Source organism: Rhinoderma darwinii, chromosome 12 (assembly GCF_050947455.1).
Source record: "Rhinoderma darwinii isolate aRhiDar2 chromosome 12, aRhiDar2.hap1, whole genome shotgun sequence".
Lineage (NCBI taxonomy): Eukaryota > Metazoa > Chordata > Amphibia > Anura > Rhinodermatidae > Rhinoderma > Rhinoderma darwinii.
Genome location: NC_134698.1, coordinates 63,076,301 through 63,148,389, shown reverse-complemented (window position 1 = coordinate 63,148,389; position 72,089 = coordinate 63,076,301).

The window sequence follows — 72,089 nt, the reverse complement described above, 5'->3', positions numbered from 1 at the left end:
GCCATTATTTGTCTGTGTCATAAGCACATGCTAGGTGCACTTCATGGCGGCATTGTCAAGGGCAGCCGATTACACACTCAAAGTGAGCTAAAAACAGGTACATTTTACTAATAACACCACACCTGAGCGAACTGCTTCAAGGTTATGGGCAAGTTGATAATACCATCAGGTTTAAAGTAGTGGCTCCCATTGGTTTGTTACTATGGTAATAAAGGCCTGAGGGGCAAAGTATTGGCCTTTTGGCAAAATACTTGTTTACAACAAAAGTTTTTTCACATTATATGCACCTGTAGATGGAAAATTAACCTTTTGCTGCGTCTTGTGATTTTTACAAATTAATTGGGTTTGTTTGTAATGACTGCAAAATTCTTCATTAGCATTACATAACAGTACTAAGTCAACAAAACAAGCCAGTGTGAACGAATAAATGATACATATAGACTATGTTACATTATTGTTAATTTCCATTAATTCACGTGCAGCTTAGGGCCTGTTCAGATCACCGTTCGCTTTCCGTTCCGGGGTTCCGTCGGAGGTTTCCCTTGGGTGAACTCCGCAACGGAAAGTGAAAGTAAAACCACAGCTTCCGTTTAGTCACCATTGATATCAATGGTGACGGAAACATCGCTAATGGTTTACGTTCATCACCATTCCGGCAGGTTTCCGGTTTTCCGACGGAATCAATAGTCGACTCCGCTATTGATTCCGTCGTTAAAACGGAAACCTGCCGGAATGGCGACGAACGGAAACCATTAGCGATGTTTCCGTCACCATTGATATCAATGGTGACTGAAACGGAAGATGTGGATTCACTTTCACTTTCCGTTGCGGGGTTCACCAAACGGAAACCTCCGACGGAACCCCCGGATCGAAAAGCGAACGGTGATGTGAACAGGCCCTTACCTATACAGTACTGGAGACAGCCATATTGTGGAAAAAAATACTGTTAATGTTCTCAATAATGGAGCTATTTTTATACATTATGATCCAAAAATATCACTTTGATTCACATTCACAATTACAGGCAGGAGTGACACCAAGGGCATCACCAGACATGGGCATCAATGGCCCATGAACCATATAGAAGACTAGCGCCCTAAACCTAAGGAAAAGAAAAATGCGTCAATTAAATTTCAATCCTTTGTTTCCTCAAGAGATACGTTCTGCCAAAAGGTGTCAATTGTGACTTATCTCTATTTTCCTATTGAAATGCATGTTCTGCTGTTCCGATTGTGAATAAGGGCTTATTTAGATGAACGTGATATACGTCCGTGCAACGCGCGTGGTTTTCATGTGCTTCACACGGACCTATGGGGCCATGCAGACTGTCTGTGCGTTTCACGCAGCGTATGTCCGCTGCGTAAAACTCACGACATGTCCGATATTTGTGCGTTGTTCGCGCATCACGCACCCATTGAAGTCCCGGAAGGCCCTGCAGTGGTCACATGACGTTCATCACTGGCCTCATCGGTGATGCTGCCATGAACTGCACGTAGCCACTGAGACCTGTGATTGGCTGCAGGAGCGTGTGGCCAATGAACAGTACATGACTGCTGCAGGAGCTTCCAGGACTGAAGCGGCGGGGAATGGAGCATCTGCACTGGAGTGGCGTGGCATTTTAGGGGTGAGTACCAGAAGGTTTCATTTTTTATAGCATTCTCTGTCTTAGCAAAGATTTGTAAAATTCTGGGAAAACCCCTTCAAGGATAAACCAGCGGTGCAGAGTCTAAGAGATTGTTTAATCCTCACCTTAAAATGCCCCTTATTGGAGTATAGACTTTGAGAAATTAATCCCCTGGTCACGTCCCTGGATTAGTCCCTGGATTAGCTATGACAACACATGATATTCTGATGAATGGTACCAGGATTGTAAAGCAGAAGTGTGATCATACAAATCCGAGGTTCATGCAATACGGGACACAAATACAAGTCAAGGCAGCCAGACATCAGAAAGCATAGACAGGAGTCTGGGTCAATCCAAAATATCAAATAATATAACATTTTTACAAACAGAAACCAAGACACCATGGTGCTCAATATTGAATCAGTGTGAAAAAAAAAATAATGTAAATATATGTAAAAATATATATATATAAAACGGAAGTCAAAAAGCACTACTTCATCCAGACGGTAGAAAAGAAATTGGTTAGGTATTAATAAATTATTTATTAAGGTAATGCATTTCAGCGCCGGACCATGGTGCTCAGGCAAGGTATGGGCACCAGTCAACTGACATGCACCTGGCCCTTAAAATGTCAGCACTGCCTTTTAGGATGTCTGAGTAGCTGAATTGGTGAAGTTTCTTTTTCTTTTTTATGCAACACTCAATACCTTTAGGCTTCCTCAGACTGCTGTCGTATTTTTCGCTTCTTATAGGTTGTGATGTGCACCCTCCTGTTTGGGCTGTGCCCTTATTGTCATGTTCTTTTTATTATGGGGACACATTGGGACAATAAAAATTTTGAATATGAAAAAATGTCAGCGCTATAAAAAGCCTGGTGACAGTGATGGAGCAGCGAGAGGAACATCGGCTGCGAAGACAGTTGCAGTGACCAAAGACCTGTTAAAAGACCAATAAATATAATAATGAAATGACATGATCAATGAGTTAACAGGTAACTAAACGTTTGACATACTTCTGACATCTCATAGTGAATGTCAGAAGTTTTGATTGGCGGGAGTTCGAGCACTGAGACCCCCACCATACGCTAAAATGAAGCGGCAGAAGCGCTCGTGTGAGCGCTCAGCCGCTTCGTGTCTGTTCTGCTTTTTCCGGAAATCAATGTATCGGAGTACGGACTCAATACAAAGTCTATGAGCCTGTACTCCGATACATCAGCCTTCCGGAAAAAGTCGAACAGACACGATGCAGCTGAGGGCACACACGAGCGATTCTGCCTCTTCGTTTTAGCGATTGGTGGTGGTCTCAGTGCTCGGACCCGACCAATCAAAACTTCTGACATGTCACTATGACATATCAGAAGTTTGTCAAACTTTTTTTTACCCTTTAAATTTGCCATTTTCTCATAATGGAATCCCTTTAAAAATAATATGATTATCCTACACCCAGAACCTAGTAAGATCTTGAGGTGCCATCCCATAGTGGAGCAGGGGCATTCAAGTAGTGTGCGGTTTTATTGGAAGGTTTGCACATTCTTAGTGTAAAGTTTTGTAAGTCAGCCTTTTGTAACAAGAGACACGGTACTCCTTCTAGTCTGTCTGCATCATAAAGGGATTACATTTTCTTTGATCTATGTGAAAATGTAACATCAAAGATGTGAAAGAATAATAATTAAGCATATTCCAATTCCACTACAGCTCTGTGGCAGCAGGAGGATGGAGGAAAAATATACAGTATTTTTACACTTGGTGCCCTACATTAAAGTTGTTTTGTATTTGGGAAATGGCAGCACAACAGATATGGGCGTACTATTCCGAATCTCCAGCGTGGCAGAACGTCATCTCTCACATAAGGCTCTTAAAGGGTTCTTTCCTATAGTGATGCATAATTCCCTTGTACTAAGCTGATTAAATGTTATGCATTTTATATCTCAGTAAAATTCTTCTAGCTTTCCATTTTTAACAGAAGCCAAAAAACCGAGAGGTCTCTGAGATTATGCACGAATATACAAGAAAGAAAAATGTCCTACACTTTGTATGACACGTTTATGTTTATGGATTGATCAGGATTTTTGGAATCAACAATTCTTCGTTTCCATATTTGATATGCCGAAAGTCTAGATAATGGTTATAGACACATAACAAAAGGGAGAATGTAGATTCCAATTCCACCTGTCTGATGACACCTGATGGCCCTCTGCCATAGTACTGCTATAACTGGATGGTGCGGAGGTGCAATGGCGTGTCATTCCGATTGTACATGATGTTGTCATTCTACATGGAGCTATCTCAATATCCCAATGTGTAATTCCTTTTTCTAGTGAATATAGATCCTGTAACATCATTATATACAGGGGTGGGCAGCATCATTAATGGTTAGGAAGTTGGCTAAACCAAAGACCTGTGTATCTAACCTGAGGGGAGGCTATAATCATTACACTTTCCCATTTCTGCAAAAATATGTCTTAGGTCTCTTGCACACGACCGCTGTGCCACTCGGGACGTTTTTGACGGCATCCGAGTGGCACCCGATAGTCTTCATGGACCCATTCACTTTAGCGGGTGAATCGGGTCCGTGAAAAATGGTCCCAGTCTCCGATCCGAGGAAAGATATAACATGTCCTATCTTTCCTCGGATCACTGACGGAACTCGGACGGCACACTCGGTCGTGTGCATGAGGTGTTAAAGATATTAAGAATGGATCGTAGAAAAGTGACTCCATCATTGATCAAAATTAAATAGGAGTATCAGGTTCTGATCTGCCATTAACGTCTGTTCTGTCACTGATTTTGGATGCCAATGATAGCGTCGTCTGATTTTAGAAACCTGCCACGTCCATAATAATTTAATAAGATCGATCACACACTACGGATCTTTTATAACCATCATAGCTCCAGTAATAAAGGAAGCCATGACGCGATACCCTCACTAGCATTAAATAAACTTAGCAATCTAGAGTGGTTCAGTGACTATTGTCCTCTATGGAGCACAGAGGTCATAACTGTACACCAAGTGCATCGGCCATCCCATTTACTAACCCTAAAAATCCCATATTGAAATTGTGGCAGTCAAGCACTGTACATAGTATGTATTTATTTACATAGTGGTCCCTGACACATTTTTTCCAAACTCTTCACAAATATTAGCAGGACGTATTTTGACTCAATGCTGAAACAGTAGCATCAATTCGCCAGGGCATTTGTACCATAGAAGCAGCCTATGCGGCTGCTAAGTAGGCCCTGCAAAAAGTGGGCCCGACTCAAAATCTGTGCAGGGATCTCTTTTCCTAAAACAATGGTATGGGTGGCTGACTCAAGGATCACGGAAAGGGAGAAAGGAGGTAAAAAAGCACTAAGTTATCCTGTATTAGTTGGTTAGGGGCATAGTAGTGGTGTCACCAGTACTAGAAGGTGGTGCCCTTTTATTCTTGGCTATGGGGCCTCCTTCACTTCTATGTATGCCCCTGCCTATAATAAGCCTACAGAAGCATAGGGGGAACATGAAAACTATACGCAGATGATGATTAGCGCAACTAGGTCTCAATGGTATGTACTACAGCAAAAGAGACAATCAAATTGTAGTCTTGCTGTAACGTCCAATGGGGTCTTGGAACCACTGGGCTACTCTGCCGTAATGGAGTAGCTGCTGGCCAGACAGGTGAAATACAGTCACTGGTAGATGGTAACTTGGAGGCAGCTGGATACAGTCAGATAGTAGGTAGCCGATACAGGCTGGTGCCGGATTACTAGACGCAGGGCACAGAGTACAGGATACCAGATGGATCACAGACCAGTCATGGACACAGGATTCAGGATACAGAACTAGTCACGGACACAGGACTCAGGATCAGTCACAGACAAACGACTCAGGACCAGTCACAGACACAGGAAACAGGATACGGAACCTTCGCAGGCTAACTCTGGGTTAGTAACAACATTGCTCAAGCACTTGGGAGATGGTGAAGATGCCTTAAGTAGTCCTGGGAAGCAGCAGGGGGTGATTGGGTAACTTCGGGAATTTCGCGCGCACTAGCCCTTCAAGAGGCGGTTGGAGCGCACGCGCACTAGGGATCTTGCGGCCGTGAGCCACAAAAGACAGAGAGCGCCATGCGAGCTACGAGACCCAGCGGCGGGGACCACTGTCAGATGCAGGGCCTGCCGCTGTCATTACACTTGCTTTCCATAAATGGCATTAAACTGAATATTATTAATCTACACTTACATTATCACCTATTTGTTCCACTGATAAATATTTTCCACAACCTTTTATCCGAGTCTAAGAAAATCAATTCACAGATTGTACAGAAAACACGTATAAGTAAATAAAATTTACTATATTTTTCCAAAGCAATGTACTGTATAAACGGTGATGTACTGAGATAATCTGATTTTAAAAGCTCACAATTTGCTAAAGGTTTTGCTGCAATATCTTGTAGTAAATGATGTAAACATAACCATACTCATCAGGCGGGCACGACATTCTGAGATTGTGATGGCCGATCACTGATATCTATCCTTAGGGGATGCCTTCCATAGATCAATGTTTCCATTGTCTAATGATTTTTTACATGTGTTCCCATCATCGATGCTTCCAGTGCATTCACTTCTGTTATTGGATCCTGTAAACTGGGCAGGACGGAAATATATAGGTTCCCCATATGTAAGCAATTATTCATAGTACACGCCTTAGCTTTGCAATACTACCATTGTGCTACAATACAGTATTTCATACATGTTTTATCACTTCTTTTGTCATAGAGAAATACGCAGAAAGACAATAATCACTTCTACGATGTTGGAAAACAAAATTAGTTGTCAATTAAATATGTAATAAAGGTTTGATTTTTGGAAGAAAAGAGGCAACCAACAATCCCAATTTTAGGCCAGTGATGACTATCAATAGAAAGTGGAAACACATACAGTGACTGTATTAGAATATGTGCTTCAAGTCAGTTCTCGAGCAATGATATCAAGGATCATGGGTACAGGCAGGGCTGGAGTTTAGGAGTCCCCACCATCTATGGGGCTCTACTAATGCAGACACCTCAAGAGTTCCTTTAAAGGCAATTCTTTTTTTGTTAGAAGGGTCCCCTGACAATATGCTGATTAGAGAGTGTCCCGATGATGTCCACCAGCGATCAGTAGTGATCTGTGGGGGCCACTACAGGGGAAATGTCGTATTACATGCTCGCCATTAAAATAAATGTAATACATGGATGGACCGGGTATGCCAGAGTGAGAATAGTTCTTTAGAGGGGCTCTCCACTCTGGCTTAATGGGGTAAACACCTCTATCATATACAATTGCCCTAACAGGACATATAAAAAGGGGTTAACTTTATGGGACAACCTATTTAAAGCAGCTACAAGTCCTGTAGAGTGAAAGTGATAACTCAAACAAGATGAATTATGGTTGTAAGGCTGATCACGGCACTATATTCCACCTCATGCAGCAGCTCGGTTCGTCGGTGGACCATAGTGAGAGAGCCACAAGCCTGACAGTGGAGTAAAGTCACTAGTAGGGAGTACTAGTAGTACTATGACTCCCAGAATGCGGTGGTTCGGGCTCCCATAGATGCCGGTTGAGGATGATCAGCAACTGTCCGAGGAGCCAGCTATGGGAAGGGGAGCCCAGCCTGCCCAGTAGAAGGCAACAGAGTCCAGGGCGGGGGGCCCAGTCCCTGGCATGGTATGGGATCCGGGGGTAGATAGGCCCCAGCTTGTGGAATGTGGTGTCGCGTTTTCTGGAACCCTCATGTACTTTAACTTTTTGGTATATAAAGTGATATTTCGTCCAAGATTTTTGCCAAGATACAGTTGTCTATTTTTTATTACCGATGTGTGAAGATATATGGCGGATGGAATCAGTGCTTAACAGGTGCTCCCATTATGAATCATTAATACTAGATAAAATAGTTACATGACCAAGCAGCACAATTATAAGATCGTTATTCCGATGCCTGTACTTGTCCAGGATATAATCACATATGAGGTTTATATTCATATTTTATATTCATATTCTAGACATGGACAGTTAAGCGACATCAGGATTAACAATTATTTTCCTTATTTTCAGTCGTGTTCCCATTACAACCACTTAAATTGACTCTCAGACCTAAGAGCTTCCAAATCAATTAAAAGCCATTCCATCAGGAAGATTTCCCGTTATCCCTCAGGAAATAGAGCACCGGACTTCCCGTATAGGAGACATGTTCACTGTCAATGCAGACCGCTAATATTGAAGGTTATTTGCTGCCTTGTATAAAAGCTGTCACTAATTGCATTTAAAGCCATGAATGCTCTAATACATTTGCTTTAATGAGCATAGACGAAGAAGACACTCATCATGTTAACTGTAAAATAGAAGCGTAGCATTGGGCCTTGTTCACACAGTGCAGATTTGCTGCAAATTTTGCATGTATTTTTTAAGCCAAAACCAGGAACGGAACCTAAACAAAAGCAGAAATATATAAAAAGAAGCCTTATAGGTTTGCTCTCCTGCATCCAATTCTGGTTTTGGTTAAAAAAATGCATGCAAAATCTTCAGCAAATTTGCACTGTGTGAACAAGGTCTAACTCTGATAAAATCTATTTTCAATTAAATGAATCTTCTTTGTAACCTACAGCCCTATTATGATAGTTAAAAACTCTCACTGGCTGCTAAGATGACCCTACACTACACCGTCTTCCAAATTATTATGCACATTGGATTTAAGTGTCATAAACATTTAATTATTAGTTTTTCAATTAAACTCATGGATGGTATTGTGTCTTAGGGCTCTTTGGATCATTGTAATCAATCTCAGACACCTGTGATAATTAGTTTGCCAGGTGTGCCCCATCAAAGGAAAACTACTTAAGAAGGATGTTCCACATTATTAAGCAGGCCACAGGTTTCAAGCAATATGGGAAAGAAAAAGGATCTCTCTGCTGCCGAAAAGCGTGAAATAGTGCAATACCTTGGACAAGGTATGAAACATTGGATATTTCAAGAAAACGTAGGCGTGATCATCGTACTGTGAAAAGATTTGTGGCTAATTCAGAGCACAGACGGGTTCCTTCAGATAAAGGCATAATGAGGAAGGTTTCTGCCAGACAAATTAATAGGATTAGGAGAGCAGCTGCTAAAATGCCATTGCAAAGCAGCAAACAGGTATTTGAAGCCGCTGGTGCCTCTGGAGTCCCGCGAACCTCAAGGTGTAGGATCCTCCAGAGGTTTGCAAGTGTGCATAAAGCTATTATTCGGCCACCTCTAAACAATGCTCACAAGCAGAAACGGTTGCAGTGGGTTCAGAAATACATGAAGACTAATTTTGAAACCGTGTTGCCGTGCAACCCTGGATGGTCCAGATGGATGGAGTAGTGGATGGTTGGTGAATGGCCACCATGTCCCAACAAGGCTGCGACATCAGCAAGGAGGTGGCGGAATCATGTTTTGGGCTGGAATCATGTGGAGAGAGCTGGTAGGCCCCTTTAGGGTCCCTGACGGTGTGAAAATGACCTCTGCAAAGTACGTAGAGTTTATGACTGACCACTTTCTTCCTTGGTACAAAAAGAAGAACCGTGCCTTCTGTAGCAAAATTATCTTCATGCATGACAATGCACCATCTCATGCTGCAAAGAATACTTCTGTGTCATTGGCTGCTATGGGCATAAAAGGAGAAAAACTCATGGTGTGGCCCCCATGTTCCCCTTACTTCAACCCTATTGAGAACCTTTGGAGCATCCTCAAGCAAAATATCTATGAGGGTGGGAGGCAGTTCACATCAAAACAGAAGCTCTGGGAGGCTATTCTGACATCCTGCAAAGATATTCAAGCAGAAACTGTCCAAATACTCACAAATTCAATGGATGCAAGAATTGTGAATGTGATATCAAAGAAGGGGTCCTATGTTAACATGTAACTTGGCCTGCTAAGTTTTTTTTGATTGAAAGAGCTTCTGATTTCTGTAAATATGACCTCCTGATGCTGCAAATTCAACAAATTACCATTTTAGTTCTCTTTACAACCTTTAAAATGTTTTGATCTCTGTTGTGCATAATAATGTGAAACAGTGCATTTTGAGTTTTTTACTTCTAAAAAAAAATCTGTTATCATTAGGAGATTTGTTCAATAAAATTTGCATTATACTCCAACGGTTGATGGCTTGAAGATTATACTGACTGTCATTTGCATCGACTATTTAGGAAAATCAGCGAATAATAACATTTGCATAATCATTTGGAAGCAGCTTATCACCCTCTCCGTATTGAAACAAACATGCAGAGTTATAACCATTATTAGGCAACTGGCTGCAGCAGGAGCCGTCCCCTACTTCTATGTCTTCTATGGGAGACCAGACAAGCTAACACCTACCCCTTATTGAAACCCTAGCTCCTTAGTAATCTGCTAGAAATTCTCTGTTATCTACTAGATTTCAAGACTGCTTATTACGGCAACACACAGAAAATCTTGGAGCCTGACAATGCTATGGACACGTTTTTCTTCTGTTCACTTTTATATTAATTTCTAGGTTTAATCTTCATAAATTTTTCGCATCATTAAACTTATTTTCTAAACAGCAGCCAGCATTGTTTCAAGCCATTTCAGAAACTGTTTCGAAGAATGACTGGCCCCACATTCACTGCTCTCTAACAGTGAACATGATTGGACAAAACCATCAGTGAGCATGTTCAAAAGCTCCACCCCACAGACTTGCTTAGAGATAGACACACCCATTAAAGCTTTGCATTAAAAAATTTGCTGGAAAAATTGCATTAACAGAACATTAAAAAAAGTAAGAGGCATCATTGAATTGACTACTGCCATGAGAATTTGATATCAGTTAAATTGCTTGTCTGCATTTTACAATACTTTTTTGTTAGAAGGGTTCCCTCAAAAACAATCTGATCACAGTGATCTCTAGTGATCAGCTGTAGTCTGTGTGAGAGCCCAGAAGCAAGTGTTTAATTTCCCTGCAGTGCCACCAAACGTGAAATGAAGCATTACATGTTGATTATTAAAATCAATGGGCTTTCTGTGTAATCCACAGACTGGTTATGGGCACCTTAAGGTCTTGTTCACAGAGTATGGAATTGCTGCAGATTTTGAATGCATTTTTTAAGCCAATACTGGAAACGCAACCTAAAACAGATGTTGTATATAAAGGAAGGCCTTATAGGTTTGCTCTCTTGGATTTAATTCACTTTAGCTTAAAGGGAATGTGTTGCCAGAAAAACATGTTTTGTTTTTTTTAATTAAACATTTAGTGTGTAGGTGATTAAACATTGTTCAAATTTTTTTTATTTTTTTCACGAGTCAGGAAATATTATAAATTAATTCTAATTTATAATATTTCCCATTGCTGGTCACTAGATGGAGCTATTCCCAAAATTGCAGCATTGCAAAATTGGGTAAAAAGCCCTCGCTCTAGTGAGCTCTCAGCATCCCCCCCCTCCTTTATCCTGGCTAGTGCCGGGATAAACGAGGGGTTTGAACGGTCTAACCTCCTACACTGTGTGTCGCCATTTTTTGAGCTAACACACAGTGTAGTAGGTTTACATACAGTAGTAAACGTACACAAACACGAACATACATAGAAATCTCTTACCTGCTCCTGCCGCCGCGGCTCCCTCCGGCCCGTCCGCTCCGTCTGCTGCCGCTGGTCCAAGTGCACAAGTCCGGAAGCCGCGACCGGAAGTAGTAATCTTACTGTCCGGCCGCGACTTCCGGTCCACAGGAAAATGGCGCCGGACGGCGCGCATTTCAAATTGGACTGTGTGGGAGCGGCGCATGCGCAGTTCACACACAGACGGCGTACATGTTAGTGGATGGAACGGGCCCTGTTAGCAGTCCCTATGGGACTGTGGCTGCCGTATTCCATGTCTGTATGTGTCGTTAATCGACACATACAGAAATGGGAAAAAAAATGGCAGCCCCCATAGGGAAGAAAAAGTGTAAAAATAAGAAAAAGTAAAACACAAACACACAAATAAATATAAACGTTTTTAATAAAGCACTAACATCTTTAACATATTAAAAAAAATATTGTGATGACACTGTTCCTTCTTAAAAAAATGCATGCAAAATCTGCACTGTGTGAACAAGGCCTAAGGGTGGATTCACACTATGCAGATTTTGTTGAAGAAATGTCTGCGACTGAAAATCAACTGCCTTGGGGACTGCACCGTAATAGTTTGCACCTAGACCAGCCACTCAATATTTCTTCCAGTATTTCCAGTATTTCCTATTTAAAATCCAAGGGTGCTGCCAGTGTGAAAATCCATTCCCTCATTTTCTAAACATTATGTAATCCTGCCAGTATTTCTCTTCTCTCTGTTATTTCTGACACTTTAATGCCATCACTCCCGTTGTTGACACATCATGATTAGCGTACAGCTACAAATTTAATACCCTTGATCTTACAATCACGGGAAGAGCAAAGGAACGGTTTTATGTCACTGTACAGACACAGATTATCAGTTAAATTACAGGTATCTTGAGCTGTGGAAATTTGCTATATCAAATGTTATATTATTTATGCTCATAGTAAAGGAGAATTTACTGTAAAATCGCGTTAATAAAATTAAAAAGTTCTGACGTCTCACTTCCAGGTTAAGCTGGGTTGTAGGATTGCACTGGGTAAAAGATAAAAAAATTCTGAAAATTCTGGCGAGTTTACACTGGGTTAAAGAACGCACAACATGACACGAATTACATGTCAACAGTTGTTGGTTCTATGACAGAGATATGTTATCACAGGAGACACCTACAAAGCAGAAGCGGATTATATAACCATTTTATTTGTAGAAGATAAAAACTAAAAAGTCTCCTGGGTGTGTATATATATATTGTGCACAGCCTAGAATGAGTCCTGGGGCTCACAGTCTAATTTATACCTAACGTCCTTATGACATACACACATATTCTCATTTCCGACGCATGGTTGATTTATGTTGGAAATTTTATGAACTATTAATTTTTAAACCGCGCATGGGTTCAACATCACTTTCTATATTTCTTCTCTGTATTAAAGGTCCCAATAATTTTCAGTTCGGTAACGGTTCACTTGATAATTACATTTGAGTAGACTACAGGATTTTGGAGGTAGTGACTTTATTGCAGTAAAACATCCTGGACTATAGGACTATTGGAAGTGAGTGAAATCCATGAAGTTATGGATCTCCTGTATTAGCTAGAAGTCCAAGAAATATATGTTTAGGATGAAAAGATATCACAGGTCCATCGCTCTAATGGTGCACAATTCCTCAGCTCCTTAGCATATCTGCTGCCTGAATATTTTCTTTAATAATGAAAAAGCCAATTTTAGCCTTAAAGGGGTTGTCAAGCATTGTTAAAAAAAATGGTCTGCTTTTTGTTCCCAGAAACAGCATTATACTTGTCCAAGGGCTTTGTGTTTCAGCTTATTTGCATTTAAGTGAATGGGCTGAATTTCTATACTAGACACTGCCTATGGACAAGTGAACCATCAGCCACAGTGATCGTAAATTCTTAAAGGCGTTTTCCACAGGATAGGTGATCATTTTCTGATCGCTGGAACTCCCACCGATTCTGAGAACTGGGGTCCCGACCCCCAGATCCTTCTGACTGCACCCCTCGCAATTTCCATCATTCTGTAATGACGGGGTAAGGAGACAGACAGGTGAGCCCTAATCTACCCGCCACTCAGACCCTGCCTACTTGCAACGGCCCGTCCTAGGCGACGACGTACAACTGGGCGACGGTCCCTACTCTCACTATGTGCATTACAGACAGACAGACAAGGGTACAAAGAAGCTAAGGGAAAAGGGGCAGTGAACGAGCCAAGTAAAACCAGGAGTGTACGAGGTACCAAACGCAGAGCAAGAGAGTAGTCAGTAAAGCCAGGGTCAATATGAAGCAGAGGACAAATAGTACAAGCAGCAGCAGCAAAGCCAGGAAACAAGCAGAATCACAGGCAAAGGAGAAGCAGGAAATGAAGGTATAAATAGACAGAGGGCGGGAGCTAGCTCCATCTGGCCAGGCTGTGATAGGCTCTCCTACTCCTCAGCCTCCCAGCCTGAGTGGTGGAAGTAGGAGTCACTCTATCAGACTTAGGAGCAGGTGCAGACTGAGTAACCACGGGCGTCGACACAGAAGCAGTGTCTGGCAGATCCTTTACACATTCCCATAGACTTTGAATGAAGTGGCAGCGTGCATGCTCAACCGCAGCTCCATTCAGTGTCCTCCTCACTGCAGTTGAGCAGTGAGAAGGATCTAGGGGCTCGGAACCCCCTCTCTTACGATCTGTGGGGGTCTCAGCAGTGGGCACCAGGTATCAAAAAATTATTACCTATCCTAGGGCTTAATTTATGACTCTTGGAAAACCCCTAAATAGGGTTTTCCCTGTGTGTGTGTGTGTGTGTGTGTGTGTGTGTGTGTGTGTGTGTGTGTGTGTGTATGTGTGTGTGTGTGTGTATATATATATATATATATATTACACTGGCCAATGATCGGGCAAACGAACGTTCATACGATTCCTCATTCCCGATCATTGTCCTGTGTAAATAGGGTAATGATCAGCCGATGGACTAGCAATCATTCGTTCAGCGGCTGATCTGCTCTTTTATGCATCATTAAGAATCATAGTTGTCGGCAGCTCATCTCCCGGTGTAATCAGAGAGATGCGCTGCCGACATGATAAAATCTTAGAGGGACAAGCGATCGCAGTAGCGTCACTCGTCCCTATACATAAGCAGTCATTGACCATGTAAAAGGAACAAACGAGCGACGATCAATGAGCTGTCTCTTTGGTCGGTGCTCGTTTACACCCCCACGTCATGTAATAGGACCCTTAGGTGTGTTATAAACTTCCCCCCATTTTAAAAGTGTTTTGGTTTGTAGTTTTCACACAGACAAGCTGCCTCCATCATGCCATCAGGATAGCAGCTAATGAGATGGGAGAAGAGGCTGTCAGATAAATTAGGCTCCTGAGGTGTTATTATAATGATTAGGATCAGGAGCGGCCTAGTGGGATTACACATTCCCTCAAGGGAGGAGATTGCTATTTTCTGACAACAATCAATTTTCTGTCCATACATCCCAATTGCAAGATCCTGCTGTGTCCAGATATCAGAACATTTTCCAACTAAACAAATCAAGAACTAAAGACTTTTAAACTTCAGCAACAAAGCAATGAAATGTTAGGTTATAACTTGTCATCTCTGCTCGGGCTTTTGTTTCTGACTATCTGCTATTTCTGATTGGCTTGCATTTTTGTTTGTACCAGAAAAAATGTCCAAGGTTATAATGTCTGGACTATCAAATTCTGGATTACTGGGATAGATGATAGATAGATAGATAGATAGATAGATAGATAGATAGTGTCACGGACACTGGGTTTGTGGACCCACTAGGCCGCTCCGCCGTAGCGGGGAGGCAGCTGACCAGGTCACAGTCTATGTGAAAATTCGATGGCAGACAGTAATGCTTAGGTACCTGAAATAGTCCGGGCGGTGGCTGTGGCTTCAGCACGGATGGAGGCAGGTGCGGCAAGTGGCGCCAGACGTGGCGGGCAGTATCCGATGAGCGGTAGACACTTGACGTGGCAGAAGACACTTGACGTGGCAGATGACACTTGACGTGGCAGATGACACTTGAACGCGGGTAGGCACAGGAACAATGCGGAATACAGGAACGGTAACAGGGCACGGGTAACAGCTGGAACGGGAGATACTAAGGGACCATTTGCGAGACAGACTGGGAAAGACTAACAACGCTCATGCAAGGATCAGAAGGGCTGGGGCATTCTTATAGAGCAGGAAATCGTGTGGGTTAATGATGATTGTTTTCATGTGCGCACGCTGGCCCTTTAAGAGCGGGCGCGAGTGTGCGCGCGCACCCTACGGGACCCAGCCGGATGGAGCGGAAGTGAGCGCTGGCATCTCCTAGGAGGGAGACGGAGGCCAGCGCTCACAGATCCATGGCTGCGGGCGTCGGGAGGTGAGTGAACCCGACGGCCCGCGGCCATGGGCACTACAGATAGATAGATAGATAGGAGTGGCGTAACTATAGGGGTCGCAGCGGTAGCAATTCCGACCGGTCCCTGAAATCACGGGGGGCCCGCGGCCCCCCGCACCTCATCACTGAAAAGTTACTATAGTAACTGGTGCCTATGTAATAAACTACACAGGCCGCCGTTACTACAGTACTTACATTCCTCCTTCCAGAGCGCAACGGTGGTCCTGACATCACAGCGCTGTGCGCAGCGCATGACGTCATAACACTATGCGCTGCGCACAACATCCCGACCATGGAAAGAGTCAGGACCTCCGCTGCAGCCGAAGAGAAGGGTAAGTTTAATACCACTGCCTGCTGGAGCTGATGAGTCGGGGTCAGCTGTTTTGAAGGGGGTGCAGCGCTACTTCCCCTTCATTCCAGTCACTTTCCTACACTAAAACTCGCCGACACGGACGTGTCAGTGATTCACAGTGTGAGCAAGTAAGGAAAATGAAGGGGAAGCAGTGCTTGTATAAGTGCTGCACCCCCTTCAAAACAGCTGATTGGCGGGGGTCCCGGGACTCGGACCCAGACCCATCAGGCATCGATGGACTATGCTGAGAATAGGCCATCAATGTTTATGGACTGGACAACCCCTTTAAAGCCTACCCTTTGTTCTGTTGAATAGCGACCCCACAAATCATGCATTGATGGCCTATTCTAAGGATGTATATCAATGTATGTGTCACGGCGTGGGGTTTGGACCCACTGGGCCGTAAGCGTAGTGGGATAGCAGCTGGCCAACTAGGTACAAAACAATGTCTATAGTCCAGAACGGGTACCTGAGGCAATGTTGACAGTAGCAGTAACACAACTTGGTTTTCACTGTAGATAGCACAGAGGCACGGTAGCACGAGATACAGGGTACAGGCAGCAGGAACGGGTAAAACTGGGAACTGGAAAACACTAGGAGACCATTTGCAAGACAAACTTTAGGTAAACAACAACGCTCAGGCAAGGATCAAGTGGGCAGAGCCCCTTTTATAATCGAGCAGCATTCTGGGCTAATAACTGATCAATGACAGCTGGATGTGTACTGGCCCTTTAAGGACGTGCACGCCACGGTCACACGCGCCCTGCAGGAAACAGTCCCAGAACCCGGAAGTGAGTGCCGGCGTCTCCCTGGAGGGAGATGCTGCCGAGAACACAGATGTCCATGGCCGGGGCCGTCAGAGGGTAAGTCTGAACGACGGCCCTCGGCCATAGACGTTACAGTATGCTCCTGGAAAACCCATTTAACATCAATCAAAGGTGGAGCATCACCTTCAGCGCAGGATAAAACTCATTGTCATTTCATGAACACAAGTTGCAGAACACACCGAGGCAGGTTTCACACGAGCGAAATTCGGGCACATTTTTGCACCTGTATTATGGCCGCAAATCACGGCCCAACTGTGGGTCGAATAACTTGAATTAACTGCTTCATAGGGAAGTAGCCCAAAACAGCAAAATTAAAATAACATCAATGTTAATTTTTTCTTATTGAAATAGGAAGGAACTTGCAAATAATATTGCAAAATAAGAATTATACAAACAAGCATTACTATATCAATATGAGAGCAGATGTTAAAACCGGAGAGGAATTTTCCTGCACTGACTTGTTGTGCCCTGTTTTCACTTATCTACATTATATATTTATACTATTTTATGTTTGTGCTTTTGATACTGATCGTGTACTGTGTTTTCATCAGGCAAGTTTAATGTGCATGTGTTATTTGGTTGTAAGCAAATGTTTCCCCATGCGTGAGTCTGTTTAGGATTTACGGTTTGCTACAGAACTGTATGTAATCCAACCTCTGCAAATGCTTTGGCTGCATATTAGGTATGAAATACGTCAGTGTACCAAAAATCTGCAGTGATCTGCAAGGAGTAATGAGAACCTATCCCCGAGGTCATTTTCAGTACCAGCCATGTAATAATTAAAAGGGTTGTCCAAGAGGTGCAACTTGAAGCTTCTGGGCCCCAATGCATAGTCTGTAACACGGCCCACACCTGCTATGTGCCATTTACACCGTGTTCCAAATTATTATGCACATTGGATTTAAGTGTCCTAAACATTTAATTATTAGTTTTTCAATTAAACTCATGGATGGTATTGTGTCTTAGGGCTCTTTGGATCATTGTAATCAATCTCAGACACCTGTGATAATTAGTTTGCCAGGTGTGCCCAATCAAAGGGAAACTACTTTAGGGTCCCTGACGGTGTGAAAATTACCTCTGCAAAATACGTAGAGTTTATGACTGACCACTTTCTTCCGTTGTACAAAAAGAAGAACCGTGCCTTCCGTAGCAAAATTATCTTCATGCATGACAATGCACCATCTCATGCTGCAAAGAATACCTCTGTGTAATTGGCTGCTATGGGCATAAAAGGAGAGAAACTCATGGTGTGGCCCCCATGTTCCCCTGACCTCAATCCTATTGAGAACCTTTGGAGCATCCTCAATCAAAATATCTATGAGGGTGGGAGGCAGTTCACATCAAAACAGAAGCTCTGGGAGGTTATTCTGATATCCTGCAAAGATATTCAAGCAGAAACTGTCCAAATACTCACAAATTCAATGGATGCAAGAATTGTGCAGGTGATATCAGAGAAGGGCTCCTATGTTAACATGTAACTTGGCCTGCTAAGTTTTTTTTGATTGAAAGAGCTTTTGATTTCTGTAAATATGACCTCCTGATGCTGCAAATTCAACAAATTACCATTTTAGTTCTCTTTACAACCTTTAAAATGTTTTGATCTCTGTTGCGCATAATAATTTGAAACAGTGCATTTTGAGTTTTTTACTTCTAAAATAAAATCTGTTATCATTAGGAGATTTGTTCAATAAAATTTGCATTATACTCCAACAGTTGATGGCTTGAAGATTATACTGACTGTCATTTGCATCGACTATTTAGGAAAATCAGCGAATAATAACATTTGCATAATAATTTGGAATGCGGTGTATAATACTGGTGTCTTCCTGTGTGGCCTTTGGGCCTGCATGCGACTGCTACGTCTGAACCACCTTATAGCCATGTCCCATTAGAACAACTCTTTTTGTTAAAGCAGTTCCCCATCTTTACGCCAGCTCTTGCCACTTTTGTGAAAGGGAGAGTGGCTTCCCAAAATTGACGGGGCTACAGAGGCCCGACAAATTTATTATAATTTAAGCCAGAAAACTAGCGTAAATTATTATTGAAATCTATGCCAGCTTTTAGATTTCACTCTGTGGGGTGTAGCAAGTTAGAGGCCTGCACCTTGCCCCACTCCCACCCCTCACCCCCCCTCCCCACAATCAGACTGCCACTCCATCGGACAATAAAATAAAACAAAAAAAAATGTTCACCTCACAGCTCCTCTTCTCCCCTCGGACTCCTCTCAGGTTTCCTAAGCATGCTGCAGCTTACTCAAGGTCCTGACGCTGGGCAGTCATGTATGAGGCTCGGTACTGATGACATTGAGTGCTGCGTCGATTATAAGGCCCTAATGCTGCTCAGCGCCACGACCTTGCATGAACCGCGTGGAATGCGGAGGGAGCCTGAGGGGACCTGGAGGAGAGAAGAGGAGCGGTCAGATGGGTATACTTATATTTATTTTAGAGAATGTCCGATGGGAAGGTGGGAATGGATGGCGCACCGCCACGATTGTTGCACCTCAGTTGTGGCGCACGGTCAGCCGAAAGATTCAACACATTTATTAAGAAGCATTCACCTGTTAATAAACATTTTGCATCTTACTCCAACTTTCTTTATATTAAGACTTGTGTGCCAATGTATGGTGCTTTTATAAGGCATCAAATCTTCTTGGGAAGAATACCGACATAAAACTGAACGCAGTGAAAGACGTCTCAATTTGTTTCCTCATGGATTTATTTGGAACCTGTATGAAAAAGCTTTGGTGTTCCTCCATAAAAAATTATGGAAGTGCAGTTTGAGCCCCTATAATTTTATCCAAACTATATTACAGATCTATAGACCTATAATACAGCCCAAAGGCATAACTTGTAGCTTCTGGGCAGAATCTGTAATAACCTACTACGCCATTTATTATATTGGTAACTTATTATGTGGCAAAGGGACCGGTCGTCCCCCTCAGGCACCAGAGTCTGGGTGCTACTGCTACCTCTGCACCCCTATAGCTAACTCTTAAACCCTCTATAGCTACACCTATCTGTGAAGGCATTTAAGGGTATGTTCACATGCGGCGGGTGTTGCAGAATTTTTTGCAAAGGACAATCTGTTCCATAGACCTGAATGGGTTGTTTCTGCAGCCTGCGCATGTATTTCTGCAATGCCCATTCAGATGAAATTTGAAATCAGAGAAATGTTTGCAAGAAATCTGCCACGTGTGAAGATACCCTAACTGTGAAACCCCAATAGTGGGGTTTCCTTTTAAGTGACTTCCCAATGGCCGGCACCAGGGCCCTTGGCAGTCACAGTTTGCCCCTATTTATCTGTATGTGTTTATTGTGAAACAACTTGAAAAATGATGAAAGAAGAACGTAATGGGAAGACATAAGCATTAAATATGGAGGACTTTGCCACATCTAGATACAGAAACTTGTTTTTTTGGGAAAAATAAACATTCGGAAAAATGAAAACAGTTCCCGAAACACAATGAAGTTTGAAATAAACAAGTGGCCGGTGAAAGGATTCCACGTCACCCAAGTGTGCCAGCCGTTTATAATAAGAAATGGATCCACATGCTGAGTTAATCATAAGTAAACGTCTCGTTAGATTTTAAGCCATTGTGTTGCGGTCACAGCATGAGAAGCACAAACCAGCTTCTGCCAGTTCTGCGCTGTAGACTGTTCGTTCTTTATAGTCTGGAAGTCTGACAGGTGAATGTCCTGGTGGTTCCACGCTGTGCCCGGGCAGGTCAAAGAGATTGTTAAAAGGCACAACTGCAGCTGAAATACAAGTTCTATGCAAATCTAAACTTCCTAACAAACAACACAAATGTACAGCGCAGGCAAAACTGAGAAAACCTACAGTGATGACATTAAGTATATGATGTCCCCTATTATTACATATTTGACTAAAGGAAAAGTTTCTATTCTTTAAACGAAATGAAATATTTGACAAAAAGAACCTGAGTAAACATATTAAGGTATTATTGCATTGACTTAAAGGGGTATTCCCATCAGGGACTTTTATGACATATCCACAGGGTATGCCATAAATGTCATATAAATGCGGATTCCAACTCTGGGACTCACGCCTATCTCTAGAACGGGGCCCCCCCAAATCCCGTTCTATCTTCCTAGAGTGATGCCAGTGGGGAGCAGGAGAGAAGACCATGATAAGGTGAGTAGCACTGCCATTATTTTAGCCAGGTAGAAAGAAGATATTATATTTTTTGTAAAAAAACAAAACAAAATGCCGCCCTATGATATTAGGGAAGGTGCGTTCATCATGGATGACCTCATCACCTCTGGAAACTGGCATATTCATCAAACACATATTGCACCTGCATTCTGCACATGGTGCCCGCAGGGAAGTATTCTGCACATGGTGCCCGCAGAGAAACATTCTGCACATGGTGCCTGCAGGGAAGTATTCTGCACATGGTGACCGCAGAGAAACATTCTGCACATGGTGCCTGCAGGGAAACATTCTGCGCATAGTGCGCGCAGAGAAACATTCTGCACATGGTGACCGCAGAGAAGCATTCTGCACATGGTGACCGCAGAGAAGCATTCTGCACATGGTGACCGCAGAGAAGCATTCTGCACATGGTGACCGCAGAGAAGTATTCTGTACATGGTGACCGCAGAGAAGCATTCTGCACATGGTGACCGCAGAGAAGCATTCTGCACATGGTGACCGCAGGGAAGCATTCTGCACATGGTGACCGCAGAGAAGCATTCTGCACATGGTGACCGCAGAGAAGCATTCTGCACATGGTGACCGCAGGGAAGCATTCTGCACATGGTGACCGCAGGGAAGCATTCTGCACATGGTGACCGCAGAGAAGCATTCTGCACATGGTGACCGCAGAGAAGCATTCTGCACATGGTGACCGCAGGGAAGCATTCTGCACATGGTGCCCGCAGAGAAGCATTATGCACATGGTGACCGCAGAGAAACATTCTGCACATGGTGACCGCAGAGAAGCATTATGCACATGGTGACCGCAGAGAAACATTCCGCACATGGTGACCGCAGAGAAGCATTCAGCACATGGTGACCGCAGAGAAACATTCTGCACATGGTGACCGCAGAGAAGCATTCCGCACATGGTGACCGCAGAGAAGCATTCTGCACATGGTGCCTGCAGGGAAGCATTCTGCACATGGTGCCCGCAGAGAAACATTCTGCACATGGTGACTGCAGAGAAGCATTCTGCACATGGTGCCCGCAGAGAAGCATTCTGCACATGGTGACCGCAGAGAAGCATTCTACACATGGTGACCGCAGAGAAGCATTCTGCACATGGTGCCCGCAGGGAAGTATTCTGCACATGGTGCCCGCAGAGAAACATTCTGCACATGGTGACCGCAGAGAAGCATTCTGCACATGGTGACCGCAAAGAAGCATTCTGCACATGGTGACCGCAGAGAAACATTCTGCACATGGTGACCGCAGAGAAACATTCTGCACATAGTGACCGCAGGGTAGCATTCTGCACATGGTGCCCGCAGGGAAGCATTCTGCGCATGGTGCCTGCAGGGTAGCATTCCACACATGGTGCCCGCAGATAAGCATTTTACACATGGTGGCTGCAAACTGGAACTTTGCGTGAACATTTTTCATTTGAAAATGTTCCAGGATGTGATTTACTAAGGAATGCTTTTTATTTTAGGTTACCTGGTCTATTAAATACATGGGCAGACGCAGTACGTATGTTTCCACTTTCAAATCGCAAACATAAAGAACGTCTATGTTAATGTTGTATACCTGCTTGGTGAGTATACAGAATGTGATTAGCAGTTGTAGAGGATACATGAAAACAGATGCAGTTTATATGATAGTGTGAGAACTTCCAGCCAACATGAAATACCCTGACAAGTGCCAGACATATGGCGAGCAGGTGGAGTAAACGCGGCTCTGACAGCACACTTCAGCTGAATTTCATTTACATTTCTGTTTTCCATGGAAGAATAAATAATCCTTTAATCAACTCTCTGCAACTATCTTATGTTCTTCGTGTCAGGCTATAAGCTCGGCTGCCCAGGAACCCCATGTATACTTCCCGCACAGTGGCGTAACTACCGCGGTAGCAGCAGTAGCGGCTGCTACGGGGCCCGGGGCTTGAGGGGGCCCGTGCCGCCAGCCGACACGCACACCCAAATGCCCGGTGGCGCCGCTAGCAGCCGTTATGGTTGCTACAGCGGTAGCGCCGCTACTGTGGGGCCCGCAACGCCGAGCCTTACACAGGCCCTCTCATGCCTGTAGGTGTCGCTAGCACCGGAGGGGGCCCCAGTGCTAGCGGCAGCCAAATACATGTATTAGCACTGAATGGCCGGGCATGTTCCGTGCCTGACCATCCAGTGCCTTACAATGACACTGATTGGCTAGCGGCGCGATGACATCATCGCGCCGCTTCCATGCTTGGAAGGTGCTGATTGGCGGGGCAAGTCATTCTGCCCCGCCAATCAGCGTCATTGGAGGATGCTCGTTCAGCTCCTGCAGACATGCTCAGAAGAGAGCATGTCTGCATCGCCAGTGAACAGCGTGGGAGCGGGATCATGTAAGTATGTCAATATTTTTTTTTTCCCCTCATAAAAATGTGAAAGGCATTATCTATAGTGGGGGGGGTCGTCTTTATGTGGGCTATTATATATATATATATATAGGGGGTCTATATGTGGGGCAGTAGCTACAGGGGGGTCTATATGTGGGCCAGTAGCTACAGGGGGCTCTATATGTGGGCCATTATATACAGGGGGGTCTATATGTGGGGGTGTGGGCCACTATATACAGGGGGCTCTATATGTGGGCCATTATATACAGGGGGCTCTATATGTGGGCCATTATATACAGGGGGCTCTATATGTGGGCCATTATATACAGGGGGCTCTATATGTGGGCCATTATATACAGGGGGGTCTATATGTGGGGGTGTGGGCCACTATATACAGGGGGCTCTATATGTGGGCCATTATATACAGGGGGCTCTATATGTTGGCCATTATATACAGGGGGGTCTATATGTGGGCCACTATATACAGGGTGTGTCTATATGTGGGGCACTATATACAGGGGGGGCTATATGTAGAGCACTATCTATAGGGGAGCTATTTTTTTAGGGTGCTTTCTATAGGGGTGGGCTATGTGTGGGACACTATATACAGGGGTGGGTTACCTCTGGGGCACTAGCAACAGGGTGGCTATATGTAGTGCACAGTCTAAAGGGGTGGGCTATAAGTGGGACACTATATACAGGGGGAGCTATATGTGAGACACTATCTACAGAGGTGGGCTATACGTGGAGCACTAACTATAGGGAAGCTATATGTAGGGAAGCACGGTGGGTGGCTCAGTGGTTAGCACTATTGCCTTGCAGCTCTGGAGTCCATATGTGGGCACTATCTACAGGGGCTTCTATGTAGGTCACTATCTACAGGGGGCACGGTGTGTGTGTGTGTGTGTGTGTGTGTGTGTGTGTGTGTGTGTGTGTGTGTGACAGTTATATTTAGATGTGTTGAGAATTTTAACTTTGTTTATAGGTGCAGAAATGAGAAGCTGAAGACATCTAAACGGAAAACTGCAGAAATGGGTCATGGCCGGGAGAAATCCATCATAGATGTCTGAACCAAAGGGAGAAGAAAAGAACTAGAATCTGAGATGTCACCGGTGAGTCACTTAATGTAAATGTTTATTCTGCCTCTAATCAGTAATGTAGTCACTGTACGATCTGCAGCGAGATGATGGTGATAGGATTTTTTTTGTGAAACCGCATCTCCCAGCATATCCTTACCATTGTTCCGGCCATGCTGGGAGCTGTAGTTTTACGCCGTACAAACCTATACGCAGTGGCGTAACTACCGCTATAGCAGCCGTAGCGACTTCTACAGGGCCTGCAGCATGAGGAGGCCCGTGGCACCCGCCGGCACGGCCCCCTCCGATGGCCGCAGGCTCCGCTAGCAGCCGCTATGGCTGCTACAGCGTGACGCCACTGAAGGGGTTGTTCCTACAAAAGACATGCATCCCCTATCCACAGGATAGGGGATACATGTGGGATCGCTGGGATGAGGAGAACGGGGGACCGAGAGTCCCCCCTAAGTTCTCCATGACAAACCTCGGACTTCCGGGGTCTGTGTCGGCAGCTCCATAAAAATGTATGGAGCGCCGGTCGTGCTTGTGCGCATGCGTGACCAGCGTTCCTTTCATTTTTATTGAACTGCGCAGACGCCGGAAGTCCGAGGTTTGTCATGGAGAACTTCGGGGGACTTTCAGTCCCCCGTTCTCCTTATTGCTGCCAGCGATCACACATGTATCCCCTATCCTGTGGATAGGGGATGCATGTCTTTTGTCGGACAAACTATAGGCCGTTTTTTTCGGGGGGAGGGAGGGGCTATATGGCGTTATCTACAGAGGGGTTCTGTATGGTGTTATCTACAGAGGGGGTCTGTATGGCGTTATCTACAGGGGGGCTGTATGGCGTCATCTACAGGGGGCTGTGTATGGTGCTATCTATAGGGGGGCGCTGTGTGGTGGAATCTATAGGGAGGCACTATCTACATACCCAGCAGAGGGGGGGCCCCAGCAGAGGGGGGGCCCAGTCAAAAATTTGCTATGGGGCCCAGTCTTTCCTAGCTACGCCCCTGTTCCCGCACTATAGTAGGGATAGGCACAATATACCTCCCCTAAAAATCTGTATAGTATCTAATTCCAATAAAATGGAAAGTAATGTACTACAAAATATTCAAATATAACGATGCTCAAAATGCATAATTCACAGTAAAATTCCAATAATCCAGCAAGTGTCTAGGTCATCAAATTGCTGCCAGACCACTGGAAGTCACCTCAATGTATTGTCAGTTTGTTGGCGGGAAGCCTGAGGCATATCAGAAAAAATGTATTCAACAATAGAAATGCAAAAAAATTTAAAATCCTGCAGCCACCCACACTTTCCCATCGGGCCCCAGAATCCGTTTAATGTAACCCAGACCTTTTGGTTTCTGAATGAAGAGACCCTTTACTGTACTTTACTGTGAGACTAGTTATAAGGGGTTGTCCCCCGACAATAAACTTATCAAAGGGAATCCCGCTTCTAGAAACCCCAGCAATTGGCTGTAATCTGTGAGGGAATCTGGCAACAAGTGTTTAATTTCACTGCAGCGCCACCACAGGGGAAATTAAGCATTACAAGGTCATGTACTTTCTGTGCAGTAAAATATATCTTAGATATGCATTCCAGTTTGTGTAACAGGCTTTCAAAAAGAAGCAGGGCCTTCGAGGAATGGCAGGGCATATACCCAGGTGCAAAGTGCTAGGGAGCCATTCTGCCTTGGCCAAGGTATTTAGATACAGGCCGAGGGCAGTAAACTTAATTTTTTGCCCTGGGTGAAGCAAAGACTAGCTACAGAGAGGAACTGTAAAGGATCTGCCAGGCACAGCGGGGTTAACGCCCATAGGTAATCAGTCGGCACCTGAGTCTATGTGTCTGAGACTGACTCCAGCTTCCACCACTCACGCTGGCAGGCTTGGGAGTGGGAGAGCCTATCGCAGCCTGGCCAGACTCAGCTAGCTCCCGTCCTCTGTCTATTTATACCTGCCTTTCCTGTTCCTCCAGTGCTTGTGATTCTTCTCGTGTGGTTTCCTGGCCCAGCTACAGCTCCTGACTACTTGATCCTGCTCCATACTGACCCTGGCTTACTGACTACTCTTCTGCTCTGCGTTTGGTACCTCGTACACTCCTGGTTTGACTCGGCTCGTTCACCACTCTGTTGCTCACGGTGTTGCCGTGGGCAACTGCCCCTTTCCCTTTGCTTTATATTCCCTTGTATGTTTTGACTCGTGCACTTACTGAGCGTAGGGACCGCCGCCCAGTTGTACCCCGTCGCCTAGGGCGGGTCGTTGCAAGTAGGCAGGGACAGAGTGGCGGGTAGATTAGGGCTCACTTGTCCGTTTCCCTACCCCTATCATTACATAATCACAAGCCCATATACCTAGTCTACCCTGGTCCCTGACACTACTATGGACCCCCTTGAGACCCTCGTTCAGCAAATGCAGGGTCTCTCCCTACAGGTCCAGGCCCTGGCTCAGAAGGTCAACCAGCCTGACACTACCATGGTAGTGCCCCTCACCTCACCCCTTGAACCCCACCTCAAGTTGCCTGATCGGTTCTCAGGGGACCGGAGGACTTTTCTCTCCTTTCGGGAGAGTTGTAGGCTTTACTTTCGCTTAAAGCCTCACTCCTCAGGTTCGACTTGACCGACATCTCAGGGAACGACAACTTGAACGTTTTTGTGTTTTCCCCTCTGACTCCCCCATGATGCCTCCCGAGGTCCCTTCGCTTCGCTCTTCCACGGAAGACTCAGAGGTACCTATGCAACTCGGGGCCTCCGTGTTCCCCCGACAACGTAGAGTTCCGCAGGAAGAATGGTCTCTGCTTCTATTGTGGGGATGACAAGCATCAAGTGAACACCTGTCCTAGGCGTAAGAATAAGCAGCCGGAAAACTTCCGCGCCTAAGTGATCATCGGGGAGGTCACTTGGGCGCACAGGTATTTCCCGTAAATATGAAACGTAATAAAATCTTGCTTCCCTTTCAGGTCTCTTTTGGTGGTAGGTCTGCTACCGGCAGTGCCTTCGTGGATTCAGGGTCTTCTACTAATATCATGTCTGTGGAATTTGCTATGTCTCTAGCTATGCCATTGATTGATTTGCCTAAACCTGTCCCGGTAGTGGGTATCGACTCCACTCCTCTTGCTAATGGTTATTTTACACAGCATACTCCTGTTTTTGAACTCCTTGTTGGCTCCATGCATTTGGAGCAGTGCTCTGTACTGTTGATGCAGGGATTATCATCCGATTTGGTTTTAGGCCTTCCCTGGTTGCAGTTGCATAATCCCACGTTTGACTGGAATACTGGGGAGCTTACCAAATGGGGTAATGAATGCTTGACGTCATGTTTTGCTGTTAATTCTATTTCTCCCTCTGAGGTGGTGAACACGCTACCGGAGTTTGTGCAGGACTTCGCTGATGTTTTCTCTAAGGAGGCCTCCGAAGTGTTACCTCCTCATAGAGAATACGATTGCGCTATTGAATTGGTACCAGGAGCTAAGCTCCCTAAGGGTAGGATATTTAATCTTTCTTGTCCCGAACGTGAAGCCATGAGAGAGTATATCCAGGAATGCCTGGCCAAGGGTTACATTCGCCCCTCTACTTCTCCGGTAGGTGCTGGCTTCTTCTTCGTAGGGAAGAAGGATGGTGGTCTTAGGCCATGCATTGACTACCGTAACTTGAATAAGGTCACTGTAAGGAACCAGTATCCCCTTCCTTTGATTCCTGATCTCTTTAATCCGGTTCAGGGGGCCCAATGGTTCTCTAAGTTTGATCTACGGGGGGCGTATAACCTTATCCGCATCAAAGAGGGGGATGAGTGGAAGACTGCGTTTAACACGCCCGAAGGTCATTTCGAATACCTCGTCATGCCCTTTGGGTTGTGTAATGCTCCTGCTGTCTTCCAGAATTTCATAAATGAAATTTTAAGGGATTACCTGGGGGTTTTTCTTGAAGTGTACCTTGATGACATACTGGTGTTTTCCAAGGACCTGTCCTCCCACATTGAGCATGTCCGGAAGGTGCTCCAGGTCCCTTGGGAAAACAAACTGTTTGCGAAAACCGAAAAATGTGTGTTTGGGGTACAGGAGATACCATTTTTGGGTCAAATGCTCACTCCTCATGAATTCCGCAAGGACCCCGCCAAGGTCCAGGCTGTGGCGGAATGGGTCCAACCTGCCTCCCTGAAGGTGTTACAGTGTTTCTTGGGGTTCGCTAATTATTACAGGAGATTTATTGCTAACTTCTCGGTCATCGCTAAGCCTCTTAAGGACCTCACTCGCAAAGGTGCTGATCTCCTCCACTGGCCTCCTGAGGCTGTCCAGGCTTTTGAGGTCCTTAAGAAGTGCTTTATCTCGGCCCCGGTGCTGGTTCAGCCCAACCAAATGGAGCCATTTATCGTGGAAGTTGACGCATCCAAGGTGGGAGTGGGGGCTGTCTTGTCCCAGGGTACCAGGTCCCTCACCCATCTCCGTCCCTGTGCCTACTTCTCCAGGAAGTTTTCGCCCACTGAGAGTAACTATGATATTGGCAACCGCGAACTCTTAGCCATTAAATGGGCATTTGAAGAGTGGCGCCACTTCCTGGAGGGGGCTAGGCACCAGGTAACGGTCCTTTCCGACCACAAGAATCTGGTTTTCCTAGAATCTGCCCGGAGGCCTTACCCGAGACAAGCTCGATAGGCGCTATTTTTTACCAGATTCAACTTTTTGGTTACCTATAGGGCTGGGTCTAAAAATATTAAGGCCGATGCACTGTCGCGTAGCTTCATGGCCAGCCCCCCTTCGGAGGAAGATCCTGCTTGTATTCTGCCTCCTGGTATAATCATTTCTTCTATTGATTCTGATTTAGCCTCAGAAATCGCGGCTGATCAAGGTTCAGCTCCCGGGAACCTTCCTGAGGACAAGCTGTTTGTTCCCCTGCAATTCCGGCTAAGGGTACTTAGGGAAAACCATGACTCCGCACTATCTGGTCATCCAGGCGTCCTGGGTACCAAACACCTCATTGCCAGAAACTATTGGTGGCCTGGGTTGCCTAAAGATGTTAAGGCCTACGTCGCCGCTTGTGAGGTTTGTGCTAGGTCCAAGACTCCCAGGTCCCGACCAGCGGGCTTACTACGTTCTTTGCCCATTCCCCAGAGACCTTGGACCCATATCTCCATGGATTTTATCACCGATTTGCCTCCATCTCAAGGCAAGTCGGTGGTGTGGGTTGTAGTAGACCGCTTCAGTAAGATGTGCCACTTTGTGCCCCTCAAGAAACTACCCAATGCCAAGACGTTAGCTACCTTGTTTGTCAAACACATCCTGCGTCTCCATGGGGTCCCTGTCAATATTGTTTCGGACAGAGGGGTACAATTTGTTTCATTGTTTTGGAGAGCCTTCTGTAAAAAGTTGGAGATTGATCTGTCCTTCTCCTCTGCCTTCCATCCTGAAACTAATGGCCAAACTGAGAGGACTAATCAATCTCTAGAACAATATTTAAGGTGTTTTATCTCTGACTGTCAATATGATTGGGTCTCATTCATTCCCCTCGCCGAATTTTCCCTCAATAACCGGGTCAGTAACTCGTCAGGGGTCTCCCCCTTTTTCTGTAATTTTGGGTTTAATCCACGGTTCTCCTCCGTTTCACCTGGTAGTTCCAACAATCCCGAGGTAGAGGTCGTTCATCGGGAACTGTGCACAGTCTGGGCCCAGGTTCAGAAGAACCTAGAGGCGTCCCAGAGTGTACAAAAATATCAGGCTGATAGAAGACGTTCTGCTAACCCCTTGTTTATGGTCGGGGATCTGGTGTGGTTATCGTCTAGGAACTTGCGCCTTAAGGACCCGTCCAAGAAATTTGCTCCCCGGTTTATTGGGCCGTATAAGGTCATTGAAGTCCTCAATCCTGTCTCCTTCCGACTGGAGTTGCCCCCATCTTTTCGAATACACGACGTGTTTCATGCCTCCCTCCTTAAACGCTGCTCCCCGTCCTTGGCTCCCTCGAGGAGACCTCCTGTTCCCGTTCTCACCCCTGAGGGGGTGGAATTCGAGGTGGCCAAGATTGTGGACAGCAAGATGGTCCAAGGCTCCCTCCAGTACCTGGTCCATTGGAGAGGATACGGGCCTGAGGAGAGGACTTGGGTACCCGCCTGGGATGTTCACGCTGGGGTATTGGTCAGCAAGTTCCACCTTCGTTTCCCCAATAAACCAGGTCCACTTAGAAAGGGTCCGGTGGCCCCTCATAAAAGGGGGGGGTACTGTAAAGGATCTGCCAGGCACAGCGGGGTTAACTTCCAGAGGTAATCAGTCTTCACCTGAGTCTATCTCTCTGAGACTGACTCCAGCTTCCACCACTCAGGCTGGCAGGCTTAGGAGTGGGAGAGCCTATCGCAGCCTGGCCAGACTCAGCTAGCTCCCGCCCTCTGTCTATTTATACCTGCCTTTCCTGTTCCTCCAGTGCTTGTGATTCTTCTCGTGTGGTTTCCTGGCCCAGCTACAGCTCCTGACTACTTGATCCTGCTCCATACTGACCCTGGCTTACTGACTACTCTTCTGCTCTGCGTTTCGTACCTCGTACACTCCTGGTTTGACTCTGCTCGTTCACCACTCTGTTGCTCACGGTGTTGCCCTGGGCAACTGCCCCTTTCCCTTTGCTTTATATTCCCTTGTATGTTTTGTCTCGTGCACTTACTGAGCGTAGGGACCGCCGCCCAGTTGTACCCCGTCGCCTAGGGCGGGTTGTTGCAAGTAGGCAGGGACAGAGTGGCGGGTAGATTAGGGCTCACTTGTCCGTTTCCCTACCCCTATCATTACAGGAACCTTATATATTAAACTGTTCAAATCCATAGAGGGAGCAACAAGTGGGCTAACGGCTAACGTTGGCATGGCATGTATGGCATATAAATCTGCATATGTATGCGAAGTTAGATGCCCCTGATCTCTCTCTGTTCCTATTGTTCTGCCTGGATAAGTATCAGTCTATTGCAGTTCATGTATTCTATTCTTGAACTAGTATGCTCAGGATGAACAGTGTTATATGCTTGTCCTAGTCACCACAAAAAATTGGGAATTCCCGAAAAAGTGAATTAAAATAGAAAATTATTTATATTTTGAAATTAAAGGAACCCTTCAGTCAAAACTAATTGATTGTTTTATGTCTAGTGCATGAACTGAGGGGGCGGTGCCTGACCCAGAGATCCAATAAATACCACAGAAACAAATCCCTGTGTCAGGCACCGCCCCTGTCTATGTGAGCCTCTAGTTATAGTTCATGTATTTTTCTGAGAGCTCTGGGGGGAGAAGAAAAGTGAAGGATGGAAATTATATATTATTATACAGATGCTGTACTTTATTGTGGTGTAAAACTGCTACTTATATTGTCAGATGCGTCCATTTTTATTATAAACTCTTCCAATAACACAGAACATTAGTAGCACATAGTGTCCCTTGCATATAATGTCAGTCATTCTGCAGTATGATGAATGGACTGCAGTGAAGTTTGACTGGGGATTCAATGTTACACTCACTTCCTTTGTTTCCTGACATTATGATGGATGCTCCTCACATGCCACGACCAGACATTTTAGTACTTCAATTAGTCCGGGAGAGTTATGGAGAAATCACCATGTCCCAGTTGTATCTTCTACTTCTGTAAATCCATTACTCCACCAGTGGGGTCTTATGAGAGGGAAGAAGTTCCTGTCTATCAGATTAGTTACTAGAGGTAAACCCTGAGGACCGTGTGCTCTGGGACAAAGAACATGCCCAGCAGTCCGCCTTGTGCCGCCACTACACGGGGTGTAACTGTAGGGTGTGCAGAGGTAGCACTCAGGCCCTGATGCCTGAGGGGTCCCGAAGGCCCGCTGCCACTTAAGACGGCACCCATATTATGTGGCCCATGGTAGATGAGGGTCCCTGTTATTTAATTTGCATTGGGGCAAGAGATTAAAGTTACACCTCTGCTTAGAGAACTAGATATTCCATCCGCACGTTCACAGCTTATTGGGTATAACTTTCTAGTAGAAGTGTGCTAATAAAACACTGAGGCACACATCACTTCAGACAATTTCTAAGGTAAAGCTTGGTTACTTTTTGGACTTAGGTTGCAACAAATTTATCACTATGGCATTTGCCAATTTGATAAATCTGTTCAATTCATGTGAAGGGAGTTATTTCTGCAGCAGGTGCATGGATTTCTGCAAGTTCCATTCAGATAAATGGAACTAGTTTTTAATCGCAGAAAATGTCTGCAACAAAATCTGCCGTGTGTGAATGCACCCAAAATTGAAATTTATTATGACTTACATTTTTTTTAAATAAGCGTTGTCAGCAAGGGAGTACATACCCTGCTATTGGGATTTTGGGGAAAGGGGGCCCAGATTTTGTAGGTCCCCTCCTTTTTGTTATTTGGTGGCACGAACCTGTGTGGACTCCCCTCTCCAGAGGAACCACATTGTTATGAAACAAGAGAATAGGGAATTGGCCCAAGGGGAGGGGGAAAAAACACTTCTGTCCTGGGTAGCAAAATCAGCACCATATTGGGTGACCATTTTTATATTTCTTATGGGGCCCCCTCCCTTTTATGAACGCCATTTCCACTGCTTATGGAAGCACTTCCACCCTTTTACCCCAACACTTGTTTTCATATTGAGATTGTGTGGATCCAAATCACAATCCACATCAATGTCCACATCTAAGCTGGGACTATACAAGGCTGAAAGGAACGTGTAATTGATTTGGATATACATAATGTCCCTGAATCTTTATAGCACAGGACCGAAGAGGAATTTGTGGATGTTCTAATATAATGGCCAAAAAACCTTTTGTTTTTTAAAAAAAATAAATATTACCAATGGTGGATCATCATTGGCCATTTTGGGCGGGCCCGTGGCTCCGGGAGGGCCCATGGCCGACCGAAGTACAATACGTTTTTGCAGCGATTTTGCAGAGAATCGCGGCAAAAACCATGACAAAACGGCATTATGTATGTCCTGTAAAGAACCTGCAGACATAAAGGTCACATGACTTTATGTCTGCAGTTCTTGTTACTGATTAGAGACCTGCTGGTCACATGACCGCAGGTCCTACAACAGCAGCAAGAGAGAAGACCGTGAGATAAGCTGCTAGGTAAGTATAAGGGGATCATGGATTTGTTTAAAATGTCTGGGGTCTGTATTTAGGAGGTCTGTATTTAGAGTGTCTACATTTAGGTGGTCTGGGGTCTGTATTTAGGTGGTCTGGGTTCTGTATTTAGGGGGTCTGGTCTGGGGTCTGTATTAGTTTAAGGGGTCTGTATTAGTTTAAGAGGTCTGTGGTCTGTATTTAGGGGGTCTGTATTTAGGGGGTATGTATTTAGGAGGTCTGGAGTCTGTATTAGTTTAAGCGGTCTGTATTTAGGGGGTCTGTATTAGTTTAAGGGGTCTGTATATAGGGGGTCTGGTCTGGGTCCGTTAGTTTAAGGGGTCTGTATTTAGGTGGTCTGGGGTTCTGTATTAGTTTAAGGGGTCTGGGGTCTGTATTTAGGGGGTCTGGTCGGGGGTCTGGTCTGGGGTCTGTATTTAGTAGTCTGGTCTGGGGTCTGTATTTAGGAGGTCTGGGTCTGTATCTAGTGGTCTGGTCTGGGGTCTGTATTTAGTAGTCTGGTCTGGGGTCTGTATTTAGGAGGTCTGGGTCTGTATCTAGGGTCTGGTCTGGGGTCTGTATATTTAGGGGGTCTGGTTGGGGGTCTGTATTTAGAGGTCTGGTCTGGGGTCTGTATTTAGGAGGTCTGGGGTCTGTATATTTAGGGGGTCTGTATTAGTTTATGGGGGTTTGTATTTCGAGAGTCAGGTATGGGGTTTGTATTAGATTATGGGGTTTGTATTAGATTATGGGGTCTGTATTTAGGGGGCCTGGTCTGGGGTCTAAATTAGTTTAGGGGGTCTGGTCTGGGGTATGTATTAGTTTAGGAAGTCAGGTCTGGGGACATTAGTTTAGGGGGTTAGGTCTGGGGTCTGTATTTAGGGGTCTGGTGTCTGTTTTAGTTTATGGAGTTTGTAGTTAGGGGGCCTGGTCTGGGGTCTGTATTAGTTTAGGGGGTCAAGTCTGGGGTCTGGTCTGAGGTCTGTATTTAGGGTGCTTGTTCTGGGGTCTGTAATGTCTTGTTCCCCCAGTGCAGATTTTCTGCAAATTTTGCCAGTATTTTTTAAGCCAAAACCAAGAACGGAAGCTAAACAGAAGAAATATGTAATAGTAAAGGCCTTAAGGTCTGCTCTCCTGGATCCAAATCTGGTTTTGCCATAAAAAGGCTGCACTGTGTGAACATTCCCTTAGAATATGTTCACACTGAGGGGAAACGCTGCATAAAATTACGCAGCATATCTGACCTCTAACCAGCAGGAAATTCCGGACGAAAAACTGCACCAATACAGAGAAAAAAAAATGCAATTACTCACTGGCTTTGACATAGCGACACGTTCCTCTGTTCTCCATGCGGATATCACCTCCCCATTGAATTCAATTGGAAAAACCTTCATCAAAAGTGCAACGATTCCGCAGCATAAATTGACATGCTGCGGATTAAAAAAAACGTCAATTTATGAACGTTTTCTCAGCAGATTTTAACTGCAGCGTTTACAGTAGCACAAGGTGGATTAGATTTGAACAAATCTCATCCACCTTGTGCTACTGTAATGCTGCGGATTTTCTGCAATGAAGTCCATTGCGGAAAATCGGCAGCTAATCTGCCCAGTGTGAACATATCCTAACACTGAGACTTTTCCAGAAAAGAAGCTCCTGTAGAAATCCGTTCTATTCATCATTGAAATCTTCATCTCGCTCACTCCGTTGGCTGTGTGTCTTGGCTGCCTTGAAGCAGGATGGAAAATGACAGTAATAATCTTCAATCAATAGATACATCTTGATATTTTATGTTTGCAGCAAACATCCTCTTTTTGGCACTAGATTGCTGACTTGATATATGGCAGGAACGGCCCTTAGTATTACAGGGAGAAGTGCCGGTGATGTATGATAGGGAGAGGAATGGATGGCTTGGGTATCTTTCTATATATTCCAGCCACATTTGCATGATATATGGGTAATAGAGGGGAAATCGCATCCCACAAAGTTTACAATCATGAATAATAAGCGCCTCTTTACTTGCCATTTGAATGCTCAACCATCTGAACATTTTATGACATGAATATGTTAAGGCTGCCGTGTGCATTTTGCTGGAGACTTTCTGCAAAGTAAAATCACCAGTTATTGATCTTGTGTTGAGGAAACCTTGCGTTTTGCTGAAAGACGAGCCATTACTCTGCAGATTTTTTACAGCACTCTGATTAGATATATTTCCCCCGCACTTCATAAATACATGACATTTCCATAATAAAGGGAAACACTGCTTTTATCCTGTTAGAGGCCAAGGATATCCTTCCATCAGGGGCGTAACTAGGAAAGACTGAGCCCCATAGCAAACTTTTGACTGGGGCCCCCCCTCCGCTGGGTATCACACAAACCCCCCTTGTAGATAGTGCCTCCCTATAGATTCCACCACACAGCGCTCCCCTATAGATAGCACCATACACAGCCCCCTGTAGATAATGCCTTACAGCCCCCCTGTAGATAACATCTTACAGCCCCAAATCCCCCCTGTAGATAACGCCATACAGCCCCGCTGTAGATAATGCCATACAGCCCCCCTGTAGATAACATCATACAGCCCCCCTGTAGATAACGCCATACAGCCCCCTGTAGATAACGCCATACAGCCCCCCCTGTAGATAACGCCATACAGCCCCCTCTAGATAACGCCATACAGCCCCCCTGTAGATAACGCCATACAGACACTCCCTGTAGATAACGTCATACAGACACCCCCTGTAGATAACACCATACAGAGTCCCCCCTGTAGATAACGGCATACAGAGTCCCCCTGTATATAACGCCATACAGACCCCCCTGTAGATAACGGCATACAGACCCCCCCCAGTAGATAGCGCCGTACAGACCCCCCAGGAGATAACACCATACAGACCACCCCTGTAGATAACACCATACAGAACCCCCCTGTAGATAATGCCAAACAGACCCCCTGTAGATAACGCCATACAGACCCCTCCTGTAGATAGCATCATACAGAATCCCCCTGTAGATAACACCATATAGCCCCCCACCCCCCCCCCCCCCAAAAAAAACGGCCTATAGTTTGTCCTACAAAAGAGATGTATCCCCTATCCACAGGATAGGGGATACATGTGTGATCGCTGGCAGTGATAAGGAAAACGGGGTAACGAAAGTCCCCCAAAGTCCTCCATGACAAACCTCGGAATTCCGGCGTCTGCGCAGTTCAATAAAAATGAAGGAGCGCTGGTCACGCATGCGCACAAGCGCGACTGGTGCGCAAGTCATTTATATGGAGCTGCAGACAGACCCCGGAAGTCCGAGGTTTGTCATGGAGAACTTCGGGGGACTTTCGGTCCCCGTTCTCCTTATCACTGGGCGTTGCAGAGATCACACATGTATCCCCTATCCTGTGGATAGGGGATGCATGTCTTTTGTAGGAACAACCCCTTCAGTGGCGTCGCGCTGTAGCAGCCATAGCAGCTGCTAGAGGATGCCTCCGGCCATGGGGGGCCGTGCCGGCGGGTGGCACAGGTCCCCTCATGCTGCGGGCCCCGTAGCAGCCGCTACGGCTGCTATAGCGGTAGTTACGCCACTGCCTTCCATAATACATTGCAGCAAAACAATAATGACAACGTAATCGGTGGAAATAATACCAAGTTTACACATTCTGACCATTTGTAACAAACCGTAGTCATACAGTGACTTTACATTTAACTACAACCTTTTGGTGCCACTTTAAAACGGTTGTCCATTTTGGGCACTATCATTTTGTTAGAAGGGTCCCCCAGCGATGAACTGCTCACAATCTCCCAATGCAGCGATCATCAGAGATCAGTTGTAATCTATGGGGGAACATGCCAGCAAATGTTCAATTTGCCTGCAGTCAGGGCCAGCCTTATGTTGGACTGCACCGATACAGTATTTTCTGATGGAGCCCCCCTATACAATAGTGTATAAATAGCCATATCAAATAGTGTCTAATTATAGGAGTCATACAGTAAGGTGCCAAATTACCGGTGCCATACAGTACGTTGGCAAACTTACACTTCCATACAGTTTTGTAAATACCAATGCTGAACAGTGATGCCACCACCATTCACTGCAAAAAAAATAAGTAAATACCACCATACATTGCTCGAATAATACAGAGACCAAATAACAACTCCATACATAAAGTAATCTAATAACAATGAAATGTCAAAATAATAGTTCTGTATAAATTAATATTAAGGGTTGTCCGGGCACGGGCAGTTTTTCATACTAATGACCTATCCATAGGATAGGACATCAGTATATGATTGGTGGGCTCTGACACCCAGACCCTGTACCGATCAGCTGTGTCCGAGCACCAGATGTAAGTGCCAGAAGCAGATGGCTCCTGTCACAGTATAGCGGCCGTGCTGCACCTCTGCTCCTATTCAAGTAAATAGGAGCAGAGTTGCAGTTCTGCAGAACGACCGCTATACAGTGTGCGGAGTCACCTGCTTCTGATACTGGCTATTGCATAACATCCCGGAGGCATTGGGACAGCTGATCGGGGCAGGGTCTGGATGTTGGCCCCCTACCGATCATATACTGACGACCTATCCTGTGGATATGTCATCAGTATGAAAAACCACTCCGTGCCCGAACAACCCCTTTGAGATTCATGGTGGTCACAAGTGTCAGGTCACCTCTGGGAGAAAAAGTTAATAAATGAATCACATGGAGTACTCTAAACCCGCCCACCTTTCTTAACTCATTCTAGCATGTCTGGAAAAGTGGCGCAGGTCTGAACACTATATTTTTCAATTTAATTAAACCACATAAGTGGCATAAAAACATTGATAAATCAGTCTCGTTGTTGCAAATAAATATTGTAATGTTCATTAAAGAGGCTCTGTCACCAGGTTCTCAAACCCCTATCTCCTATTGCATGTGATTGGCGCTGCAATGTAGATAACAGTAACGTTTTGTTTTTTTGAAAAACTTTCATTTTTGGCCAAGTTATGAGCTATTTTATATATATGCAAATGAGTTTTGAAATGGACAACTGGGCGTGTTTTTTTTCGTATGTCCAACTGGGCGTGTATTGTGTTTTTAACTGGGCGTGTTTACTTGTTTTACTAACTGGGCGTTGTGAATAGAAGTGTATGATGCTGACGAATCAGTGACCAATCAGCATCATGCACTCCTCTCCATTCATTTACAAGCAGCATCACGTTCTTACTAGAACGATGTGCAGTCACATACACAAGTGTCCTGATAATGAATACACATGACATCCAGCCTGGACGGGATGTGTATTCAGAATCCTGACACTTCTGAATCTTTTCTGTGAGATTTCCAGCAAGGGAAACGAAATCTCGTTTACCTCGTAATCTCGCGAGATTACTCGTGGCTTGCTGGATTCTCACAGAAAAGATTCAGAAGTGTCAGGATTCTGAATACACATGACGTCCAGGCTGGAGGTCATGTGTATTCATTATCAGGACACTTGATTAACGTTAATGTCTGTGTATGTGACTGCACATCATTCTAGTAAGAACATGATGCTGCTGTGTAAATGAATGGAGAGGAGTGCATGATGCTGATTGGTCACTGAATCGTCAGCATCATACACTTCTATTCACAACGCCCAGCTAGTAAAACAAGTAAACACGCCCAGTTAAAAACACAATACACGCCCAGTTGGACATACGAAAAAAAACACTCCCAGTTGTCCATTTCAAAGCTTATTTGCATATATATATAAAATTGCTCATAACTTGGCCAAAAATGAACGTTTTTCCAAAAAAAACAACCTTTGCTGTTATCTATATTGCAGCGCCAATCACATTCAATAGGAGATAGGGATTTGAGAATCTGGTGACAGAGCCTCTTTAAGGGTTAATCTGTGTGACTGTAGTCTACTTATAAGTGGTTGTCCTGCTGGAGTTTTCCTTGCAGATACAAAACTTCTGTGGTTTTTGGTACAGCTTCTTAGTAAGTTTTGTTTTTTAAAAACATTTTTCAGACAAGTGTTAGGCTATGTTCACAAGCTAAACAAAAAACGGCTGTAAAATACGGACCTGATTTCAAAGGGAAACAGCCTCTGATTTTCAGCCGTTTTTTATGCATCAAGCGTTCTTTGATGCGTTTTTACAGCTATTTTTGGAGCTGTTTTCCAATTGACCCAATAAAAACGGCTCCAAAAACGGCTCAAGAAGTGAGATGCACTACTTTTTTACGCGCCATTTTTTAAAAACGGCTGCGTAAAAAACACCCTGTGGGAACGGAACGCCGTTTTTCCCATTGAAATCAATGGGCAGATGTTTGGAGGTGTTCAGCCCCTGTATTTTCAGGGCGTTTACGGACGGAAAAAAGGCTGAAAATAAGCAGTGTGAACATATCCTTATAAAATAGTGTTGTTTACTACCATGAAAATATGCCGCCCCGCGTACATCACTCATAATATATCTCTTGTTCTTATTCTTTTCACCCTCAGGCAGAACGCGGAGCTGAAGGAACATCTGAATAAGCTGTGCAGCATCCTATAAGGATAATGTGACTGTCACAAGGCAAGAGGTCAAGCACTTTCTACATGAATGGAATTTATGTTGTTGGTAACATGACGGAAAACAGAGACCTTCTAGTTTAGTAAACAACGGAAACGTTTTTTTTTCTAACATTACATTCCTGCTTGCACCAATTACCTATAACGTGTAAACAGAATTTATATCGCTGGTTACAGATGCTCCATAGTGATCGAGAATGTAACCAAGATCTAATCCTTGTCTTATATCTGGTTATGGAGGATAAACATTATATTTATTTGTAGCAAACATTTGGAAAAGCTCCTCCATGTTAAATTTTTATAGAAAAATGTGATTGATAACACAACTGAGGTGGTAAATGGCATGCCGAGACTGCTGCCACGCTGCCCATCTCGTGGGATAATTGTAAGCCCCACCCTCATTTGATCATAAACGCCCCCAAACAGCCACAAGTGCCCGGTTAAATGCAAAATTTGCATAAACCCGGCCCCTTTAAGGTGTGGTTTGTGGGACGGTCCCGGCCTGGTGGCAAGTATGCAGAACATTGACACTATATCTTTGAGCTACATAGCTGAGTCATTTTTGAGACAGACTGGTTGCCAAAGCGACAAACTTTTATATGAGGTTGTCAGGTAGTTTATATCCCTAGCAACAAGTCTGTCTCATATTACTTAGGTCTTCAACTCAAGATTGTATTGGAATTGAACCGAGGGCAAAAAAGGGACAAGGAGCCTTGGCAGTACTCAGACCATAATTTACCTACTCTGAGAGTATGTTCACACAGCTTATTTTCGGCCATTTTTCGGACCGGAAATGGCCGAAAAACGGCCGAAAAATCGGAAGTAGAACACCTCCAAACATTTGCCCATTGATTTTGAGAAACGGCCGCGTGAAATAATGCCCGCGAAAAAGAAGTGCATGTCACTTCTTGAGCCGTTTTTCATTGAATCTATAGAAAAACAGCTCCAAAAACGGCCGTAAAAAACGCAGCGAAAAACACGAGTTGCTAAAAAAAAACTCTTAAAATCAGGAGCTCTTTTACCTTGAAAACTGCTCCATATTTTCAGACGTTTTTTGCTAAGCGTGTGAACCTACCCTTACAAATCAACTTCAGGGAGACATGAGATGTTGCATGCTGCAGATTTTTTTTTTTTTTTAAAACATAAACTCATGATCTGCTATAAATGTGTGATAGGTGCGGTGCAATGCTCTGCGAGCTAAATAGATCAACAACAGCTGCACTGGTAGTTTGCTACAATGTATCAGTCTAGAGTCCAGGCTGTTGAGCTCACAGAGAATTGTCTAGACGGGATACAATTGTATCCACTTCTCAGGTCAGGGCTCGGTATGAAGGGGTTGTAGCCTGTGAATGTAAACAATAGTTTTCTCATTCACTGACAGCAAGAAAATATCTTGAAAATTGTGAGGAATTGAAACACAAAGTATATTAGAAAGTTGTAGAAATTTTCATTTATACAGTGATTAACCCCTTCCCAACATATGACGTATCGATACGCCAAAGTCGGGTAGGGGAGGAATGGAACGGGCTCATGGAGTGAACTCGCTCCAAACGATGCCGTTGTCGGCCATATGCTACCGCCGACACTTCAGAGTAACGAGCGGGATCGCGCTCAAGAGCGATCCCGCTCGTTTAACTCGTTAAATACCGTGACCCCCTCTAACAGCTCATCACGCCCCCCGCAATGCAATCGCGGGGTGGCAATGGTTGCTATGGCTGCCTGGGGGCCTAATGAAGGCCTCCAGGTCCGCCATCTTTGTGCTCCTATTAAGCCCTGCTTGTTGTTTTAATTGCACAGTGGATTCCGTATAAACGACGTGCAAAAAAACCATGGAGGAATCGCTGTTTTTTTCATTTTCTACCCCACAAATAATTTTTTCCCGTCTCCTAGTAATAAATGGTGCTACAAAAAACTACAACTCATCCCTCAAAAATCAAGCCCTCAAAGGACTATATAGACGGAAAAATAAATAAGTTATGGCTTTTCTGAAGGTAGGGAGGAAAAAACAAAAATGAAAATCTGAAAAATGGCTGCGGCGGGAAGGGGTTAAAGCAACCATCTGGTCCCAGGACAGCATTTCAAATATGATAGGGTATATGGAGTAATAATACCTCTAGTTGTGCCATGGATCGGCCATTTTAGGGTTCCCTCTGTGCTGTCCAAAAATGGCTGCAATGCTACTTAGACTGTGAGTCTGATACACTCCCACTGTTCTTGTATTGGCCAAAGCTGCTCACATAACCAGTTCTATCCAATCCGTGACCAGAGGGTGTGTCTTAGACTCAGTCTGAGAAGTGCTGTGGCCATTTTGAGACAACACAGAAGGGACCCTAAAACAGCAGATCCATGGTATAGGGGGCAAAAAGGGGGCACCAGGTAATATTACTCTATATACCCTATCACATTTATAATTTTGTTATGAGACTGCAGGGTCGCTTTATGTGTTACTTACATAAAACCAGAATACCCCTTTAAATTTGCTGATTTCCTGAAACCACCACTAGGGGGAGCTTAGAAGTTTTCCGCATACATATGTATAAGGCTATGTTCACACGGGGTCTTTTGCCGAGTTTATTGACGCGGAAACCGCGTCGCAAAACTCGGCAGAAACTCCCCGAGAACGCCTCCCATTGATTTCAATGGGAGGCGTCGGCGTCTTTTTCCCGCGAGCAGTAAAACTGCCTCGCGGGAAAAAGAAGCGACATGCCCTATCTTCGGGCGCTTCCGCCTCCGACCTCCCATTGACTTCAATGGGAGGCAGGAGAAAGCGTGTTTTCTGCCCGCGGCGCTCAATGGCCGCGGGCGAAAAACGGCGCGATCATTGCTATTCACACGGAGTATTTTGGGGGAGGAATATCTGCCTCAAAATTCCGTTTGGAGCTTTGAGGCAGATATTCCTCCCCCAAAATACTCCGTGTGAACATAGCCTGCGTGTTCAATGTATAAATGTAAGCTCCTATGCTTTTCTTAGTGGCAGCTGCAGGCAGCAAGAATTGTATCATTTGGCTCAGACTGTGTGATAGGAAGCAGAGGATTTGGCGCTCTGTGTCTGAAAAACAGACCTCCGACCCCTATAAAGATATATTTTACAATTAATCAGCACATTTAAAGCTATTTAGATATTTTTTTAAAAAACGGTTTTCAACATACACTTTACGTCTAAGATGCCTTCTCTATGCCTTTAGCCAACCAGGGTGAAGTTGATTCACTGTATTACATTGGCACCCTGGCAGTCGCCCCGGCAGTCAGTAGCATTTCGATGGCCTGCGGCAGGCAATTTGTGGCATAATATGCTGTATAAATGCTCTACTACATTTTATAGTTGGAAACAGTAGCAAATGTGTGAAGTTTATCTGATAGTACACCCATAATCTCAGCAAGTTTCAGAAAGCTCCTAACTTACGAGTCAACTTCACAACCTCCTCATTCATCCTCTGACAGCTGAAACGGCTCCATTATTCCTGCAACATATAAAATAAAGCAAAGTGCAGCTGTTCCTGCGCTCCGTGGATATTACCGTTACATTTATATTTGTGTGGTGCTGACAATGTATCCTCTTTTACACAAACCACAAACTGTAAAGGACCCAATCATCAATACGTTGCTCTGACGCCGTAGACCCTTGTTAAACCACTTTCACATGGCCATAATACTGCCACATTTTAGCATTCGCATTATGGCCGCAATGCCTGGACTCTCCACGGTTCTACTAAACCAGACCTAGATCATAGGGTTCTATGACGATCTATGTCTGGTTCAGTAGAACCGCATGGGGTCCAGTTATTAAGGCCGTAATACGGATGCTGAAATACGGCCATATTAAGTCTGTGTGAAAGCAACCTCAGGGTATGTTCACACGTCGTTTTTTCAGGCGTATTTCTGAGCATAAACACCTTGAAATACGCCTGGAAATACACTAGCAAAGCACCTACAAACAGCTTCCCATTGAATTTAATGGGACAGGCACTGTGCTGTTCACATGAGGCGTATTTTTACGCTGCTAAATTAAAAAGAAGTAGCGTGTCACTTCTTGGGGTCAGTTCACACATTGTGTAAATACTGCAGATTTTCCGCAACAGAATTTGTTGTGGAAAATCTGCAGCATAATACAGTAGCAGCAAAGGGGATGAGATAACATCAACATGCTGCTAAATACTAAGCAGAAAAACAGCTCAGAAATTGACATGCGGTGCAGAATTTTATTTCGCAGCATGTCAATTGTATTTGCGTAAACGTTGCCTTTTTGTTGTGGGTTTTCCCCATTGAATTCAATGGGGAGGTAAAACCCGGAACAAATAGCGATTCCGCAGAAAAAAATAATCTTATACTTACCCCGAAGTCTGTGTTTCTTCCTCCAAGCCGGCCTCCTGAGATGACGTTTCATCCTATGTGACAGCCGCTGCAGCGGGCTGGCTAAATGCTGAAGTTTTCCGCAACGGATATTCTGGGTGAAAAACTGCACCACATTCCCTGCATTCCCTGCGGCCACCGGGGCGGATACATGGTGTAACTTTACGCAGCATATTCGCCATGTGTGATCTCAGCCTTGAGGCATTTTTGGAGCTGATTTTCCATTGACACTATGGAAAACGCCTCAAAAAGCTTCAAATTAAAAAAGCTTAATTTTCAGCTTCAAAAAACACCTTGAAATCAGAGGCTGTTTTCCCTATCAGCCACTTCTTTTTATACGTGTGTCACAACCCACTTGTAGATAGCGCCCCCAACCTCTCCCTTGTAGATAGTGCCATACAGCCCCCCCTGTAGATATTGCCATGAAGCCCCCCTGTATATAGCGCTCGACAGCTCCCACTGTATATAGTGCCACAGAGACCCCCTCCCTTGTACCATGTATATAGTGCCACACAGCCCTCCTTAGTAGATAGTGACACACAGCCCCCCCTTAGTAGATAGTGCCACACACAGACCCCTGTAGATTGCGCCACACACAGCCCCCTGTAGATAGAGCCACAGCCCTCCCCCTTGTAAATAGTGCCACACAGCCCCCCCCTTAGTAGTGCCACACAGCCCCCTTATGTATAGTGCCAGAGAGCCCCCCCTTGTATGTAGTGCCACACAGCCCCCAAGTAGTACAAGGCAATGGCGCATGTGAGGAAGTTGTATCAGCCAGGGGGATGTTAATCAAACATGGAAAAATGGGTTTGGAGGCAAGACTATGTGACTCTTCAGGATAGCGGCACCACCCCATGACCCTTTAATGAGTAATTAGCATAAAGTGTGCGCCATTTTAAAAGTTGATTTTTAAGATTTTGCTGCATCTGAAAAAAACACATTTGGAAATATTGTCAGATCATGTATTACCGCATGGTGGTGGTTCAAGAGGTTAAAACTACCAAACAGGTTCCCATGAAATATACAATGAATTGAAAACAGTTCTATCTGCCCTGCAATTTTGTTATTATAAAAATATCTCCTATATAATTACAGCTCCAGAACCTAGCTCTAACATATACGGCTCCAGAACCAATCTCATACATATATACAGCACCAGAACCATGCTCAAACATATATACAGCACCAGAACCAAGCTCATACATATATACAGTACCACAACCAAGCTCAGTACATAAATATGGCACGACAGCCAACCTCAATACATATATACAGCACCATAACCAACCTCAGTACATAAATACAGCACTAGAACGAAGCTCAGTACATATATACAATACCAGAAGCAAGGTCAGTACATATATACAATACCAGAACCAAGATCAGTACATAAATATAGCACCAGCACAAAGCTCAATACATGAATACAGCACCAGAACCAAGCTCAGTACATATATACAGCGCCAGAACAAAGCTCAGTACATGAATAAAGCACCAGAACCAAGCTCAATACATAAATAAAGCCCCAGAACCAAGCTCAGTACACATAAACAGCACCAGAACAAAGCTCATACATATATACAGCACCAGAACTAAGCTCAGTACATATATACAGCACCAGAACAAAGCTCAGTACTTAAATACAGCATGAGAACCAAGATCAGTACATATATACAGCCCCAGAACCAAGCTCAATACATATATACAACACCAGAACAAATACAGCTCAATTTAGTGCAAACCCTGCCTGTATAGGTTTGTACGTTGTAAAACTACAGCTCCCAGCATGGCGCGAACAATGGTAAGGATATGCTGGGAGATGCTTTTTCACAAAAAAAAATCATACCACCCATCATGTCGCTGCAGATCACACAGCGACTACAGTGCTGATTAGAGGCAGAGTAAACATTTACATTAAGTGACTCACCGGTGATGTTCTTTTCATCTCCCTCCGGTCCAGACCTCTATGATTCTCCCGGCCACGACCCATTTCTGCAGTTTTCCGCTCAGATGTCTTCACCTTCTCACTTTTCAAACATTTATGCACCTATAAACGATGATGAAATTCTCAACACCTCTAAATATAATAGTGCCATACACTGCACCTCTAACTATAATAGCGACATACAATGTGTTCCTGATTATAATAGTACCATACACTGTGTCCCACACACACACCGTGTCCCCTGTAGATAATGCCCCCATAGCCCCCTGTAGATAGTGACCCCCATAGAGCCTCTGTAGATCGTGCCCTATATAGAAGCCCCTTTAGATAGTGCCCCACATACAGCCCTCTGTAGATAGTGCCCACATATGGACTCCAGAGCTGCAAGGCAATAGTGCTAACCACTGAGCCACCGTGCTGCCCTACATATAGCTTCCCCTATAGATAGTGCTCCACATATAGCCCACCTCTCTAGATAGTGCTTCACACATAGCCCACCCCTGTAGACAGTGCCCTACATATTGCCCCTCCGTAGATAGTGCCCCACAGATAACCCACCCCTATATATAGTGTCCCACATATAGCCCACCTCTATAGATAGTGCCCTACAAATAGCTCCCCCTATAGTGCTCCACATAGAGCCCACTTCTGTAGATAGAATCTCACATATAGCTCCCCCTGTATATAGTGTCCCACATATAGCCCAGCCCTGTAGACAGTGCCCTACATATAGCCCCCCTGTAGATAGTGCCCCACAGGTAACCCCCACCCCTGTATAGCGTGTCCCACTTATAGCCCACCCCTATAGATAGTGCCCTATAAATAGCTCCCCCTATAGATAGTGCTCCACATATAGCCAACACCTGTAGATAGTGCCCTACATATACAGTGAAGAAAATAAGTATTTGATCCCTTGCTGATTTTGTAAGTTTGCCCACTGTCAAAGACATGAACAGTCTAGAATTTTTAGGCTAGGTTAATTTTACCAGTGAGAGATAGATTATATATAAAAAAAAAAAAAGAAAATCACATAGTCAAAATTATATATACTTATTTGCATTGTGCACAGAGAAATAAGTATTTGATCCCCTACCAACCATTAAGAGTTCAGCCTCCTCCAGACCAGTTACACGCTCCAAATCAACTTGGTGCCTGCATTAAAGACAACTGTCTTAAATGGTCACCTGTATAAAAGACTCCTGTCCACAGACTCAATTCATCAGTCTGACTCTAACCTCTACAACATGGGCAAGACCAAAGAGCTTTCTAAGGATGTCAGGGACAAGATCATAGACCTGCACAAGGCTGGAATGGGCTACAAAACCATAAGTAAGACGCTGGGTGAGAAGGAGACAACTGTTGGTGCAATAGTAAGAAAATAGAAGACATACAAAATGACTGTCAATCGACATCGATCTGGGGCTCCATGCAAAATCTCACCTCGTGGGGTATCCTTGATCCTGAGGAAGGTGAGAGCTCAGCCGAAAACTACACGGGGGGGGGGGGGGGGGGGGGACTTGTTAATGATCTCAAGGCAGCTGGGACCACAGTCACCAAGAAAACCATTGGTAACACATTACCCCGTAATGGATTAAAATCCTGCAGTTCCCGCAAGGTCCCCCTGCTCAGGAAGGCACATGTACAGGCCCGTCTGAAGTTTGCAAATTAACATCTGGATGATTCTGAGAGTGATTGGGAGAAGGTGCTGTGGTCAGATGAGACTAAAATTTAGCTCTTTGGCATTAACTCAACTCGCCGTGTTTGGAGGAAGAGAAATGCTGCCTATGACCCAAAGAACACCGTCCCCACTGTCAAGCATGGAGGTGGAAACATTATGTTTTGGGGGTGTTTCTCTGCTAAGGACACAGGCCTACTTCACCGCATCAATGGGAGAATGGATGGAGCCATGTACCGTCAAATCCTGAGTGACAACCTCCTTCCCTCCACCAGGACATTAAAAATGGCTCGTGGCTGGGTCTTCCAGCACAACAATGACCCGAAACATACAGCCAAGGCAACAAAGGAGTGGCTCAAAAAGAAGCACATTAAGGTCATGGAGTGGCCTAGCCAGTCTCCAGACCTTAATCCCATCGAAAACTTATGGAGGCAGCTGGAGATCCGAGTTGCCAAGCGACAGCCTCGAAATCTTAATGATTTAGAGATGATCTGCAAAGAGGAGTGGGCCAAAATTCCATCTAACATGTGTGCAAACCTCATCATCAACTACAAAAAACGTCTGACTGCTGTGCTTGCCAACAAGGGTTTTGCCACCAAGTATTAAGTCTTGTTTGCCAAAGGGATCAAATACTTATTTCTCTGTGCACAATGCAAAAAAATATATATAATTTTGACTATGTGATTTTCTTTTTTTTTTTTATATATATATAATCTATCTCTCACTGGTAAAATTAACCTAGCCTAAAATTTCTAGACTGTTCATGTCTTTGACAGTGGGCAAACTTACAAAATCAGCAAGGGATCAAATACTTATTTCCTTCACTGTAGCTCCCCCTGTATATAGTGCCCCATCCATGCGGACATGCTGTTTGTCTCGGTTTTCAAAAAGACTGTTAAGGGCCCCGCAGTTGTCCAACTAAAGCTGCTGTTTTGCGACCATTAAATGTCTATTCATTAATGGCCGCATGATTTTGCAGGTAAACAGCAGTTTTACTTTCAAAATCCTGCAGCCATTTAGCTGAACAGCATGTTTTCAACCACATTGCAGCCCGCATGTGGGCCGCAAGGTGCCCTCTACGAGTGTACCCTCAATTACCCTATTGATCCAATTCCCTTAAGACAGTCCTTATTCTCAGGACCTGAGTGGGAGAACCAAACAATCAAGAGCATGCAGACACATGGCTGTAACTGAACCAGGTATATAGAAGAGTGGTGATGTGGATCTATGTCTGAAGGCAGCATAGATAAATGACAGATGATGATTTCAGCATATGGCCACTCAGGGCCGCACCGTTCATGAGGCGATATTAGTTTCTCGTCTCAGGCGGCGGGCCTATAGGACGCAGATACAATTACTTATTAATTATAAGTGTGAGTGGCATTATCTACAGGGGATCACTATCTAGAGGGGGGCTATATGTGGGGCACAATCTACAGGGGGCTATAGTTGTGGTACTATCTACAGGGGGGCTATATATGGGGCACTATCTACAGGGTGGGGCTATATTTGGGGCACTGTTTACAGGGGGCTCTTTGTGGGCCACTGTCTACAGGGGGCTCTATATGGGGACACACTATCTACAGGGGGCTCTATTGGGGGGCACTATCTACGGGTGTATTATGTGTGTGGGGCACTGTCTACAGGGGGCTCTATGTGGGGCAATGTCTACAAAGAGCTCTATGTGGGGCACTGTCTACAGGAGGCTCTATGAGAGGCACTGTCTACAGGGGGCTCTATGGGGGCACAATCTATGGGGCCACTGTGTGTCTGTGTCTGTGTGTGTGTGTGTGTGTGTGTGTGTGTGTGTGGGAGGGGGGGCACACAGTGTTTGGTGCTATTATAATCAGGGACAAAGAGTATGGCGCTATTAGAATTAGATGTGCAGTGTATGGCGCTATTATATTTAGTGGCGTAGTGTGTGGCACCATGAGAATTTTATCGTCGATTATAGGTACAGAAATGTTGAAAAGTGAGAAGACGAAGACATCCAAGCGGCAAACTGCATAAATTGGCTGTGGCTAGGAGAAGTCATCATAGAGGTCTGGACTGGATGGAGAAGAAAAAAGAAAAAGAACAACTAGAATCTGAGAAGACGACACCTGTGAGTCACCAAGTGCAAATGTTTATTCTGCCTCTAATCAGTACTGTAGTCACTGTATGATCTGCAGTGAGATGATGGGTGGTATGATTTTTTTTTGTGAAACTGCAACTCCCAGCATATTCCATTGTTCGGGCCATGCTGGGAGCTGTAGTTTTATACGGCTTTGCTGGTGCTCTGGCTGGATATTCCGCTCCAGGAGGAGCTACTGATGTCACTGTCCATAGGGCTTCCCCGGGCTCAGTGTTTAAAGTAGCGCTGTGCCTGGTGAGTCCTCTGTACTAATGCTGAAGCTGGGAGCTGACTATTCCGTTTCAGCATTGGGTTCAACTGTATCTGCGTGGCCGATGCTCTGGCTGGGGATCTGCCCCTAGAGGGAGTTCCAATGGTTACAGGGGGGAGTAGAGCTATCTACAGTTGGGGTGACACTTTCTTTAAGGGGCTGTGGCACTATCTACGTGGGCACTGGCACTAGGGGCAGCTAAGGGAGCATTATACTGTATTGGGACAGCTAAAGCGGCCTTATACTGTATGGGGGCAGCTATGGGGACATTATACTGTATGGGGGCAGCTATAGGGGCATTTTATTGTATGAGCAGCTGAGGGGGCATTATAGTGTATGGGCAGCTGAGGTGGCATTATAGTGTATAGTGGCAGCTGAGGGGGCATTATACTGTATAGTGGCCGCTAAAGGGGTATTATACTGTATAAGAGCAGCTATGGGGAGTTATACTGTATGAGGGCAGCTATGGGGAATTATGCTGTATGGGGCAGCTATGGGGCATTATACTGTATGGGGCAGCTATGGGGCATTATACTGTATGGGGCATCTGTGTGGGCATTATGCTGTATGGGGCAGCTGTGGGGGCATTATACTGTATGGGGCAGCTATTTGGAATTATACTGTGTGGGAGGCACTATGGGATTATGATATTGTGTGGGCTGAACCGGGTGTGTATTGGCAGGGATTTGGCGGGATTAGAGGCGTGGTTTAAAAGGACAAAACTTGCCACATTGGTTGTCCCTCTTGTGTTACTTTAAAGTTGGGAGGTATGCATGGTTTTGTAGGCCCTATAAACAAGGCAAATAAAGTAGGGTCATGCTGACTAGAGATTTGCACGTTTTTCGGTGACAGATTGCAGCATTTGGAGAATCCTTAATAAGTTTTGATTCACCGACAAAGAATTACGAAACTGAACAGACAATGAGGCGATGTGTGGTGTGATACAACCCTATAATGCAAAGTTGGGAAGCAGCTCCAAGCACCTGAGACACACAGACACACACACACACATTAAAATAAACTTTTGTTAATTAAATACAAAAAATAGAGGTCACTTAAAGAGGCTCTGTCACCAGATTTTGCAGCCCCTATCTGCTATTGCAGCAGATAGGCGCTGCAATGTAGATTACAGTAACGTTTTTATTTTTTTTAAACGAGCATTTTTGGCCAAGTTATGACCATTTTTGTAGTTATGCAAATGAGGCTTGCAAAAGTCCAAGTGGGTGTGTTTAAAAGTAAAAGTCCAAGTGGGCGTGTATTATGTGCGTACATCGGGGCGTTTTTAATACTTTTACTAGCTGGGCGTTCTGATGAGAAGTATCATCCACTTCACTTCAGAACGCCCAGCTTCTGGCAGTGCAAACACAGCCGTGTTCTCGAGAGATCACGCTGTGACGTCACTCACAGGTCCTGCATCGTGTCAGACGAGCGGGGACACATCGGCACCAGAGGCTACAGATGATTCTGCAGCAGCATCGGCGTTTGCAGGTAAGTAGCTACATCGACTTACCTGCTAACGCCGATGCTGCTGCAGAATCAACTGAAGCCTCTGGTGCCGATGTGTCCGACACGATGCAGGACCTGTGAGTGACGTCACAGATCTGCACTGCCAGAAGCTGGGCGTTCTGAAGAGAAGTGGATGATACTTCTCGTCAGAGCGCCCAGCTAGTAAAAGTATTAAAAACGCCCTGATGTACGCACATAATACACGCCCACTTGGACTTTTACTTTTAAACACACCCACTTGGACTTTTGCAAGCCTCATTTGCATAACTACAAAAATGGTCATAACTTGGCCAAAAAGGCTAGTTTTTTAAAAATAAAAACGTTACTGTAATCTACATTGCAGCGCCTATCTGCTGCAATAGCAGATAGGGGTTGCAAAATCTGGTGACAGAGCCTCTTTAACCAGCATATATCTGGATCATGGCTAAGTCGGTAACTCATTGTGGGGCATTTTCAGCCACTGATTACATCTCATTCAGGACAGTTGCAAGAGTGCCACCAACAGGTAAGAGGACATATGCCAGGACAGAACACTTAGGTTTTAGAAAACCCCTTTTAATAGTTTGTAAGGGATTACATAGTAAGGCAGCTTTCACATGAAGCGTGATACGTGCGCTCTTTTGCACCCGTATTATGGACGCAAGACATTCGCCTCCTGCGGTTAATTAGAACTGGAGTTAGAGCACCGTAGCACCTTCTGTGGTGCTCTAATTCCTATTCTGATGACCCGCAGGAGGTCCGGGTGTTGAGTACAGCTTCGGGTATAACTCTTCTAGGAGAGAGCAATAGGCGGCTGTACGGCAAAAGCCATATTCCATCTTCAAAAAAACAGTGACAACAGCAGATGACACAGATTGATGGCAATTTCCTGATGTCATCCGATGCATGGACTGTTGTTGTGCAACTGTAAGTTCCAGCAGATATATTATTACGTCGAAATCCAGAAGAGGCAGCGCCGTATTCAAGCATCATAACTTGAGTCATGGATACATGCACACGACCGTTTGTATTTTGCAGCCCGTAAACAACGGATTCATTTTTGCAGTCCATGTCTCATTAGTGTGTTCTAGCAACTCATCCGCAAAACACATCCGGCATACGGACAGCACACAGACGGTATACGTGTGCCGTCCGTGGTTTCCATGTCGCAATAGACTAGAATGGCATAACCGAGCCGTAAACACTGACAGGAATAGGACCTGCTCTGTGTTTTGCGGCCCGGTCCCACGGCTCCCACACGGATCAGTGAAAAACATGGTAGTGTGCATGGGATCATAGAAAAGAATGGGTTAGTATGGTATTCATTAAAAAAACGATAGAACCCTGATGAAAACAACAGTCGTGTAAATGTAGCCTAAGGGTTAAAATAATTGCGTTATAAAGACAACCCCTTTACAGATTAAAGCCTGCCCAGCGTTCAGCTTCTCAAGCCACTGGTCCAGAAACCTTCAGCGATCAACTTGAAGCACCCTTTATTGGGGGCTCTCAGATCTGGCTAATAGAAGGGGTCCCGAGTGAAAGGGCTCCTTATTTATGGGACCTCTACTCAAAATGTGAACATTCTGCTGTTTATCCCAATCTCTCTTTGCCCCCATCACATACTCACAAGGGTCCAGGAAGTTGAGATATGAGGCGCTGTTTGATGAGGTCCTCAAACTGGAAAATACATTTTTGCTAGTCAGGTGAAGATATTGATCAGTGACCCCAGTGTTTCCTACATGTTATAGTCAGTAATCAGGAAGAGCAACAGCTATATGGTGTAAGAAACCATCAAATAACACCTCACATCTCAGCTTCCTAGACGCTTTAAGTATGACATGGCAGACAAGACGGATGCTAGGAGTAACTGCAGTTACACATGAATTTCTCAGCTTTCTCTGATTTTAATTGGTCTAATCGTGGCAAAACTTAATTATTGTTGTAGAAAAACTGTAAAAAAAACAAACAAAAATAAACCCGAGTGCCCCAATTATTTTGGAACATTTATTCATTCTGTGGACATTTTACATTTTCTTTTGTAAGTTTTTACTGAAATAAATAATGACTATTGCACGGGAAGTAAAATTGAAAAGTACGTCATACATTCCTCTGCCTGGAGAGCGCTGGACGACCTGAGGAACGCCAATAATTTACTGCTATGGAACGTGGTTAATAATTAAGTTTGTGCAGTTGTTAACAGTCAAGACTATTGTAAAGGTCTTCAAGGGCTCTGAATGGCCATTACATACAAGGCTTGTGAAAGCAAATTGTTCCAGGGGGCCTGCTCCGACTGATGCCGTTGTCATAGTCACAATGTGATACCCCGATAGCTCCTAGGCTGACGCAAGACTCACTCATTTACACCGAGTGTCCCTTATGCATAACGGAACAAAGATCAAAGACAATTTCCTGCGTCAATAACCAACATGGTGGAACTTGAGGACAAATGAGTCCAGATAATTGTATCTGTTGACTGGGGATCATTTGGGTACTCTATTTTGCCCATATGGGTTAAATCATTTTCGCAATATACCAGAAATATGTGTAATAATATGATGTTTGCCTTAAATAATAAAAAATAATCATCCATGTCACAAATCTCTTGTTTTTACATTGGGGACCTGATCGACCCCACTCTGCATTTTGCCCAATCAAATATTTTGGAATACTTTGAATACCTTGAAACTCTTCTCTGTGCCGTTCTATGACAGGATAATCCCACCCCTCATGTTTAGCCTTCTCACTTTGCAGGCCCCTAAAGATCAAGGCGATATTGCAGTCCCAAATTTATATGGTAGCCCAATTAGTTTATGCACATTGGCGGCCAGGCCTGGCCATAAGTAACGTGGCCACTTCCCTCTCCAGTACACTCATGCGATTATATGAAGGTTTAACTCATTCACTGTATGGATGTTCTCAGATGGGCCCCCATATTTTCCCCCTGGAATCTGGTTGGTAGTTTAGCTTTTGGAAACCAGAATACTGCATCACACAAAACATAACTTGCCTCACTCTATATCCCTAGGACTATGTTGTACAGATATCTACACGGAGGCCACATGCACACGACCGTAGTTTTCTTTTACTGTCTGCAAATACGGATCAGTAGGCATCCGCAAGTCTTCCTTATATATGGGACTTTGTCCGCAAATACGGTCAGTAGCGTATCCATAGTGCGTCCGTATTTTTGGTTTTGCAAAAAGAAGAAAACCACAAATGATATGCAACATCTGCAAACCTGGGACACATGTTCGCTTGGCGCCACTTTCTGTTTTGTGATAGGTCTGTTCAATTCCTCGGCTAATCTAGCTTTGGTTTATTCTGTCGTGTTTTTTTCCGCAAGGATTCCCCACCGACATGTGAATACTGATTTCCTGGACTAACTCGTGTCTCAGCAATTCGGGCAGCAACCTATGCTGCAAGAATAACCGAAGAGGAGGTACTGGGGTCATCCAATTGTGTTCCAACGGCCCAGGAAGGGGAATTTCCACACCCTCTACACTGACATGTGACAGCACCCGGACAAGTTTTACAGCTTCTGCCACAATCCATGTCGGTAGAGAGTTATTTTTTTTAGAGAGTAGACATTCATGTGCTTGTTCTGGACTGTTGTTTTTCGAAGATGGTGTGAATTTTGTGGTATTCATTAATAGTTAGGGACTCGCAAAAGAATGAGGACCCTAAACGTGGGTTGTGAGCTTAAGGCTAGGTTCCCACGTAGCGTAAACGCTGCGGAATTTCCACAACGGACTTGTGTGCGGAAATTCTGCAGCATTTACAGTAACAGCAAAGTGGATGAGATTTAGAAGATCTCATGCCCGCGCTGCCGTAAAAAAAAAATCTCAACTCCGGGAAAAAAATATATACTTACCCAGAACGCTCTCCTTCCTCCTGCAGTCCGGCCTCCTGGGATGACGTTTCATCCCATGTGACCACTGCAGCCAATCACAGGCTGCAGCGTCACATGGCCTGCAACTTCATCGCAGGAGGCTGGACTACGTGCAGAGAAGAGGGAGGGGTAAGTATCAAAGTTTTTTTTAATTTTTCAAGCACGGCTTTCCACAGTGGTGCGATTTTTCGGACGGAAGGTGCTGCGGGTTCCATGTCGAATACTCTGCGCAGTTGTTATGCAGCGTATGCGACCTGTGGGAATCCGGCCTAAGTATTTCTGGCAAAATAACTTTTTTCCTTTATTAACATAGTTATGTTATAAAAGGGATTGTGTGCAGAAATACAAACCAATACCTCATTGTATACGTGCATTTCATTACATGTTTAGTAAAGGAAAATAGTATGAAAACTTTAGTTGTGTGCTGTACCCATACATCCTACATCTTCCACACATATCCCTACGTTTCACATCCACAACGCATACACACATCTGAAAAAGCAAAAACAATGAAACTTGTATTAACTTTAGTAAAAAATTTTAAGAGATAAGTTTTTCTCCTTTTCTGAATAAATAACATTATTAAATTGACTTTATGACTTTTAGAAAACAAGAGCAATTGAAACAAAAAAAATCACAATTCCAAAAAGTCCTGTGACAAAGAACCACCAACATTTGCGGCTGCATGTCGTCGTCCCCCCCCCCCACCTGCCCTTCACTGGAGTGTTGGTATGTGTACTTGGCACTGGAAAATGACTGGCTGGGTGGCTGATGCATGGCTCTATCCCGTGAGTACAGAGGCTGGGAATGTATAGGGCCTACGGTGCAATTAGCAACGGGGCCACATGGGTTTATGATGCCTTTTTATTATTATTTTATTGTGATGGTTTCTCCCTCCCCCCATGTTTTTTATTTGGCACTTACCTGTTCTAAGTTTATTTTGAATTATGCTGTTGCTATGGGCAGATGCTGGATCCTTCTGGAAGCAGCTCGAGAACAGCTGGGGATCATCTGTGATTGGCCAGCAGCTTTTCGGCGGGAAGATCATCATCTTTATAAACCTGGACTCTCTGGAGAATCGCGGTCTTGTTCATCTGCAGCACAGCAGGAGCAGCGCCCGCCCGCCACCCTAGCTGTTTAACCCTTTGATCGCTCCGGTCCGTGACCGTGGCATGATCAATGGGAATTCCCCTCTTTGATCGCATCACCGGGATGCCGGTGATGCGATCAAACACCGGGGAATCCCTCTGCAGTCAGCCCTGCGGACCTACAAAGGACCCCAGGGCTGTCTGTTTCGTTTGCCTGCTGTTCGGGCACACTATTTGCTACCCCAACAGCAGCCTGTGTCATAGTGACACAGTGTAATGTATTAGCATACAGGAGTATGCTAATACATTACAAGCAAAAAATAAAGTTATAAATAAAGTTATCCCTTAATGGGATTTTAAAAATAAATAAATAAAAAAAGTCCCAAAAAAAGTCATTATTTTGCATAAAATATAATTTTATTGCCCCCACATTACATAAAAACAAAAAACCTATACATATTAGGTATCTACACGACCCTAATAACCTGACAAATTAATTTAACAGGTTATTTAGTGGGAAACATCAACAGGATAATATCTAAACAAGAAAAACAATGCAAAGAATCGCTTTTTCCTATATTCACGGCGTAAAAAAAAAATAATTATACCCCCAAACTGCGTGGAAAAACATACTATTTCTCTCACATAAAACAAGGCCTCATACAGCCACGTCAATGAAAAAATAAAAAAGTTATGGCTGCTGAAATGCAGAGTCAAAAACAGAAAAATTGAGCTGATCGTTAAGGTATTTTCAGGCCCGGTCATTAAGGGGTTAAGTCTCTTGTGTCTTATTTATTATTATTATGTTTGTTTTATGGCATCTGTGAACCCATGGTCATAGTATCCCCTGTACGGTCGTGGCCTCAATGTTGGTGGTGGTGTTGGTAGGTGGGAAGGTGGTTGGCTCTGATGGAACAATACGGCATTACCGAGTTCCACAGGAACAGGATTGGAGGCAAACACCTCCACGACCCCAAGCATTGCCATCTCCCACCTGATGAGGCTGCCCCGGGGAACCTGCATCAGATACACGGTGAGTGTTTTGGCGAACATGTCTTTGTCAGTTTCTTCATTCCTGCGGGTAAGATGGGCTAGCACTTGGCCATCAATCTGGGCCCTTGTGTCCTCCTGCCTTCTTTTGCGACCTCTAGATCTGGCCGGCTCTGTGTATATTTCAGCGTCATCTTGCCCTTCTTCCTCCACCGCAATAGGCTGCGCCGCAGGCTGCGATGATGTGGCAAATGCAGCGTCAATAGTGGCGTCTTCTGACTCCTCATCTTGAAGACTGTCGTGTGTTCTACAAAACATATTAAATTTGTAAAGAAACATATATTCAATTTTCAGTATGAAAATAAAACCTCTAGCTACATAGATAGCAACAGACCCAGCAACAAGCATGGTAACACAAACCCCAACATATAAACATACAAATAAATGACAACCACAACTTTATAATTGGAAATATAGGCCGCGATGTTTATTAAGGGTTACCCAAGAATAAATAATTCAATCCAACATAACCATAAAATTATTGAAAATTCATTAATCAATCATCATCAAATTATTGAACCAAGTCCCCCCAGCATTAGCTGGGAGACTAAACCCCACAAGCCATGAATCATCGATACATGGCCCCCCCGAACATCGCAGCCATTTTTCAATAACATTTTGCAGACCTAAATTAAAAATATCAATCCCCACTTCAGAAAGATGAATATCATCTGACCTATAAAGGCCTGAGGTAAAACCCTCCAGATCAATATGTCTGTATGAAAAACCCCCTAAAGAGGGTAAATACTTCTCCATTGCTCCATTGACTCTCTTTCTTATTTTCTCTAAATATGAACATACCTTACCTGTCCATAATAATCGAGGAACAATTTCCGAAAAAATTAAAACAGAACTGGGAAACATACATTGTATTACCCCACCAAAAAATATTAAAAACATTCGGATCAAAAGATAAATTCTCTTAATAACTCCGCTTGCTTGCTCTCTTCTGAGCCCAATAGATAAAAGAGTGGCCAACTATCCAGACCACTAATTTTTTACCTAAAGGAAATAATAATTAATTCATAATCAACAAGTCAGGTCTAATATATAGTCTAAATCTGTTTGATTCCCATCTACCTATACGCTTAATTATTGATTCATCCAAACCTAATCTGGCTGCTTCCGTAGCAGCCCCAATTCTAAAAGAATGGGATGAAAATTTAAAATCACCCAAGTCTAATGAAACTAAACATTTCTTAAAAATTGAAGTAAATTGGAACCTAGTTAATGGAGTGTAACAAAAAGGGGCCTGTAACTTCAGGTCTAATTTTAAACCATTCCTGAATATTTAGTACCGGACAAATTTCAGAGCCTTCAAACTTATTTAGACGAATCCAGAAACCCCGACCAGACTGATCCGTTTTTGATTTTCTCAAGAAAATAGATGCAAACGAACTTCTCAACTGAACGTCTTTACAATCTAAACCAGAACTAATTTTTTTATTAATCGATACTAATTCACCTATTCTTAATGCTGCAAAGAAGGCGACTACAAACGCTGTGCGAAATAAACAAACTTCAAAACTGTCAAAACAAATCTGCTCCAAAGCAGACCACAATTTACTCAAAAGATCAACAGAAATAGGTCTCCTACCATCTGAGCAAGAAAAATTCCTCCGATAACCCTTCAGTAATTGCCTGACTGGAAAATAATTGATTGGTTGTGAACCCAATAATTTCCTAAAAAATGAGATTCCTGCCAGGATTTTTGAAATGTAAGACGCAGAAAATTCATTCTGAATTAAATCACAGATAAATAATAAAAATAGACCAACATCATCATGTAAATAGTCGACCTCTAAATTTGCACAAAAGGAAAGCCAATCATTCTATGCAGCTGAATACTCAGCCCATGTTCTAGGTGCTAATGAATTTCTAATATTAGAAGAAATCAATCCCAGATCAAGTCCCACAAATGAATTGGGCATGGGATCCCTTCTTCCTCTGTCTCCGGAGCCAGCTCTCGAAACTTCTGCCACTGACAACGAGACAGAGAATCTGCAAAATTATTACTTCTTCCTTCAATATAACTCGCTTTCAACCATATATTAAAAGATAAACAACACAGTACCAAATGTCTTAACAGCTTAGTGGTAAGATCACATTTTGATGACAACGTATTCTTCTATCTTTAAATTCAAAACCCCAAATTACAATAGCAACTAGCACAGGAAAAAGTTCGAGTAACACTATATTCTTGTTAACTTTATTCAATATCCAAGAATCCGGCCAAGTCTCTGCTGACCATCTACCACACCAGTATGCTCCATAGCCACTACTACCTGCTGCATCCGTGAATAAACAAAGAGAGTCTGAATCTTCAAAATCTTGCTGCCAGCAACTGTGACCATTTGCTCAAAAATTCAAGCCAAATTCCCAGATCGTCTTTCAAGTATCTCGATAATCCCTATGATAATGAGCCCTAGGCGACTTCAAACCCCGCGTAGCAAAATAAAGTCTCTTAGAAAAAACGCGTCACATTGGAATAACTCTGGTAGCAAAATTTAATAAACCAAGTAAAGATTGTAGTTCCTGTAGCGTAGTTTTCTTTTTTGCTAACAGCTCAACCAACAAAACTCAGATTTTTAACAACTTATCTACTGGTAATCTAAATTCCATATTAACCGAATCTATAACAATACCTAAAAACTCTAAACAATAACAGGGCAAAACAGTTTTTTCTTTAGCAAGTGGAACTCCAAAATAACTAGCAACTTCAATAAATGTATCTAATAACTTAACCAACATCAGCGTAACCAACAAACAAGAAATCATCCAAATAATGTAATATACCTCCATTAGGCATCTGTTCCTGAACTACCCAATGCAAAAAAGTAGAAAAAGCTTCAAAATAATGACAGGATACTGAGAATCCCATCGGGAGGCATTTGTCAAAATAAAATGCATCATCAAACTGGAAACCTAAAGAGTTAAAGCCACTAGGCTTAACCGGTAGTAATCTAACAGCTGATTTTATGTCAGCCTTGGCTAATAGAGCTTTGTGGCCAAACTGTCTTAACAAAGCCACTGCCTGATCAAATGAAGCGTATGTAACTGACGCTCTTCCTTTATCTATCTCGTCATTTAAAGACGTCTTCTCCGGGTAAGAAAGGTGATGAATTAGTCTAAAAGACCCGGCCTCCTTTTTAGAAACTATACCTAAAGGTGATAACCTGAAATTACTAAATGGAGGAGTACTAAATGGGCCAGCGATCCTGCCTGACTCTAATTCCTTACACAACTTTTCCCTAACAATAGCTTTATGCATATCTACTGATTTCAAATTTTCAACCCAGCAGCAGCCATGACCAATAAACATTGGGATTTCAAAACCTTCATTGAAACCCTTAAAAATGAGCTCCGCTTTCTCCCTGTCTGGGTAACGCTCGAGCCATGGGCGCATTCTTATTAGCATCACTGGCGTCCATGCTTTTTTATAACAACTCCTTGGTACTTGGCTGTTACTGCGTTGACTGACTCGCTTTCTTGAAACATCTACACATGGGGTGAGCGCCCCCACAAAAGGAACACTCGTGTTTATACCTACAACTACTAAACCATTTGCAAGTTGTTTCATTAAAAGCGAAACATACCCCTTTCCTAAGGTTACCTTGAGCAGCATTTTGCTGTTTAACCGGCGCAGCTCTTTGTGGTAACATTAGATTGAGCCAAAGACCCACATCTTTAACCCCCCAATTAATGGACGTGTAAACTGCCAACTTCTGTCTAAACATTTCGTCATAGTTATACCATGCCATACCGCCAAAATTGCGATAAGCCTCAAGAATAATGTCAATATGTTGAAATAAACCACAACACTTATCCGGATATTTCTCACCTAAAACTGCAGAATAAATACAAAATGCCTGTAACCAATTATTAAAAGATCTTGGCATACTACGCTTCCTATCATCCTCGTACTTTTCATCTTTCTTATCACTACGAACAATATGTTCCTTAGCTGAGGGCAATAGTGTTAAGACTTCAATAAATTCATTACGCCAAATGCGCTCCTTAATATTCAACAAATGAAAACCTAAAGGTGACACTTCACACGAAATTGCCTCCTTAACACAAGTCTCTACAACTCCTGCACCTCTGTCTAATAAAGGAACAACATTAACAGACTCAGCAACCTGTGGCAAAATGACAGAAGTATTACCATTACTCTCTGTCACTTTATCATTTGAGCTGTTCTGTTCACTCCACACTCCAGCTGCTGTACTGGGAGCTGCAGCTTTAGTAATAAAATCTGATAAAACCTTCATAAAATTAAAAAGATAGACATTTTGGTTAGCATTCATCTCACCACTCGCTGGGTCCGTTGCAGGCTGAATCTCTCCCGACCTTGAACCGGCAGGTGGAGCTAAGCCCTGCTGGTCCTGACGAAATCCCTCTCTAGGCTGTGCAGCTCGTCCTGAGGAAGCTGTACTGCGCTGCTGCTGTGAGGCGCTTTCCCGCCCTTCTGACTCTGCAGGACCCTGGAAACTCTGCCTCGTCACTGTCCCACGTCGTTCTGATGACACCGACCGCTGACAGGCAAAACTCTGCCCTTTGGCCGACTGAACGACCACTGCTTCTGCTGCCATGAGGAGACGGTGAGTAAATTACCCGGCTCCTCCTTGTCCTCTTGGTCGGCCTCCTGTCAGTCTCTGTGAGGCCCGGCTCCTCCTCTGTAAGTACCGCCTCACTCCGCTCCGTTACATCCTGTGGTAGTCTTCCTCCTTGTTCCGGTGGCAGCTCTGCTACATTAAGGCATTTTCTTAGCCATTCCTCACCTCCCGCTGACTCCGCTCTCTGTAATAGCTGTTGCATAAGGTCCTCCATGGCTTGTCTTGAATCTTCTTCCAACGGCCCGGAACACTGCAGGACACCAGAATTTAAACAGGAAATCTTCCCGCCGTTGCTGCTCATTATCCAATCAGTAAAAAGCGCGGGCTTCACGAGCGCAAGGTGGAAAATTCCAGAACCTGCTCGTACATTCCTGTACAGCTGAACTGAACCTGACCCATGCAGGTAAATACCAACTGTAATAATAAAAGAGGGGTGAGGAGGAAGAAACCAAACCAGCAACCACCAACCTTTAAATCATAAAAATTATGTGGGGCTGTGATACCATGTGTCCCCCAAGCGATTGCTATGGGGGGCCCTGGCACTCTCACATCTGGCTTTGGCCTGCACCTTGGGGAAATCTCATGGCATCGCATAGCAACACTTCCGTAATTATGGACGGCTATGGGTGCACATCCGTAACCTTCCGTAATTACGGATGTGCCCATAGACTTGTATGGCGAGTCCGTGCTGTAATTATGGACAAGAATAGGACATGTTCTCTATTTTATGGATCATTTCTACGGAACGGACACACATCTGTAAATATACAGAAAGGAGTCTGTGGCCAATAGAAATAAATGGGTCCGCAATTTAATCCTTAATTACGGATGAAAACTACAGGTCGGGTGCATGGGGCCTCAGACATGCACTTTGATCAGCTTAGGCCCTCTCTTTTTTTACTTCTTCTTTAGAGGTGATTCTTAGGACCCCTAATCTTACTGAAGAACCCAATACTATGCCCATCTCTCTTCACCATGCCCCAAACAGTTCAATAACTTACTGGCCTAGACTGGTAGGAGTTCACAGAATTATACAGAATTTCAATAGAAGTTTATCCTTAGACCCTGTTCACATCTGTGCTCAGGTTTCCATTGTTCTGCTCAGTCAGAGAAGAACTAAGAAAATGACGGAAGCGCAGGCTTCATTGAACAACGGAGACAACTGGTGCCCGAACACCCCAACCAAACCCATTATATTCAAAGGGTTCCGTCGGGGTGTCCGTGGCTTTTAGCAACAATAGCGCAGCATGCTGCATTCTTGGTTCCAGTATTTTTGGCGCAATCTGCGACGGAGGCCCTAACGCAGATGTGAACAGGCCCTTAGAGTTTACTTTACACCTGAGCTCCTGTTTGTAGGGGAATGTCCACCTCGGAGCTTTGTTTCTAATGCCATTATGATAGGGGCACATTTCCTCATGCTGTGTGGATCTATAATGTACTTACCCTATTCCCGGACTATTTTCATCTAAACATGTTTGTCATTAAGAGAATAGCGTTTCCGCTTTCTTCCCTTCCTTAAAGGAATGGAATATGGAAGTAATATGCTTAGAATGCCTATAGGTCCTTGACTAGTCTTGTATACTATAACCTCTTGCTGGAGTTCATCATGCAGCAAAAGCCAGAAGAGTTGTCATGTTGTCTTTAGTACCCCAATAGATATCACAGGCATAAATAAATCGGACTGGCTGCCCACCAGAAGAAAATATTCTGATTTCCTCTAGAATACAGTTTCTCATGGAGACCCCATCTGGTGTCCCATAGAATGCCTAGGGTGGCATATTACATACTTGCCATAGTGCTCAGCTTTTTCCATATCTCTCTCGGACTTCAATGGAGAGTGCCCGCAAGCATGCCCACGAACAACGATGTAACGGATTACCAAGAGGAAGTCAGGGGACCACTGTTTTCCCAATAGTTGGGAGTCCCAGTAGTGGGATCTTCACCTATCAGCCATTTATTGCACATCCTGTGGATATGTCATAAATCCTTCATACGGCAACACTCCTTTATGAGGATCGGTGAATCTTGTATTCTTTGGATTGATGAATTGGTAGACACTTTGCTCATCTTGAACGCCCGCCAATATTCTGTTATTGGGGATGTTCTTTATTTAGGAACATTTTGGTAGATAAAGAAATAGAGTTTTACTATTTATGACTGCAAACATTGCTTGAGCTCGAGCTTGCTTATCTATATGTTTTATAGAAGGGGAAATAGTATCTCATTAAAACTCTTGTCACTGGGCAGATTGATTGTGTACTTGAGCATAAAGTCAAGTGACATGAAGTTTGATTTTCTGTCTTAACGCTGCTCGAATTCATTTGGAAAATGCAGCTCATAGGAAGAGCAGAACCCAGACAGCCGTCCTGATGAATATCCCCTCTAGAAGAACTGGATCAATTACAGAGGAGCCCGTAGCCCCAAATTCTATTCCAATCCTGACGATCAATACAAAAGACCAGGGGGGCATATTCCTGGAAAGACAGTATAGGTCCAAGCCCATGTTGGCAGGAGGAAGATAATGATTGAAATATTGGTGTGACTTAATGGCCACATTCTTAGATCTGTGGAGTAACATTTACTATATCTTGCCTCGTCATTGGAATAATATATGTAATTGAAATGTATTGGTGGAGTAGAAAATCACTGCCTTTAAACAGGCCTATATAAACAAGGGGAAAAAGTTATAGGGATTGCATGAGATAAAAAACAGCGCCACTCTTGTTCATGGGCTGTATCTGGTATTGCAGGTCAATCCCATTTTCTTTTATCAGGCTGAGCTGCAATACCAGGTCCAGCCTTAAGACGAGAGTGACCCAGTTTTTCTAATTTTATACGTGATCCACATCCATCCAAATCTGAACACTTGGAGGGTAAGTTAGTGTTGTATGAAAAACACCATAATGGATGAAATCAAACATCTTACATTATTTCATGAATATGGACTATACCGTATGGACTCCATACCCGCATTAATCTGCTCGTGTGCTTTGCATTTTTCACGCACTTGCAAAGAACTTTTTTTTTTAAATGTAATTGATACGTAAGACACGGACAGCACACGGATGGGCATCCATGTGCTGTCCGTAGTTTTTAACGCAACCATTGACTTCAAAATATATAAACTAGCGGGACACCTAACCGCCCATTGATTTCAATGGGCAGCTAGGTGCACGAAAATGCACCAATATAGGACATGCAGTGAGTTTCATGCAAAAACTCACGCATTTGTGAATAGCCCGGAGTCTTGCGCTGTTTCAACGCACAGAACACAGACAAGATTCACGCTCGTGTGAACGAGCTCTTCGTGTTTATTCAGATGAACGAGTGTAAACATTTTGCACGGATCCCTCATGGTCTTGAGTCTATAGCAGTAACCATGAAAATGGACAAAAAAAATAGGACATGTCGCGTCACACGATCCATTAAAACAACAGCCGTGTGACCAGCCCTATAGAAACAGCCGTCACATGGACTATTTATACGCGCTCCTGAATAAGCCCTAAAGATGGGTCAGATGCAGTGGATTTGCGGTGCGGATTTTACCATCTGCAATGCATGAGGAAATCCGCTGCAAAATATGCAATAAAACATGCAGATTTGGTCATGGATTTGCTGCAGAAATTATCTGCCATGTCTGGACCTGGCCCTTAGTCTCGTGCACACATCCACATTACAGATCTATACAACCTACAAGTTGGACAGAGCATTAATATAGCACCCATATACAGTATGGCTCGATTTTAGATACAGCGCCTATTGCTCCATAGTACAGTGCCGCAGGGAATCCATGTGCCACCATACAGCCTCCTACACACAGCTCTCTAACATGGCCTCACCGTACACCAAAACCAAACAGCAGTGCCAAAAAAACTTAATACCCCCTCCCAACCTTCATTAGTTGGTTATAGCCCACTAGCCCTTTCCTTGTTTAACACCCCAAAAAATAATAGCTGCATAAATACAGCACAGAAAATGCCTACCCTTCACATCAAAGACTGTCCTAGTGATCTGGGCAGACGAGAGCATAGCGCCATCTATGACACATAAATAACAGAAATAAGCAGGTGATGCAGTTTACAAAGCACCTTCTATCGATTTGTGAGGCTCAGTATTTCCTGACAAAGGAGTATTACAGCCACTCCATCGATAAAGGCAAATATCAGCACAGCGCAGATAGACAACGAGTATATAAAATGTGTTGTTTCTGTGGAGTACATTATATAATGACTGTGCAGGTGGAGCTGGAGCTGCAGTACATATAGAATAGTCACTAACCTTCACTCATCACTGGACTGATGTCCATCAAGGCTCTGGGGTAAGTTGGGCTTCCGTGCTGTGATGTGGTGTAGACCTGACTTGTGATCAGATTATGATGATCTAGGATTTTATAGTGTTTCTATGACTTAGCCCAATAAAAGGTTTAGTCTGGTGACACACATTTTTAGCATGTCGGGTTAATTTCACTTACTAGGGCAGGTTCCAAGAGGAATTAGGTTAGGTCCTTCCGATTGTAAAGGCTTACTCAAAAAGACCTGTCAAATGAGCCCCCCTCTTGGTCCTTCTAATTGTCCTCTCTATGTAACGGTGGATTCAAACGCGCTAGATTTTTTTGCAGAAATGTCTGCGACTGAAAATCAGTTCCACTCGCCTTTATGGGACGGTTTGTGCAGAATGCACATGGGTTTCTACAAAGTCTATGAATTAATTCGGCTGGGTTCACACGACCTATTTTCTGAAAATACGGCTCCAATACGTCGGCAAACATCTGCCCATTCATTTGAATGGGTTTGCCGACGTACTGTGCCGACGACCTGTCATTTACGCGTAAGATGACTGCCTTGTCAAAGAAGTGCAGGACACTTCTTTGGACGTAATTTGAGCCGTTTTTCATTGAATTCAATGAAGAACAGCTCAAAATTAATGACGCCTCGCAAAATGCGAGTAGGAGCAATTACGTCTGAAATGACGGAGCTGTTTTCTCCTGAAAACAGCTCCGTAATTTCAGACGTAAATGCAGTTTACGTGTGCACATACCCTTAATGTTACAGATTTTCAGTCTGCAACAAAATTTGCACCGTTTGCAGACGGGCAAAAAGTTCACACGTAACGTAAATACTGCGGATTTTCAACAACTTTCATTGCAGAAAATCTGCAGCATAATACAGTAGCAGCAAAGTGGATGAGGTTTGAAGAAATCTCATCCACACGCTGCGTAGATGAGCGGAAAGAAAGCACAGAAATTGACCTGTGGTGCGTTTTTTTAAAATCCGCAGCATGTCAATGGTATTTGCGTAATCGCTGCTTTTTTGTTGTGGGTTTTCTCCATTGAATTCAATGGGGAGGTAAAACCTGAAACAAATAGATGAAGCTTTTTTTTGTGGCAGAAAAGCTGCAATTCCACTGCAAAAAAATGCAACTCAGAAAAAAGATAAGAATCTTATGCTTGCCCAGAATTCTGCGCTTCTTCATCCACGCTGGCCTCCTAGGATGATGTTTCATCCCATGTGACTGCTGTAGCGGTCACACGGGATAAAGCGTCATCCCAGGAGGCTGGCCTACAGGCACTATGCACACGACAGTGCCCGTAATCACAGACCGTAATTACGGGCACGTCCGGCTGACAGCCACCCACCCACATTTGCGGGCCATGCTCCCATAGTAAAAAGCAGAAAATAGAACATGTCCCATCTTTTGCAGAGCCTTTCTTCGGCACGGACACCTTCCCGTGAATATACGGGAAGGTGCCAGTCAACCATAAAACTGAATGGATCCATAATTACGGACTAAATCTACGGTCGTGTAAAGGGGGCCTAAGTATGTGTTTTTTTTTTTTAATAGGTGCTGTTTTCCGCAATGGACATTACGGACAAAAAACTGCACCACAATTTGGTGCAGTTTTTTGTCCGGAATTCCCTGCGGTGACCAGAGTAGATATGCGGTGTGATATTATGTAGCGTATCCGCCCTGTGTGAACATAGCCTAAAGGAGACAGCACAGCCACAGTCTTTCAGCAGCCCAACAGGTGGAGAAGCACCTATCATCTTCTTTATTGGCGACAAATCCCCTTTAAGTATGTAGAATGCCACTAATCAACTTTATAATGCTGACCTAATGGGAAGCTATGAAAACGGCACAAGAAAAATATTACTTCTACCAGGTCTCCCCCTAGTGGTGAGTTGAGCAATACATCCATATAAATTAAATACTGGGGGCTTCAGAGGCTGAAAACACATCCGGGTAATGTGCTGCCCAAACAAGCTCATGACTGGTTACTCTATATCCGTTCGTTTTTTTTGCAACAATATATGCACTTATATGAGCGGCAAAGGATCTAAACAGGTTTTGTTTTTTTAACCAATGGTGTTTCTATTCACTAACCGCAAGCAGAGGTCTTGAAACTGTGATGACTTTAAGAAGTTTTAGAACTTTTCATTTTACATTGAATAACCTTGATTTACAAAAAGGAGAAAATGTAAATCTTCTCTATGGACTTAATGTAACATTAATGGCCGCACGATCTGGCAGGTAATCCCACAAATTTACACGCAAATCCGTGTGGCCATTATCAATGTTAATGGTCACACAAATTAGTGGGTTTAACAGCAGTATTATCAATGAAGTCGTGCGCCCAGTAATTAAGAATTTGTAATTTGCGCTCGCTGACATGGGTGAGGTTTTTAGCTGCATGCGGACGTCGCTGTGTGTGTCCACATATTGACAGACAAATGGGGGCCTCCGGCAAACACCAATGAACGGAGGGGGGTCTGGTTCAGTCAACAGATTATTGAGGGTATAAGCAAACGTGGTTGAGATCCAGATGCATCAAATCGCGGTAAAAATGCATGCAGTCTTTGGATCAGTTTTTTTCAATGTGGTTCTAACCGCACCTCAACGTGTGTTGACCCTTAAAAGACAAATCAAAGTTAAGGCTCCTTTTAGACAAATCCGCAGTGCAATAAAGTATCGGCTAAGTAAATGAGATTCCAAAATATTCTTATCTACATATTGTGGAATTTTTCCGCACGTACGATGACCTGCGGTGCATATTTTAAAATCAATTTATCTTGCATTTCCATCTCAGAATTGTATCTGCCAAGTTTATAAAAAACGCGCCATAATCCGCAGCATAAAATCTGCAGCTGTTTTCGTATCAAAATCCTCACCTAAAAACAAAATATTAAGTTTGGATTTTACGCGCGGCTTTGATAGAGATTGTCTGCATCAAATTCTGCAATGTGTGCATGTAGCCTTATTCACACGAACGTGTTATACGTCCGTGCTACGCGTGTGATTTTCACGCGCGCCGCACGGATCTGTTAGTGAATGGGGCCGTTTAGACGGTCAGTGAATTTCACGCAGCGTATGCGCGCTGCGTGAAACTCACGACATGTCCCATACTTGCCCATGTTTAGCGCAGCACGCACCCATTGAAGTCAATGGGTGCGTGCAAATCCCGCTTGGCACACGGAAGCACTTCCGGGTGCTGCGCATTATTCGCGCAACAGTAGTAAAAACAATGAATGAAAACAGAAAAGCACCTCATAAAAAGAGAGTGTCATAATGATGCCGGCTGCGCGAAAATCACACAGCCACGCAACATATGCTGATGCCACATGGACCTTTTGCGTGCGCAAAACGGACACGTCCATGTGAATAAGGCCTTAGGGTATGATCCCATGGGCCGGATACGTTGCTGATGATCAATCATTTGTTTTTATCGAAACTGCACGTGTGATCCTGGGGGAAAGGTGATGTCAACATTCGCCGACCGTTTATTTAATTTCTTCCATACATCTAAAATAAAAAAATGAAGCAATTTTCAAAGTCTTCATTAAAAACATCCTACCGTTTTGTGTACAGAACCTATGACCCATGCGCCCTTATGGTAAGATACAACAATTCCTTTGTAGTCTGGTCTTCTATCAGCCCCCTACTTCTTCTTAGCCCCTTAAGGCTCAGAGCCCATTTTTTTAAATCTGACATATTTCACTTTATGTGGTAATAACGTCGGAATGCTTAAACCTACCCAAGCGATTCTGAGATTATTTTCTCGGGAAACATTGTGCTTTATGTTAGTGGTAAAATTTGGTCGATATATTCAGTGTTTATTTGTGAAAAATTGCAAAATTTAGAGAAAAATTTGAAAAAATAGCATTTTTCAGAATTAAATGCATCTGCTTGTAAAACAGATGGTTATACCCCCCAAAATAGTTACTCGTTCACATTTCCCATAAGTCTACTTTAGATCGGCATCGTTTTTTGAGCATTATTTTATTTTTCTTGGACGTTACAAGGCTTAGATAATAAATAGCAATTTCTCATAATTTTAAGGGAACTTCAAAAGCCTTTTTTTTAGGTACCTGTTCAGTTCTGAAGGGGCTTTGAGGGGCCTATGTATTAGAAACCCCGATAAAAACACCACATTTTAAAAACTAGACCCCTCAAAGTATTCAAAACAGCATTTAGAACGTTTTTTAACCCTTTAGGCATTTCACAGGAATTAAAGCAAAGTGGAGGTGAAATTTGCAAATTTCATTTTTCTTGCTGAATTTCAATTTTATTCTATTTTTTTTCTGTAACACTGAAGGTTTTACCAGAGAAACACTACTAAATATGTATTGTTCAGATTCTGCAGTTTTTAGAAATGTCCCACGTGTCTAGTGTTCTCGTGGACTAAAACACAAGCCCCAGAAGCAAAGAAGTACCTAGTGCATTTGGGGGTTCTTTTTCATTAGAATACATTTTAGGCAGCATGCCAGGTTTGAAGAGGTGTTGAGGTGCCAAAACAGTAGGAATCCCCCAAAAGTGACCCCATTTTGGAAACTGCACCCCTCAAGGAATTCATTTATGGTTATTGTTACCATTTTTACCCCATAGCTTTTTCACAGCGCGTATTTGAATTGGGCTGTGAAATTAAAAAAATGAAATTTTTTCCAATAAGATGTGATTTTTTATCACAATTTCTTATTTTCACAGGGAACAAATGCCCCATTTTGTTGCCCAATTTGTCCTGAGTGCGGCAATACCCCATTTGTGGTGATAAACTGCTGTTTGGGCCCATGGGAGGGCTCAGAAGGAAAGGACCACCATTTGGCCTACTGGGGATTTTCTGGTGCTCAGCATGTGCCACCGGAGATATACACCCCATAAGCTGTAATTTGGGTTCTCCCGGGTAACGGCAATACCCTACATGTGGCTGTTATTAGCTGCCTGGGCACACGGCAGGGCTCAGAAGGAAAGGACCACTATTTGGCCTACTGGAGCTTTTCTGGTGCTAAGTCATGTATGCAGAAGCCCCTGAGGTACCAGTACAGTTGAAACCCCCGAGAAGTGACCTCATTTTAAAAACGACACCCCTTAAGACATTCATCTAGAGGTGTAGTGAGCATTTTGACCCCACAGGTACTGTGTAAAAGATAATGCACAGCAGATTGTGCAGAGTGAGATTTGCAATTTTTTATACATATATGCTAATTCAGTGTCCGATATATTGAGCCCAGCATGTGCCATCGGAGACATACACCCCATAAACTGTAATGTGGGTTCTCCCAGGTACGGCAATACCCTCCATGTGGCTGTTATCAGCTGCCTGGGCACACAGCAGGGCTCAGAGGGGAAAGACGAGGGGGGATA